Source organism: Scomber scombrus, chromosome 18, assembly GCF_963691925.1.
Source record: "Scomber scombrus chromosome 18, fScoSco1.1, whole genome shotgun sequence".
NCBI lineage: Eukaryota > Metazoa > Chordata > Actinopteri > Scombriformes > Scombridae > Scomber > Scomber scombrus.
In genome coordinates this window covers 4,727,727-4,785,012 of record NC_084987.1, presented here as the reverse complement: position 1 = coordinate 4,785,012, position 57,286 = coordinate 4,727,727, and the positions used below count along the sequence as shown (strand labels likewise).

Below are 57,286 nucleotides of genomic sequence, written 5' to 3'. Positions count from 1 at the left end.
CAGGTAATATTGCAGTATGTCCATGGTTCCTGCAGCAGTCTCTTCACCACCATGGGGAAGAAGCTGTTTGAGTCTGTTTGTACAGGCTTGCGTTACTCCGAGCCTGCCAGACGGGAGTTTGGTGAACAGAGAATGACCTGGGTGACTTTGGCCCGTCTCGACTTATTCAGTATCAATTCATTGTTCTGTTATGTTTTCAATTAACTGATTGTTTACTTTATAAATTGTCAGGAAATCATTAAAGAAAAGTTTTTTAAAAATTGTTTAAAAATTCCATTCAAATGTACAACAGCTGTACTTCATCTTCACAACAGTCTAAAATAATTATAATAAATGATTGATCAGTCAACAGAAAAAATAATCTGCAACTGTTTGATAATTGATTAATTATTTATAATAAGCACATTTATTGATATTGTAAAAAAAAAAACAACAACCATAAAACAGATAAATGCAGCAAATCCTCAAATTTAAGAACCTGGAACTTGCCAACATTTGCATTATTGCTTTGATGAATAATCAGAACAATAAAAAAATTGTTGATTAAATTTACTTTGATGGTCTAATTAATTTAAATGTAGTTAATGGACTGATTTAGAATGATTGCTTTAGATTAAAGTTCTGTTACTGATAGTGGGGCTAAAAAGGCCAGTGATATAAAATTATACTTCATGGTAATCTGCCGACTACATTATGAGGTTTATATTAGATAATCTTGTGTGCAAAATGGATATTTATTAAAAGTATTATGAACCAAATATCCCACAAAAAAGCCAAATTGAAAGAGGTTCATCTTCTGGAAAACATGACTCAGAAACTTTCATAGCAATCTGCCCAGTAGATTATCTAAACAACTAAATATCTCAACAATTACAATTAGAACAGTTTTTACATTAAATTGTGTTCTCACATTGACGTTACCATGACGATGAATCCTAATAACTTTGAAAATCCCCTGACTTTTCTTCTAGTGTCACCATTACAATTACTTTAGTAGTTTACAGTATAATCACTATAACTATCTGATGAATAGTTTGCCAGGAAATTTGGTCAGTTTGGTCTAATACTGACTCATGATTCCTCCTTTGGGAACCATAAATACGTTGTATGTTTAATTCCATGGAAATCAGACTAATAGTTGGTGAGTAATCTTTTGCCCTCATCCTCTGGCCCTACAGCTAACAGGACAAACACAGTGTGGGCTTTAAATGCACCAAAGCACAGACCGAACATCTGCTTTGCTACCTGGTTGGTAACCGGCTCCACTTTGCGTTTCTTCTTCTGATTCTGCTTGTTCGTCCGTAGAAAGACCGCGAGCTGTTCACTCCACCTGGTAAAAGATGCAGGAAACACAAGAAATTACACGTGAGTGACACAAGAAAAACCTCCTTTAATGATGCTGTTTTCCTGAGAGTACCGACCCATTAATGACGTCTTTATTGTCACCGCGGATGAATATTTCCTGCTCCGCTGTGACGATGCAGAGAGCGTTCCTCTGGCCCGTCCTGGGCTCGGCGTCTGCGATGTCCGTGCACAGATTCATGTTCACCGTCCCCTGTGGCAGCGTGCTCGGCTGTAGGAGAATCAGAGCATCTGGGTTAATGTCACAGGTTAGAGAGCTTGTTATTGAACTAAAGAGCTCACTGAATTTATGTAGGTTTGACCACCAGAATCAGAGGATGAAATGACAGTTAAACAGGACGTAGCTCGTGTGGTTAAGTACGGCATGAAAGAGATGAGGGGATGAGATTTGAGGGGATCACAGAGAGAGAGAGAGAGAGAGAGAGAGAGAGAGAGAGAGAGAGAGAGAGAGAGAGAGAGAGAGCGAGAGAGAGAGAGAGAGAGAGGGGGGATGTGTGCATTAGAGGACAGGCTAAGCCCAAATCATCTGCTGCGGTTCTGCATGCGACATCTGGCCTAAAGATGCGTGCTTGATCCCAACATACTGTAAATGCATACACAGAACACGGCTTATGTATTTATACGTTTGTTTTGCTGCAGTTCTCCTCACCAGTTCGTCCAGAGCGAAGCTGAGGCTGCCGTGTTCGTACAGGATGAAGAAGCGCCGCTGCCATTTCTGTCAAGGAAACAAAATCACAAAAATCAATACAGCACCTTTTTTTGTGTGTGTGTGTGTGTTGAGAGAAAAGTCACAGTGTAGTTTTCATCATGTCTTACCCTCGATCTCTGCATCGGGTTTTCAAAATCTGTCCCAACGGGGGCCAAGCAGAGCCAGCCTGCGTAGATGGGTTTCGCCTGTCAGTCAGGAGAAGAAGAGGAAACAGGAAGTTACTGTAGGTGTTGACGCATCATCTCATTAATGTATAACAGCATCCTTTTTTTTATAAATGCAGTATCATGAAGGTTCACTAGTGTTTAGTGTTTATCAGTTTATTGGTTGTGGTTTGTTGGAGCTTTGAGATCCAACATCTGAAACAGGAGTATATTAAGAGCCAGTTTCTGTTCAGGAAATGTATTTTGCCAGAACCGTCGAAAAATTTGATATTTTATGGTTTGCAAAAATGATTGTTATGAAATGGCTCTACAGCGCCCCCTAGGCAACTTTAAAAAATGAAGCCCCTCGCTCCAGATTGACATAGATAAACGAAATTCGCTACGCATATATATCATATAAAGACGCACAAAAAAGTCTCCTTGACCCATGCCGTAACTCCAACAGGAAGTCAGCCATTTTGATTAGAATCTTTTATTTAGCCGTTATTTTTGCGATTTCCACGCCTCGTACTTTTACGAACTTTTCCTAGAGATTTAAATCTGACCGACTTCAAATTCACTCAGTATAATTTCAAGACCTTGAAGATGAAAAGATAACAAAATCTTTCGCCTACGTTACACCTGACGGGTGTGGCAGCGCGTCGAATTTCAGTGTTTTTGGGGTTTCTGGTGATTTATGCTGGAAATCTGCCAAACCACCATCACAGCTTTTGGGGATATGCAGCCATACATATATAAGGAAGTGTGTGTATGTATGTGTGTATTTTCACTGTATTGTTGTGTGTGCATTATATATATATACAGCCAGTTATTGGTCGGAAACTGCTTTATTTATTTATATATTTATTTATTCATTCATTTATTTTTACTTTAGTTTTCCCCCCTTTGGTTTGTCACTAGTTCTGGTGGAGATGAAGGACGAGGAATGAGGATATGTGATTGTTTGTGTTGTTTGTACATGTGTGTTTGAGTTCGGTGACCAAAATAAACTAAACTAAACTAAACTAAAAACACTGTAAACGGGTGGAAACTGTTGTGGCACATGTCAAGCTTGAAAAACTAGAAATACTCTACAAAGTTCTCAGTAAAGAAATACTTAAAAAAAATATATTTCCTCTTCCACTTTGAACAATAAGTGTATTTGTTTGTTTGTTTCTAGTCTAGTTTAGTTTTTCGGTGTGTATGCGCGCCTATGTGTCTGTGTGTCTGTGTGTGTGTGTGTGTGTGTTTGTGTGTTGTTGAGCCACAACGTTTATTTTTGGGATTTATGTCACAATTTGTGTTGAAAAAGTTCAATAAAACAATTAAAAAATATTCTATTCTGGTCTTTTTTTAGTCAATCTACACTTTGAGCTCCAACCTTCAGACATCTGTAATAATACGAAACATTTAGTTTTACTTGAGGGTAAAATCTACGGCAAAATAAATTCTACATAAACACTTTTTTGTATTTATAGATTAATAGTTTTTTTGTGAATGAGGCCCATCGCTCTTCCTGGATTAAACACAGAAAGTAAATAAGTCCCAAAATGAAGCCGGATTAGAGCTGAAACAATAAAGTGATTATTCAAGTCGTCAACTGACAGATAATTAATCTGCAACTTCTGTGATAGATTAGTCAGAATAATCGTTTTTCAAGCTAAAATGGCAAAAGATTCACAACTTCAAGTTTATTAAATTTTGAGGACTTGTGGCTTTTTTTGTGGTAAACTGAATATCTTTGAGTTTTGGACTGTTGGTCGGACAAAAGGAGGAATCTGAAGGTTTCATCTTTGACTTTATTACTGATCTCTTGAGATAATATTAAAGAAAGATAGATTGCTAAACATAATGCATAGTAAGGCTGGGTAGCTGGGTAACCGAAATAAAACGATACCAAGTAGTATCGAAGCGTCTCCCGTCAAACGATACCTGTAATCGATCCTTTTTGCACCCACAGCTAGAAAATATGACTATTTGTACGGACTTGCTCACAGCCAATCAACACAAGCGAACAAGAATTGCCAACCATTATTAGTCACTGACATGTGGATGTTCTTTAGTATGCACTGTCATATAAATACCTGTAAAAGAGGGGGGTGTGTACTGGTTAAGGGGGGGTAGCAACATGTTATGTGGATTTGGGAATGGCCATACCTTTGCTTTGGGAACATAGGGCCTGATTTTAATGGGAGGAAAATGTCTTAGAAATGAGGGAACATGAGGAACAACTCTGATTTATAGCCCTTTCCTTTGTTACATTTACTCAACTGTATATAACGTCTGTATATCTACGAATGCCACGCACTGTACGACGCCACAGCAACACTCACTGACCCAAACAGCTGATCTCATCATACAACCCCACTTCAAAAAAAAAAGTTAACAATCCCTTTAAAACATAAGAAAAAGTCTCTTTCTATATCTCATGTGAGAAATAAGACCAGACAGGAAGATAAGTGTCCCTGATTTAAAGTAACATCATCATTTTATTTTACTGTATATTATAAGCAAATAAAAGAGGATCCACGTCTGTAGAAGAACAGCAGCTTCTCCTCTGTAAACACACAGCGAGACAACAGTTGACAGTCAGCGTAAAGCATCCGAGCAGTGTTTGCACGTTGAGCAACACCACTCAAATTACAGGGCACACTGAAACCCAGGCAGGGGGGGGGGGGGGCAAGAGAGTAATAACATATTTTAACAATGTGAGGCATGTAGGAAGCCATCGCGATCATTACATCACCCTGACATGTATGACTGACATGCAGGAAAAATGTTTTCACAGGGGATTGAACCTGTGAGTCACACTTTAGTTTGTGCTCTTCACTGGAAAAACGACTATTTGGATAATCGATTCATTGTTTGTCATATACCCAATGAGAAGGAGAACTATAGATCCAATCAGAACCAGTAGATATTTGGACAGATGCCAACAATATAATCAATTAAGGACTGTTGAACTTTGAGAGTTTTATAGACAAAATGATCAATTAACAGATTACTTGATACTGTACTACAATACTGGCACCAATGGTGGAAGGTAACTAAGTGCTTTAACTACACCTGTAGTATGAGTTATGGCTGTAGCTAATGATCATTTTCATTATCAGTGAATCTGTGGATTATTTTTTTGATGAATTGATTAGTTGTTCGGTCTATAAATTGTCAGAAAATGGTCCCAAAAGCCCAAAACGACACCTTAAAATGTCTTTATTTTGTCCACAACCCCAAAATATTCAGTTAATTATCATACAAGACTATAAACACAAGACAGTATTCACATTTGGGGAGCTTGAATCAGACAATTTGACTTTATTGGGGGGGTTAATGACTCAAAATGATGAATTCATTATTAAACTGGTTGACAATTGATTTAAGAGTTGGCAACTAATTTAATACAAATGTGAATCATTGTTCCCCCAAGGCGATGTCCTCAAATGTCTTGATTTGTCCACACCCCAATAATATTCAGTTATCTATCAATTATGTAAGAAACAAGATATAAGAAAATATTCACACTTGAGAAGCTGCAATGACACAATTAGGATTTATTTTTCTCTTAAAAAGTGACTCAAAACAATTAATTAATGAGTTAGTGTTGCAGCTCTACTTTAATTTGTGAGTTTTTACGTTACTGTATTGGTATTTTTCATTCAGTAAAGGTTAAATTCAACCACTGACGAGAGTTTAACACTAAAATTGTAGCTTTTTCATAACTTACAACAACGTTTAATCGATATATTCTGTTAACATACGTTTAATTTTTACCATTTCACGTTGTTTTTCAGCTTTAATTGATAAAATATTGAATCAAACATAGGTAAATGCTGAACTAGCTGACAGCCATAGAGACTTAATCTTAATTTACGTCGAATATTAGTCACAAAAACTTACTTTTCAACAACGTAATGTTCATTTGTAAACAAACAAGACAAACTTAAATCGAGTTTACACTTTAAAATTAACAAAATAACAGCTAAAAATGAAGGAAAAAATCTCCAAACTTTACCTGCTCCATGTCATGGTCGTTCAACAGATGCAGCTCGCGCGACTTGAAGCAGTTTTGACATTTACTTTTATTAAAAATGTTGGCTTGAAATTTGTTGCAGGGGCTCGTCGTCGTCTTTTCCGCTGACATGTTTTTTTTTTTTTTATTCCTCCTCACAGTCGCGGTGAGTAATCCCGACACTGACCGCTTCTCCTCCTCCTTTCCTCGGCTTTGAATGAAGCGGTTTATCCGGAGCGAACATCTGTCAAACACACAACTGCAGCTGCGTGTGTTGACTGACTGACTGACTGACTGACTGCTGTCGTCACGGACGTGGACATATAAGGTCATGCTGACGTCATGGCGCACGATCACGATACAAACATCCGGTCTGGAGCCTACAAAATTAAAGCCCCTTTGATAGTTTTTTTTTTAAAGTTTCAAATTAAAGGAACTGTTCTTTAAAAACAAAAAGAAAAGAAATAGTAATAATTAGATTTATTAAAAAACAATTTTAAAGGCGTAATTGTATGTTTTAACAGCTTTTACAGAATCACAGTTTTAAATGATTTTCTTAGTGTTTTCAATTCAGTCTTGTTTTACATGTGATTATGTTTTTTTTATATATTTTTGATAGTTGTCTATTTTTTTTTTTATCTGTCTGCAAGCCAAGTTTCCCTTAGGGGACAATAAAATAAAAGCAACTGAACTGAACTGAACTTTTTTCAGTGGTACATTCAACTTTTAGATGAAGTGGTTCTTACTTGTAAATGTTGATTTTTAATACTAAAGTTAGGTAAAAGCAGTGTTGGGGAGTAACTAGTTCTACATGTAACAGCGTAACGTAATTTAATTACAAAATAAATATAACTGTAATCCATTACAGTTACTGAAAAAAATGTTGATGATTACAAAGGAGTTTACATCTGAAGTCAGACCTTTAAAATTTTGCTCAGGAGGGTTTTTTCCTTATTATTTAATATTTAACATGTAACTGAATACATATATTGCTGTTTTTAATTCTTTAAAATCAATATTTTTTATATTTTGTAAATAAATCATAACATGGACCTTATTTGAGGGCTTAAATGGTTTCATAGTACCAATTAAGCTTCATGCCAAATTTTTGACTTTTTTCATCAAATATCTTTATTTTATATTCCATAATCTACATGAACTAATTAATACATTTTCAAATGAGAGATACATCTTGCTTTATAAGAAATAATCTCCCTTATAAATCATGTCAGTATCCATGAAAAACACCTGAACTTAGATTTTGGTGCTTAATGGGTACACTTACCCTAACAGCTGAAAACATTGGCTGGAAAATTAGAAAAGTAAAAGTAAAGTAAAGTAACAAATAAATTAAGTTTTTTAGCTCACAGGCTTGTTCCAAACAACATTGCACACTTTCACAGTGACAATAAAGTTATCTAATCCCACTTAGTTTTAATTTTACTGCAAAACCATGCAATAATAAACAGTAATAGTATAAATATATACAAGGGTTTGAGGGGTAAATAAAAGAAGAAATAAATGCATAAAACATTAGAGAAGAAAAAGATAATGTTATCAATACATATAAATTAAAAACGAAATAATGTAATATAAAAGTCTAAATAAATAAAACAAAAAGGTTCAGCAGTTCAGACATTTATCTTATAACGTTTACATTCATTAATAATCTTTAAGGTTTTGTGTTGGTAGAGTGCTGAATGGTTTAAATCAACTGTTTGCATTTCATTTCTGGAAATTTCAAATAATGGTTTTCTGTTATAAAATGTATTGTTGCGAATGTGAAATATTAACAAACCACTGTTTTTGTTCTTAACTGCAGAACCAAAGAACCAAACAGAAAATCTTTATATGGACAAAGTATGATTGCTACAATAAGCCTGCCATGCTAGGACCAAGCTAGAAAATGTGGTTCACGGCATTTAAACTGTTCGCAGATGCAGAGCTGCCAGCTCTCATGCATTGCCCATGAGACTGAGGCAATTGATATTTTTCGCAGGCTCTCACACCACACATCCATTTTCTCATGCAGTGAAAAAACAAATTCATAATTGATAACATCGTGGTGTGAGAAGAGGATGAACCATGTTGTAGTTGCCCCAAAAGCAGCAGAGGATGACATCAGTATTATGCCTCAATATGGTTGTTTATGTATTACTGCTGGCTGTAAATCAAATTGCCCCCCGGGGATAATAAATATATCTTGAACCTTGAACATTGAACCTTTAGGAGAGCAAAGGCAGCCATCATGAAAGGGAGATATCCAATTCCCACAGTGGATGAGCTCTTACAAGGGATGAACGGATCAGTCACAGAAGGACTACCACCAACCAGAGCTCACACTAGAATCAAAAGTGGAACACATTGGTATTTTCTGGTATAAGAGACTTATATATGGAGTTTCATTGGCTAGTGAACAATATCAACATGAGATTATGACGGCATGGGCTGGCATTGAGGGGGTAAAGAATATTTCCAATGACAAAATCGTTCATACCCCCAACCATGAGCTCACACAACCAACAACTCCATGCACTTCTGAAGAGGTTGTGCTGACCCCAAATACAGAGAAGTATCAATTCAATATGGACAAGCTAATATTCATAGGAATGCTACTCTCACCACTGAAGGAGTGAGAGCTGTAGCTGAGGTGTGAGAGCCTGAGAATGCATCAAAAGAATGCAGCTCTCTGAGTTTAGCTGGCTACAGTAGCTGATTCATAGCCCAGTTTGCCAGTATATCAGAGCCTCTGCGGAGGCTGACTATGAAAGACACACCATTGGACTTCTGGCCAGAGCAAGAAAAAAGTGTTTCAAGTGCTTAAGGAAAGACTAGCTGAGGCTGGCGCTCAACCAATGTCATGGCAGATGCAGGATCGGTTGGCATAGGAGCCATCCTAGTACAAGGACAACAATGAGAAATGGCACTAATATGCTATGTAAACAGAACCATAGCAGACTGTGAATGCAGATATTCTCAAACCGAACATGAAGCCCTTGAGTTAGATGGGCCTACAAAGGGTAGAACCCATATTTATATATTCATATATTTGTACACAAGGCCCCGAAGGCCATCGTCAAAATCATGCACCCATGTTAAACCATGGGTGCAAAAGCTCTAACCATAACTTTAAGGTGGTTCATATCCTAACAAGAAACAGTATTACAGACCCCCTATCCTGAGTGCTGGGAAAGAGGACGACAGAGGAGACTTATGAACACGTGAGGATCGTTTCTACAAATGCAACTCCAAGAGCACAAGAGAAATGTGAGTAGTGAAGGCAAAGGTTCAGAGAGATGAGCATTCAATAAACTCGGTCGTTGAAGTTTCCATTACAGACAGGAGGATGTAATTGATATCAAACAAGTTATGCTCAGAGTAAATAGTGTTAATATTAAGATTAATGATGATTTTACTGGCATGAACTGTTTTACTGAATTGAATTAAGCATTGCAGTTCCTAAGTTTGACCACCGGAGGGTAGTGAAGACTCGATATTTTAAATCATAGACTGTATGGTCTGTTTGGTTTTGGTTTTGTTTCCCCTTTTTTTGTTAGCTTATTTGTTTCCTAAAGTTGAGGAGACATTTGTTGTATAAGTCTGTACTTTCATGACTTCTCCTGTTGCATCTTTTTCACTTTACTTCATATAAAGTTCAATAAACAGAAGAAACCACAATTAAATGAATATGTTTTGTAAGCAGCAGCAACAGCAGCAGTTCTCTTCTACTTGCACAGTTTTTCATGTGCTTGGCAGGTCGTCTGTTCCTGCATCTTAGAGAAGTCGCCACAGTTTTAATGTGGATTTCGAGGCTCAGCTGCTTCTGTCTCTTCATGTAATCCCAGACTTATTCCATGATGTTGAGGTCAGGGCTCAGTGGGGGTCATATCATCTGTTGCAGGACTCCTTGTTCCTCTTGTTGCTGAATATAGTCCTTACTGACCCTGGTTGGATATCTGGGGTCATCGTCATCGGCTGCAGAATAGATTTGGGTGCAATCAGACGCCCATCTGATAGTATTGCACTATTGAGAAGAATCTAAAGTGCCTAAATCGTTGGCACAGTGTTGAATATATAAAATATATGCAGCAGTATTTATTGCAGGATTGTTTGTTGGAACACAGGAGTTCATGTTGTTATAGTATTAACGTTTGTGTCGTCCTCCCGGGTCAAATTGACCCCGTCTGTTTTTACTGTTCCTTCTTTCCTCCCTTCCTTCCTTCCGTCTGTCCTTCCTCCCTTCCTTCCTTTCCTCCCTCCTTTCCTTCCTTCCTCCCTTTCCTTCCTTCTTCCTTCCTCCCTCCCTTCTTCCTCCCTCCTTCATTCCCTCCCTCCTGTCCTTCCTTCCTTTCCTCCCTCCTTTCCTTCTTCATCCCTTCCTTCCTCCCTCCCCCCTTCCTCCCTGCCTCCTACCTTCCTTCCTTCTTTCCTCCCCCCTGTCCTTCCTTCCTTCTTCCCTCCTTTACTTCTTTCTTCCTTCCCCCCTTCCTTCCTCCCTTTCCTTCCTTCTTCCTTCCTCCCTCCCTCCCTTCCTTCCTTCTTCCTCCCTTCCTTCCTCGACTCGAGGACAACAGGAGGGGTTAATACAGATACAACTGATGTTACTACTAAGTTGACAGTGAAATAATATTAACAATACATATCTGTATTATTAGATATAAATGATCCAAGTCTTAATTTCACATAAGGAATCTCACACAGACAGACTGACAGTGGATGAAAGCATTTATTCAAGGCGATGGCAGTGGCAGGGATTGTACAAACTAAAAATGTCCAAAATTTTTAGCAATCCAAAAAACAAAACAAACATATAAAATACAGTAGATGTTAATTATCATTTGATATGTTCCACTTTCTTACTTTAAAATACAGTTTACTTACTCGTTTGTTAATGTCCAAATGCTTTTTGGATTTAGTTGCATCTTAATTTCTGACTGTATTTCTTTTGGATACTGTATTTGTGCTGCGCTCTTCAAGCAGTTCAAAGATATTACATCTTAAATAAAATGCTTTAATTTAACATATTTTCTTTAACAGATGCAAAACAGCACAATTAAAGAATGAAACTTATAAAACGTAAAAGGTGCTTTTTTTGCTTTATCTTTTAAAATCAGACCATGAAGACATTAGATTTTTATATTATTCTGATTTTTACAACAAAGTGCAGAATATTTTTGGTTAGACACATTTTCTAGTGTCGGATAAAAGTTTTTTAACCAAGACAATAATTATTATTATATTATTTTTAAATGTAAGTAAATCTTCAAGTGTGCATTTCTGTCTTTAGACATTAATATTTATTTTTTATTTATTTACAAAATGACAGACGCCATGAAGGACCTTCGAGGCCGTTATAAGAAATGTTTGACATTTGGTCGATGGAAGCAGTACAAGGTGATCGCATCGTTTACGGTTAAGGAACATTAATATGTGACGTATGGAGAGAAAAATATTACTTTTGGAAAAATAAATAAATAAAAACAATAATTCATCTTTCATCATAGCCACACGATAAACATCATGACGGTTTTCTCAAATCTAAATCTAAATGTTTTTGTGCTCAGGAGGGAAATCTAAACATTTGACTGTTGTTTTTTTTCTTCTCATATAGTGCATACTCGATAGACGGCTACTCTGGCGTTGTCAGGCAGTATTAGTTTAGGTTTAGGTAAAGATACATGTCACATTCATTCTACGGCAAATGTAATGTACGCTACAATGAGATCAGTTCACTGTGTGAGTAACAGGCTAAAGCTTGGAGTTAGATATTCAGAAATAGAAACACATTGCAGTCCAGTTTGTTAAGTAGAAGAAGTGGAGTGTGTAATAAAACAAAGTCTTTTTTTTCCTGGTCTAGTCTCTAAAGACACGTTCACAACATTCAGAAGGAGTAAAAGAAAAACCCAAGCTTACAAACAGAAAGGAAGAAAAGGAAACGTCCCGTCACACTCGTCGTCTCTGTGCTTTTAAAACTCGTGTCTGTGATACATGTCGGGATCGTAGTATTTGGTGACGACCACTCTGTTGGCGAACTTGCGGCCGGTGAGGGCTTGCATGGCTTTCTGACAGTCTGCAGCAGAAACGTACTCCACAAAGATCTGCAGGGAGAAACAGGAAGTGAGTCATCAAATGTATAATAATCACTACTAATATATGCAGAGAGAACTTTAAGACCTGTTTGGTTTTATTTCTTTAAACCTCCTGTTGTCCTCGAGTCAAGGAAGGAAGGGAGGAAGAAGGAAGGAAGGGAGGAAGAAGGAAGGAAGGGAGTGGGAAGGATGGAAGGGAGGAAGAAGGAAGGAAAGGAGGGAGGGAGGAAGGAAGAAGGAAGGAAAGGAGGAAAGACGGGAGTAAGAAGGAAGGAAAGGAGGAAGAAGGAAGGAAATGAGGAAAGAAGGGAGGAAGAAGGAAGGAAACGAGGGAGGAAGGAAGGTAGGAGGGAGGGAGGAAACAAGGAAAGAGGGAGGGAGGGAGAAAGGAAAAGAGGAAGGGAGGAAGGAAGGAAAGAAGGACAGAGGAAAGAAGGAAGAAAAGAAGGTAGGAGGGAGGGAGGAAACAAGGAAGGAGGGAGGGATGGAGAAAGGAAAGAAGGAAGGGAGGAAGGAAAGGAAGGAAGGAAGGAGGGAGGGAGGAAGGGAGGACAGAAGGAAGGGAGGAAAGAGAGAGGAAGGAACGAAAGAGAGAAGGAGGGAGGAAGGAAAGAAGGAAGGGAGGGAGGAAGGGAGGACAGAAGGAAGGGATGAAATAGAGAGGAAGGAACAAAAGAGAGAAGGAGGGAGGAAGGAAAGAAGGAAGGGAGGAAGGAAAGGAAGGACAGAAGGAAGGAAGAAAGGGAGGAAAGAAGGAACAGTCAAAACAGACGGGTCTATTTGAGATGATCTGAATATAACCTGCTGGTCAGAGAGTTTAAAGCCTGTCTTAAAACAACAGTCTGGAGCCAAAATGAACAATGAAACATGTTTTTCTTGCTGCAATGATTCCTCCTGTTCATACTGACCATTAGAGGATCTTCATAATGTTCTTCAAAGTCTATCTGAAGCTAATACGAAGCTCCAGACGTCCAAATGAATCAAATCAAGTATCTTTCATCATTGCAATCTTTTTACAGATATCTTCTTGATTTGACAAATGTGGACAGCTGAAGCTTCACATTAGCTTCACATAGACTTTGCACAGAAGGAGGACTGTGGATTTTCTCCTCCATCACTTCACATTATAAGAACATTATGAAGGGATCTTCTAATGTTCAGTATGAACAGGAGGAATGATGACAGCATGAAAAACGTGCCAATATTCATTTGGGCGTTTCACTGTTGATTAAAGGGAGACTGGAAAAGTTGTGAACTCGTCCTTTAAGCCTTATTTGGACTGGATTTATTTCTTCTGGAGGATAACCTGCACTCATCAGGAGTGTGTATGTTGGTGCTGTTAATAAAAAATAATTGGGGCCAAAGTTGCTTACTGTTTTTCAGTCAACTCACCGGTCCTCCTGTAATTAAATATAAATCCCATCTGCAGCAATGTCAAGTGTATCTGAATTTATTTGCTGTTTATCTTTCTACTTTTGTTTTTATCAGCTTGGGGTTAAAATTAGAGTTTCATGTTTTATTGAAGTCAAAACTGCTTTTGCAAAAAAACACAACCATCAGGAGAGCAATGCCCATTTAATGGGCTCTTGTAATGTCAGCTGTGGGTAAGTGCTGGTATTTCCTTTTTGAGCCAATGTTTGTTTACACTATACATTAAAAGTATGTTGATTTAGCGATCAGTACTTCCTGTTTGCAGTGCAGCCATGGATGTACAGATGCTTCACTAGATTACTTTGACCATGAAGAAAACTTAAAAATGTGACGATTCTCAGGCTTTTAAATGTCTTTTTCTCGGATTTATGGAGGTTTACTGGTGAGGAACATTAAACATTATTATATCCTCAGAAAGTGTAAGTCACACTGAATGATATCAATGTGTGTTATGATTTGACTTTTGGAAATGTAATAGGTAACAGATTACTAGTTACCCTATCTAAAATGTAATAAGTAAGGTAACTATTTCAATTATTTAATCAAAGTAATGTAACTTATTACATTTGATTACTTTTCAAATTTTCTAACCAATGTTTTCAGCTGTTAGGGTAAATGTTCCCTCCATCTGTCCTTCCCTCCTTCATTCCTTCCTTCCTCCCTTCCTTCTGTCCTTCCTTCTGTCCTTCCTTCCATCTGTCCTTCCTTCCTTCCTTCCTCCCTCCCTCCCTTCCTTCCATCTGTCCTTCCCTCCTTCATTCCTTCCTTCCTCCCTTCCTTCCTTCCTTCCTTCTGTCCTTCCTTCTTTCCTCCCTTCCTTCCTTCTGTCCTTCCTTCCATCTGTCCTTCCTTCCTTCCTTCCTAACATCTAAGATCAGCTGTTAGGGTAAGTGTTCCCATTAAGCACCAAAATCTAAGTTCAGCTGTTTTTCATGGATACTGACATGATTTATAAGGGAGATTATATCTTATAAAGCAACATTTATCTCTCATTTGAAAATGTATTCATTAGTTCATGTAGATTTTGGAATATAAAATAAAGATATTTGATGAATAAAGTGGGTTTAATTGGTACTGTGACTCCATTTAAGACCATGTGTGCTCCAAATAAGCCCACGTCATGATTTATTTACAAAATATATAACAAAATATTGATTTCAAAGAATTAAAAACAGCAATATATGTATTCAGTAACATGTTAAATATTAAAAAATGATGGAAAAAACCTCCTGAGTAAAATCTTAAAGGTCTGACTTCAGATGTAACCTCCTTTATAATCATTAACATTTTCATAAGTAACTTTAATTTAATGACACATTTGTTCTCAGTAACTGTAACAGAGTATTATTATTGGTTTTATCCTGTTAATTATCTGTCTGTTACCAACCATAGCCCATACTTTCTGGGTGATTTAAATCCTGTCCGACATGATAAGTTAAATTATCGAGGAGCAGAGCTGTTATTTCATTCCTCACCTCCTCCTTTAATATGAGTCCTTCAAATGGGGCTTAAAATTCATTCACAGTCTCTTATGTTTATGTTACTTTCCTGTTAAACAAACATAAAGACTTCACACCTTTCCGCAGCCGGGGACCTCCACTCCGTCGACGGGCCGGGGGATCTCGATGGAGCGGACGCTGCCGTACTTGCAGCACTCCTCTCGGATGTCCTCCAGGATCTCCTCGTAGTCCTCGTCGTCCACCAGCTCCTCGGGCATCACCATGTTGAGAAGGCACAGCACCTCTGTGGGCATGCCCGAGTTCTGCAGCCTCTGGAGGCCCGGCACCTGCAGCATTACCGGGGTCTCTATGATGGAGGTCTGCAGGGAGAGGAAAGGTATGTAGGTAATTACTGTGACTCAATAATCCTACCTGAGCTGATGAGTAATACCCCCCCCCTCCTCCCCCTCTAACTTGTACTGTATCTTTGGCATTACTGGACTGGATAAACGTGTTGGAAGTCATTTTTCCGTTGACCTTTCACTCCCACCATCTGCTATTGTGAGAAGACTGAGCTCCTTTTGTGCCGGAAGAACAGAGACGTCACATCGTAAGACTCTTAATATTTAAGATATTTCAATATTTTTTTCAGTAGGAAAACTACAAGATATAAAGCATTAAATGAATGAATGACAGCTGAAATCCATTTATCTGCTTTAGTTTCAGGATCATGCTGTTGTGAATTAACGTATTTTAGTATATTTCCTCGATTTCATCCTGTTTTATCAGGAAACACATCATTTCTCAACATGAATGAACTCTAATTTAAACATATGGGGGAGTTTTTCCTTGCTGCTGTCGCCAAGTGCTTACTTATGGGGTAAAGTTGGGTCTCTTTAAATTAAATTAAAGATTACGGTCTAGACCTCCTCTATGTGAAAAGTGCCTTTAGATAACTTTTGTTGTAATTTGGCGTTATATAAATAAAATGTAATTGAATATGATTGTGAACAAATGATGACAGAAATTGTGTGTATACTTATTTTTTGCCTGTATTCTTTATTAGTCTATGGTAATTATTACAATCAATATCGGTTAAACTGCCAATCACCTCCTCAATTAATTGCCTAATCTTTAAAGCATTTGAAAAAAGTGAAAAAGGAGTCTAAGATGATGTCTGTAAATGTCTATTTTGTCTGATTAACAGTCAAAAGCTGCAAATTCTCACCTTGAAGAAGCTGAAACAAGAGAATTTTAACATTGCTTTCTTAAATATTACTTTACCCTCCTGTTGTCCTCGAGTCAAGGAAGGAAGAAGGAATGAAGAGAGGAAGGGAGGGAGGAAGGAGGAAGGAAGGAAGGAAGGAAGGAAGGGATGGAGGAAGGAAGGGAGGGAGGAAGAAGGAAGGAAAGGAGTAAGGGAGGAAAGAAGGGAGGGAGGGACAGAGGAAGGAAGTAATTAAGGAAGGAAGGAAGGAAGGAAAGAAGGAAGGAAGGAAGGAAGGAAAGAAGGAAAAGAGGGAGGAAGGAAGGAAGGGAGGAAAGAAGGGAGGAAGGAAGGAAGGAATGAGGGAAGGAGTGAAGGAAAGAAAGAGAGAAGGAGGGAGGAAGGACAGATGGAAGGAAGGACGGAAGGAAAGAAGGAGGGAGGGATGGAGGAAAGAAGGAAGGAGGGAGAAAGGAAAAGAGGAAGGGAGGAACAGTCAAAACAGACGGGGTCAATTTGACCCGGGAGGACGACACGAAGGTTAAAAATCTTAATAAATTATCAAAAAAGTTGCTAATTAATTTTCTAGCAATGAACTTCTCCATTAATCAGCTGATCATTGCAGCTCTAAATCACCCTTTAAGGCTTCTCCAGGTGATAAGGTCTCCTACTCACAGGGTTGGTGTTTTTAGCTCCCACACTGGCCCTCTGGACGATGAGCTTCTTGTCTCCTAGCTGCATGCCATTGAGCCCCGCTACCGCCTGATGAGGAACACACAAAAACCCTCATCAGAGAACACAACCACTGATCCGACTACACTCAAACCGTTCCGTCTCTGTTACCTGATCGGTGGCGCTGATGTCTACATATTCGCAAAAGGCGTAACCTTTGGACAGTGACGTGGCACTGTCCTTCACCAGATTGAAAGCTTTGAGCGGCCCGAATGAAGTCAAGAGCTCCTTAACCTGCAAAAAACAAGTCAGACAACAAGATATGAGACTGATCATTCACAGTGAACTTAATAAGTCAAATCTACTAGTTTCATCCTAAATGTCCTGAATTTGATACTCAACATCAGATCACAAGGAAAAAAAGTCTATTTAACAACAAAATATATGCAATTAAATAGAGTTTGCATGTAGATTTGTTCATTTTACATAATCTCATAATGAGTTTCTACAGTTTGCATTGTAATGCTGATAATTTAAAAAAAAGAAAACAGGAGAGACAGCAGAGCGTAAAAAAGTGTTCAGTAGAGTCGTGAAGTGTTAAAGCTGATGGTGTGTGACCTGGAATATGTCTGAAAACAACATCAGAGAAAACCACAGAGATCATCTGAAGTGTTGAGACACAGAAGGGGTAATAATGATAAGAATAAGAATAATAATAATCTTAAATTTAAACTTTATTTTGACAGAAAGTGGTAAAAATGGTGCAAGATGATAAAAAATAAATGATAATATTAAGAGACGTTTAAAAGATTAGTTGTTTTTTTAAATGTATTTTGCCATCTACAGGCAAACTGCACCAGAATAGTTAAACAATATTCTTACCTTTACTTTTACAGCTGAACAACCCCCCCCCCCCCCCCCAACCCCCCACCTCCAACAATAACCCCAAGTCCTTAAAAAAAAAAACTAAAATCCCCGGGTCCTAAACGCGCTCCAAAAGCATGATGGGAGAAAGAAAGCAGCCAGAAAGGGAGCCTGCTGGCTTAAGGAGTGTATCCGTGTGAGGACCAGAATGTCTTACTTGCCTTGTGTTACATGTTGGCATGGCAGCAGTAGATCAGTACTACTGAACAAATTATGAGCGCAGACTTAACGATCTTACAGGCCCCTAGCTGGGGACAAAGTGGGGGAACAAAAATGAAAGAGCTGTGAGTATCAACGCAGTGGCAACGACTGCAAGTATTAAAAGAAATAAGTCAGTGATAATAATATACATCAGGCTACATGTGCTCGGTTAGTCGTAACGAGACAGAATGGACAGAATAAAAATCACTGTGGAGCAGGTGTCTGCCCGCCTCAGAGAAAAGATGGAGCTCTACAGCTGTTCACAGAGGTATGAAGGCCTATTTATCAGCAAATAATCACCCTGACTTTTGATATTCTCAAAGATAAAGTCCACCTTCAGATCTTCTCATTCTTTTAACAGTGATTAATGCAGTTTTTAAGTTGTTAAGTGACTTTTTTTTTGGGTGCATTTTACCTCAATCTGCCTGATTTTACAGAATAACCCACATCCACAAATGAGGCCTGAACTTATAGCTCTCAGTTATATATTAGTGCAAAAAATATGGTTTAAACCAACAATTATTTTCTGTACTGATCAATCAGTCAAGTATACAATGTAGAAAAACAGTGAAAAATGCTGATTTACAGACAAGATATTCATTGAACAAATGCTATACAACAGTAAAAAAAAGCAAGAAGTTTTCCATATGTGAGAAAATATTATACTTTTCTTGATAAATCACCTATACAGGATATTAACTGTATTGATTAATTGCTCTATTTATCAACGAATTATTGAATCAACTGATCATATTGCTGTCTAAAGAGATAAAAATCTGTCTTCATCCATGCAAGATGTGGCATAAATGGTCCAATTTCTTGCACTGATGTGATTGGTTTAAAAATAAAAAGTGTTTAATAAATCATTTAAAATACATCAATGTGTGAATCAGTGCACTTGCATGATTGTATGGCTGCTTAAAGACGCGCTGTGGAGTTTGTGACTGCTGGTATCTTCATGGAGAAAAGTTTCTAAAAGTTTGTCCTGGTTCTGTAAATATTCTCAAGCATGCAGGTGACACCTAGAAAAGTAGTAGGGTGCCAACAAAGGCGACAAAGAAGAAGGATTCAGGCTAGTAAAGTAGCTTCAAATATTAAATGAATGAATAAAAAAACAATATTTACAAATGTTGTATGAGGAAGGAAATGCATTATTTAGGCTGCACGGTAGTTTAGTGGTTAGCATGGCAACCATCACAGACATGTATATTAGGGTTCATACTTCTGTCAGAGTGTGTGTGTGTGTGTGTGTGTGTGTGTGTGTGTGTGTGTATGAGGATCACTTTCCCCATGGTGAAAGATAAAGTTCTCCTTCTTCTTCTTCTTCTTCAATATTTTAATTAGAGTGTTTGTTTACTAGAAAACTCCACAGGGCATCTTTAATAAGTAAACAGCTGGTTACTAGTGTGTTTGGAAATGGGGTCATTGCAGCTGCACCATTATTATAACAAAATAAACAGTTACAGTAGAAAAGCTTTAGTGTCTATAGAGGACGATTTAGCCTTTTTTTGATTTTAACATTTGAGGGAAAAACTGTGAGAATAAGAAAATGAAAATTCGCTCTGATATCCTGAAGCACTGACAGCTGATTTTTTTATATCATTTAAATAAAAACAATTTAGAAAAATTTAGAGAAGGTTTCTGAAGGTGGACTTTTTCTCTTTGACAAAATACTGACTCAAATAAAAAAAGGGAGCAACATGTCAAGTTTAACGGGCCTCTCATGTAAATACTGGACTGTGCTTACCTTTCTTAAAATCAGTTTGCTTAACATGAGAAAGGTATAAGCAGTTTACTTAGAAAAGCCGAGTCACAAAAAAGCCTTGCATCTTTTTTTTTCTTCTTTTTTTTTGTTACAATATTCATATGATTAATAACAGAGAACATGCTGTATGTTTAATATAAAAATACAGTGTGAATACTTTAAATTTCACCTAATTAAATATCAATATTACCTTTATCTCTTCTTATCTTTTTGCAGCTCTGTTCTCATTTCTTTATCTCTTTATCTACCATCAGAAAATGTGTTGTCTTAATATTATGGGGTCACGTTCTACTTCAAGATAAACATTAGCTAACATTTTTTTAACAGGAAGATTTTTTACTTACTGTTCTTTTTTGTTCAAAATGTAATCCTATTTAAAGCATGTTTAATTGTGCTAACAACGTCAGCAAAGTGAGTGCTGCTGTTCAGTCTGCTCTCAGTTAAATACCTGGTCATCGTTCAGGTAGTTAGGCAGGCCTCCTATGAACAGTTTATGAGGGGAATCGGGAACGACTGTGGAGACGACACCTGTGAAGAAAAGAGGACAAAAAAAAAAAAGGTTAAAATCCAAATCGAAGTTTTTCTGTATCGCATCGTTATTAATCTGTCGGTGACGAACCTGGGACGTGGAAAGCAGGCTGCTCTGAGATACCCGGTAACGGCCGATAGTCGTGAGGTCTTCTGATCTTCAAAGACTGACCCTGGAAAATGATTCCATCGAAGGCCATGGCCTGCGTCGTCTCATCCACGGACCGAAACTAGAGAAGGAGAATCATTATGAGACAAAACGCAACCACTGATAGTTACATGATGCAAACTTCTAACATGTAAAAGAGGTGATAATATAGTGCAGTTACTTAGCATCTACAGTAAATGTAATAGTAATTCATGAGGCATTAATCTACTGGCTAACTAGAGATCCCACTATAATAAATCAACAATCACTGTACTGCACATGTAAAGAAATGGTAAATGTACTTATATAGGGCTCTTTTAGTCTTTTTAACCACTCAAAGTGCTTTTACACTACATGTCACATTCACTCACACGTTCATACACTGATGGCAGGCGCTTCCACACAGGCTGCCAACCTGCTCATCAGGAGGAAGCTAACACTCACACAGACATTCACATTCACACGTCGTTGGCACAGCCATTGGGAGCAATTTGGGGTTAAGTATCTTGTCCAAGGACACATCCGACACGTGGACCGGAGGAGCCGGACCGCCAAATCTTCCGATTAGTGGACGAGCACGTTCTACTTCCTGAACCACAGCCGCTCAAATGTGTGGTTAAAATATGTTGGAGGTTCAGTTTCTCGCTTTTAGTGCTTTTTCTCGAAGAAATTCGTGATAAAATGCAGAAATGTTGAGCCCAACAGTCATCTGCTGTTTTGATTTTGGTAATAAATAATCTGAAGGAATCATTTCAGAAGCCACAACTTAAATCTGGGAAGTAGAGAGAAAAATGATGGTTTCTGTGTCTTGGCTGTAGGACTGCAACTAACAATTATTTTCATCATTAATTATTTGATTAGTCTATGAAATGTCATGACATATCTAAAAATGTTGGTCTTGCTTTCACTCGAGTCTAAGACGACATCCTTAAATATCTGGTTTTGTTCCTCCAACTGTCCAAAACCTACAAATATTCAGTTTACAACAAAATAAAACAAAGTAGAAAAGCAGGAAGTTCTCACAGTGGAGGAGCTGGAACCATAGAAGGCATTTACTTTACATAATAGATGACTAACTTACTAATCAACTAAACAATTGCAACAACAACAACCAATGGCTGCAGCTCTAAGCTGAAATATGTTCAGCTTGTTACGGTTTCTAACAAGTATGCAAACATCTCTGCTCATATAAACGATAAGAGAATGTGAAACCCAGTGTGATTAGGCCTTAATCGTTCGTTATATCCAACATAAATTATAAATGTTGGAACTGGCAGAGCTCTGCTGCTCCCTTTAATACTGTAAAAAAACTCTAAAAACCTCAAGCCTTATTATTTATTGAGCCAATAAAAGTCTCAGTATGTGGATGTGCTGTCCTGTGTGAGCCATTAAAGCTCAGTTAAAGCTTTAAACTGCTGTCTTTAGTTATAACCTCACAGCTCATAAAGGCTCCAGGTAGACAAAGATCATCCTGACATCACTGTTCTTATAATTAAAATTGGCTGATTTAAAGAAAAGCTTCATTTTAATTGGCTTTGCTGCCACGTGGATCATGTGTGAGTTGTTGATAGGGTCTAAAAAATATAAATGATTTATAGTACAATGGTTTGTTTGGCTGTGTACTGAAATCTAGACTGAATGTAAAGATGGTTTGACTTCAGGTATATTTCGGTATATATAGTACATGTACTACTTTATTTATTTATTTTATTTGTCTCACTCTCTATATATATAAAAATCTTGCTGTTTTGAATCAGTTTCTATTGTTTTGAGGAGATCAAAATCAATAGTCCTGCTAGAAACGGAGCTGTAATGTGATATATTGTTCTAAATAACGTTAAAAGACTGCAGAATCAAGACTCATAAAATCAATTGCATTTGAACATTGTATAACAATCGCTCATATGGACTTCTCTTACTATGATACTTTTACTATACTGCTACTTTGTTCTGTTTTAGCTCACTTGATGCAGCATCAGAACATTACAGGTTAAAGTCTCTCACGGTGCCTGATGACATAAGTTTAAGATATCCTCTCAAAACATCACACAGCGCTTCGTAATACACACACAAACACTTTTTTACAGCTCTTGGAAGTATGGCGGGAACTGTTTTACCTTTCGTCGTGTGATCGCAATGTAAACAGATAAATACAGTGTTCATGTCACAAAGGAATCTAACAGGAATGTGTGCTTGCATGTCTGTGATTGGCCAACGCTGCCCCCCTTTTGCCTTTATGACGTTGCAATGCAGCAACTTTTATATCAGACAACCCTGAGCCCTCTGTGGTGGCGTCCCTGCTGAGTCAACGTTTTTTTTTTCACACAGGGCCAATATCCCTCTAATGAACACGTTCTACTTTAATTTATACAGAAATCAAAGTGTAAAAAGACAGTTTGCTGCTTTAAAGTAGGTTAGACTGAACTATTTATTGACTCAAAGACGGCCTGTAAAACACAGTAAAACAGTGAAGTGGCTTTTTACACTTCGGTTTTGTACGAATTAAACAAATTAGATACAACGGGTTAATTAGTGAGCTTTACTTGATGGCAGCTGAATCTACCAGTTCCCCCTGTTTCCAGTCCAGGGGAGTTCTGGTCCTCTGAAATGAGGCCAACACGGAAGTAACTTAAAACTGCATTCTATCAAAAGGCCACCAGGGGGCGACCGTTTTGGTGTCAAAAGGACTTCCGTCTCAATACAAGTCAATGGAGAATTCACCAACTTCTCACTTGATTTCTAACCTCCGTAAACGTTTTAAAATGTGTTTATGGTCTCAATCGCTAGTTTAAAGCCTTCTTCAATGCAGTATGATGTTCATTTGGGACATTTTGGCCTCCCTGATTTTATATGTGACGATAAAGCAGGGTATGCATTAGGGTGTGGCTACGTCGTGATTGACAGGTTGATTGGTTCACAGGTTCAGGAGGGCGCCTCATGCTCCTCCTGATGCCCATATAAGTAGAATCCGTGTTTTTTTTTTACCCGGCATGCACCGGAAATTTTCAAGATGGCGCTGCCCAGATCCGAAACTATTCGCTTCCAAGCAGCAGTCCACAAACCAATGGGTGACGTCACGGATGTTACGTCCATTTTATATACAGTCTATGTTCCAGTCATTACGCTAACCTACGCTAACAGGCTGCCTGCTGAAGCTTCAGATGTGAGCTTCAGATTTAAGACTCAGCTGTATCAAACTATCTAAACTGAAGTTTCATACCTCTAGGAAAGCAAAGTTTTTATCCTGATTGATCTGCACGGCGAGTACAGGGTTGCTCGGGGCTTGTGAGAGGCCTGCGAGACGCATCTGGGCGTTGAAGAACTCTGCCATGGACTCCTGAAGAGACAAAAACACTTCCACATATGAGTGTTTGGTAATAAAATCAGAGGAATAACCAGAAAGATGAACAAAAAAGAGCAACTTTACCTCAGTTACTCCAAAGGGAATATTTCCAACGTAGAGGCGTCTGGCTTGTCTCGTCATCTGGCTGCCAACAACGGGCACTTGTGTCGGCGCAGCAGCCACTCCAGTGGTGGTGGACGTTGCCAGCAGAGCTATTGTTGGTATCTGCCCGGCCGCTGAAGGGGAAGAACAGAAGAGAGCATGCGAGGAACGTCACCTTCGGCTACAGAAGCGCTACCATCTGAACCCTCTGTTGCTTTATCTGTAATTGCAGATTCATTTGTAGGGAGCATTAATGCGTCAGCTACTTAAATCTGTGTGTTTTTCCGCCTTGAGTCCAGCTCCAAGAAATGTTTTAAGACTTCTTTGTGCGTCTTTATTTTTCTGCCTACTGTATAAAAAGCAATAAATGTGTATTTTTACTCTTAGATGGATTATTGGTTTAAGTAAACAAACTATTTAAAGGGATCAACAGAAACCTAATTATCCATAACAAATTAAATTAAGTGAGAGAGAGAGAGCAGTGTTAATTAAATCCTTTGGTATATGTATTATTATTTAAATTTTTCTGGGAAATTAACCAAAATAAATGCTCACAGATAAAGCAAAAAAGACAGTAAATACCTGACTAATCACAGCACTTAAAGAAATCATATGCTGCAGTATTACAGCAGACTCTAAGATCATTGATGTACAACACTCTCTATTACCACCTCGTCTACGGTCTGCTGCAGAGCTTTCCAGCCTGTGAGTCAGACAGGAGAGCTGAAGGGCAGCGTGAAGGCAGAGACGTGAGCCAGAGATACTGACAGAGGAGCATGGCCCATCTTCTAAAAACAACATTAGTTATTGTAGTTTGGCTGCTTGTCAATAATCATCTCAGTTGGAAGCTGCAGCAGCGGTGACGGTGACACACAGTTCATGGAGGCAGTTAAAGTACTTTATAACACTAAGTGCCTGAATAGCTGCAATTTGCATAAAAATTCCTATTCTTTTTTTTTATTTTTTAGGTTCATAACTCATCAAATCTGAACACACAGACATGATGCACATATTTTTAGATTCACAGTGACTTACACTCTGCAAAGGTATCACTACACTCCTAGTTGCTTATTCTGCTCAAGGTGCCATTGTAAACAAATAAAAAATAGATATTAAAACTATAGATATCATTTACAGTAGACACCCTACTGCAATACATAAACTCCACAGTTGTTATCTTTGCATCTGGTTAGTTAATTGCAAATATTTCCTTTACCGTGGAATAAAGCTTGACCTGGTCTTAGTCTCAACCTGGTTTGAACCCTTCTCAAGTCTTGGCTGCAGCTTGGCTCAGGTCTGGATACCAGCTCAGAGGAATCAATGCATGCAGACTTCTGAAAGAACTAGTCGTAGGTGTAGTCTGAGTCAGAGCCTGAACGCAGCGCAGAGGACTTGAAGACATACCTTGCATAGCTTTATATTGCATTGGTGTGATGTGTTCAAAGCCAGGCGGAGGCACATCCCAGTATTTGCAGGTTCTTTTCTTCCTCGTTCGCCTCGGAGAATGGCTGCATGCGGAAAATAAAAGAAGATGAACAAAATATGAGCTCGAGTAGAGGAGAAAAACCTGTTTATTGTGTAGTTGTGGGTTTCGAAATGACACTTTCAATGTTGCTATGTCGTCCATCTCCTCACAAACAGTCAGCTAATCTACACAGAAATGAAGTTGTAGCTGAATTGGACCCAGGCAGGGAGTTCTGGAAATGAGGCCAACGTGGAAGTAACTTAAAACTGCATTCAATCAAAAGGCCACCAGGGGGCGACCGTTTTGGTGTCAAAAGGACTTCCGTCTCTATACAAGTCAATGGAGAATTCACCAACTTCTCACTTGATTTCTAACCTCAGTAAACGTTTTCAAAATGTGTTTATGGTCTCAATCGCTAGTTTAAAGCCTTCTTCAATGCAGTATGATGTTCATTTGTGAAATTTTGGCCTCCCTGATTTTATATTTGACGATAAAGCAGGGTATGCATTAGGGCGTGGCTACGTCGTGATTGACAGGTTGATTGGTTCACAGGTTCAGGAGGGCGCCTCATGCCCCTCCTGATGCCCATATAAGTAGAATCCGTGTTTTTATTTTTCCCAGCATGCACCTGAAATTTTCAAGATAGCGCTGCTCAGATCCGAAACTATTGGCTTCCGAGCAGCAGTCCACAAACCAATGGGTGACGTCACGGATGTTACGTCCATTTTATATACAGTCTATGATTGGACCAGAACTGTGACCCAGTATTTGCAGGTCCTTTTCTTCCTCGTTCACCTCGGAGAAAGGCTGCATGCAAAAAAATAAGAGAAAATGAACAAAATATATAAACTCAGGCAGAAAAGAAACAACTGTGTAATTATTTGTGAGTTTTCTAAATGATGCTTTTAATGTTGCTGCATGGTCCATCTCCTCACAAACAGTCTACATGACCATATAAACTCATTACATTATTTAAATTGGATAGTTTTCCATTGAATATACTACGTTAAAAACGGCTAATCTGCACAGAAATTAAGTTGCAGTTGTTAACAATGACTGGAAGATTTTGGCGTTGAACTGAAAAAGGAAACATTGGCATTGAAACACTTAACGGCCTTTTGTAACTCTGTAATCTTGCAGCAGCAGCAGCAGCTCCAGTCCTGCGTCGGGGAGAACATGATCCGATAAACCGATCCGTGCAGATCTTTACCGCTGCCTCTAATGTCCCTGCAGCATTTTGATATGTGATATAATTCCTTTTGGAAGATAAATATCGGCTCTCACTGATGAAATCAAACAATTGTTGCTGCCACGTTTGTTTGTCTGCATGTAAATGAAAATATGTAGAATGAAACAAAAGTGCTGTTTCCAGGGCTTCATATGTACAGATGTTACAAGATTTAAATAAATATGAATGTATAAAATGAACAGATATTAAACAATGTAAGATGTGATGGAGAAGAGTAAAAAACAAAACCTGACAGTGGGGCTTAATCAAGGCACTCTCTCCAGTGCAAGGCTTTACATTAACCAAAGAAAAAAGAGAAAAGTAAGATTAGGAAGAAAGAAAAGGAAGGTCAAAAGAGAGAATAAGATTTCACAAGATAACACGAGATATTCTGTGACCCTTTATTTGTCTTAATAAGTCGGGGGCTCGTCTGTTCCATGTTGTTTTTAGATATACATGTTGATATAAAACAGAGAAAAGTTACAAATCTTCACATTTTAGAAGCTGAAACCAGAAAATATTTTGCATTTTTTCCCAATGTTTTTACTTGAATATGAAGATTATAAAAACAGCTGCCAATTACATTTCCATCAATTGACTCATCTCATCAGCTGTGTGCAGTAGCTTCATGAATCCACTGTGTTACTCATGCTTAGACGGGTGCATTTACACATTAAAGCTGTGATGTCTGCCTCACCAGACTGGGTCACTTCCTCCCACTCACCTGTGCTTCTTGTGGTCCCGAGAGGAACTCCTGCGGTCCCGGCTCTTCCTGTCTCTGCTGCGGCTTCTCTTCTCGCGGCTGCGGCTCCCTCGGTCTTTGCTCCAGCTGCGGTGTTTGTCGCCTCGGCCGCCCGCTGATCCGCTGCGACTCCTCTTTTTGTGTGTCCTTTCTCTTTCTCTCTCTGTGTGTGTGTAATCAGCAGGCAAATAATTAACATTGTCACACACATAATTACCCAGTAAATACACAAGTGATTCACCTGTTTTTATCTTTCTAATTCAACAGGACTCCTTCTATAATTACTGTACCTGAGTGATAGTATTTCACAGCACTAACTGCAGGTAATTACAATTATTGGACAAGCTAGTAGCAGTGCATCATTGCATACTAACGTCTCCTCTCTGTATTAATTACCTCCAACCTGCTCTGATACTCTCCAGTCTCCTCTGTGTTGTCGTCATGCCAACACGTTATATTTCTTGGAGGAGTCTGACAGTTTAATGCGGCCATGCTTCTTAGCAAAGGAGGAATGTCTGGAATAACATGACTGAAGAGCTCTTAGCAAATCAATAAGAGGTACTATTCATTTCAGTGTACTGTAGATCTGATCCGATGGATGGCTTCAGCTTGATTACATGTCAACTTTTAGACCTGGTACTTTTATCTCATCTTTTTCTTTTTGTATCTAGGAAGATTTCATGTGCTGTAAGTTACTCCAGTGTACTACTTCACTGTGCTAGACTTTATTGATTTTAAGATGTTTAAATTATCTATGAATTATTGATTAATCGATTGGAATTGGAATTAGGCTTAGAAATTTGGGGAAAATGTTCTAAATATGGCGTCTTTAAATGTCTTGTTTTGTCCAACAGGCCAAATGTATCCAGTTTATTATCACATGAGATGAGCAGCAAATACTTCTATTGAAGAAGCTAAACAAGGGAGAGTCTGACACTTTCAGTATTAAAAAAAATGACTAAAATAATAAGAGTTGTATTTTGTTAAAGTTTGTAAGTTATGAAGGGGATGGTGTTAATGATGAGCATGTTTTATTATCATTATCATTGATAAAAGGGGAATAACTCCAAGTAGTGGTGATTTTTATTTTTTTATTTTAATAATTGTCAAGCTCTCAATCAAACTTTATTCATTAAGCACCTTTCAAACAGGTCAGTGCAGTTCAAAGTGCTTCACAGACGACTGACAAGCCAATAAAAAGAGATAATAAATGTAGACAGTTAACAGTAAAATAATTGTGGACTAATGCAAACAAGAAATAATATAAAAATGGAATAGAAATAAGATTTTAAAGCTATAATAATAATAATCGAAATAAAATCAATAAGGGGTTGGTATACAAATATATAATAATATTAATAATGGAATAAAAGGTAAATTAAAATGTTACAATATGAATATAATAAAATAAGTGGATATAATAAAGTAAAGTAATGTCTATAGATTATTCTGAATGTCGTTTATTGTACATTTACAAGTTAAAATCCTGCATTTAAATCCCTCCTTAAGTTAAAGTATATAAGTGCTTCCAGCTAAACTTACTTACAGTATAAAGTTATTTATAGAAACATATTATAGTGTACTGTTTAACTGTAATATGAGAAACTTTGTGACCCAGCCGCCATGTTGAAGACGAACATGGGAAGGACAGGGAGGGAATCACACATGCACGCTCACATGCACGCTCACATGCACACTCAGTCAACAAAGAACAGAGAAGCTCATATAACAGCTTAAACACAGAGAGGACGTGTGACTTCATTCTCTGTTCAGGACGTCATTACTTCACTACATGTTTGCATGACAAACAGACCAACTGTTCATTTAAAGAGGCTGAGTGTCAGATACTGCAACTTTAAGTCAAAGTAATAATGCTACAATGTAAAAGTATTGAATTACAAGTAATCTGTAATGCATTAAAATCCAAAAACAAAGTATTTTCACTTTCTGTTGATTTCCCAGAAGGAAGACTTCATTTCCCATGAGCCTCAGCTCCTCGTCATGTTGTTAAACTCTTGGGTAGCTTGTGTATTTGTTTTGGAGACCAGTGAAAGAAAGAAAACTATTTTTAATATGTTTTTCTTTTCTTTTTAAACACAGCCTTTTGCAGGATGCATAGTGATGAGGTGATGCATCTATAATATTATTTTACAAGCCATGCCATATCTTATTTTATTTCCCATTGAAACTTTCAGAAAATTACTAATTACCCTATTTAAAATGCAATACGTAATGTAACTATTTCAAATACTTAATCAAAGTAATGTAACTTATTACATTTGATTACTTTATTTTCTAACCAATGTTTTCAGCTGTTAGGGTATGTGTTCCCATTAAGCATCAAAATCTAAGTCCAGCTGTTTTTCATGGATACTGACATGATTTATAAGAGAGATCATTTCTTATAAAGCAACATTTATCTCTCATTTGAAAATGTTTCCATTAGTTTATGTAGATTTTAGAATATAAAATAAAGATATTTGATGAATAAAGTCAAATGTCTGGCATGAGCTTAATTGGTACTGTGACACAATTTAAGCCCATGTGTGCTCCAAATAAGCCCATGTCATGATATATTTACAAAATATTAAAACATATATTGATTTTAAAGAATTAAAAACAGCAATATATGTATTCAGTAACATTTTAAATATTAAAAAATGAGGGAAAAACCCTCCTGAGCAAAATCTTAAAGGTCTGACTTCAGATGTAACCTCCTTTCCATTTTCATAAATGTAATTTAATGACATTTTTTCCCAATAACTGTAACAGATTACAGTTACATTTATTTTGCCATTAAACTAGATAACACCATTACATGTCGCCTAAATACTCCCCAACACTGCTCATAACCAATAAAAAAAAGTTCCTTGCAGTAACTTTAAGTAAAAGCATCTGAGCACTTCTTCCAACACTGACTGCAGGTCTCACAATCTGATGGGTCACCAAATACAGTGTAACACCGGTGCACAGACAGGCTGCCTTCAGTGCGGTGCAGCAGTGTCTATGTAGTGGCTATGAGAGGTGAGGAAGAGGTGACTGTCTGCATGATGCATCACAAACCTACATACTGACATGAAAAACAGCACAAGCCTGAGTCCCAGCAGCGTTTACCGCGCACTAAAGTTGCTGTCAGGTCAGGTTAATAACTCATTCATAAAATAAACAGGGGGGGCTGACGTTACGCACTGTGTGGAGAGGTGCATTGCTAGCTTGCAGACTGAATTGGGGGCACAGACACAGACCGTCAAACACTTACCTTGTCGATTTTCACTCAGCTGTTTCTCAAATTCCTCGAAATCCGACATTATGCTTTGTTATGTTTCTGCGTAAAGATGAGCAGGTCTGGCTCGTCTGTCTGAGGGGGAAAGACGGCAGCCTGTCCGCTGTATCAGTGCAGCAATAAAAACCACTGAAATCTCCCCCTTGGTGTCAAGATAGACACTGTAAACACACAACATCCGGTTATACCTTCAAAATGCAACCATACAGCCTCACTGAGGGTGATTTAAAACCTCCTTCTGCTCAAAAATAAGGGTTTCTTCTTGTGCATAATGATGCATGTGCAGAGTTTGACACTAGAAGGCAGTTCTCAAGGTTTCTCTGTGCTCGTTAAAGTTGAGATGAAATGGAAAATGGGCACAGTGGTGCAGCACTGTCACCTCACAGCAGGAGGGTTTAACTGGGGTCCAATTATATGTGGGGTTTGCATGTTCTCCCTGTGCCTGCATGGGTTCTCTACTGGTGCTCTGACATCCTCCCACAGAGTGAAAAACATGCAGGTTAGGTTAAGTGGTGACTGCAAATTGGATGTAAGTGTGAATCTGGAGGAGAGGATAAGATGCCTAAAAATGCCTTTTACACCCTTTTAGATTGTATTATATTGTTCACCTGTTAAACAATATGCCAAAAAAACTGTTTCTTTTTATTCTTATATTATAATAAATCAAAATATGACATGTTTAACTAGCCAATTCCAACCAATAATCTCATGACTTCAGTTCTTAGTGGCACAGAGCTGATATTAATTATGATATACTCACTTTTCAACATTTAAATCAGAATCTTCCTAACGTTATGTCCCGCCTGCCTGTCCTGTTTCACTTGAAAATATGTCAAAATGTCAAAATAAAATAGGAATATATGGATTGACTTTACACAGTTGGAGCAATAAGCTCAAATTGGATTACACAGATGTATAAATAAAGTCAGTGAAGAGCCAACTGAAATGAAATGAAATTAATTAGACACCTAGAAAAACACGTTAAAAGATGAATGTAAAATATAATTACGTACTTAATTAAGGGTATATTATGCTTTTAAGAAGACTTGGTAAATAATAATGTATGTATGTATATGTTTGTAAATCATCTTTAGCTACCAGTAAGAATAATACGTTAATATTAAGATATTCAGACTTTAGATTTAAAACTTTTGGATCCGTTAAAGATACCAAATGTGCAAGGCAGCAAAATAAAGAAATAAATCTGCATCACAATTGTTGCAAAAAACAATAAAGAAAACATAGAAATCTGTGTAATCACTCATTCATTCAGTAATTCATTCAAGTTTTAAATTGCACAAGAACTCACTCATTTAATGCTTTTATTGTGATGGTGGTGTCAATATCCGGCCAGTGTGTGTGTAACCTTTATAACTTGATTGACAAAATCTTCCAGCTTTAATTTCTTCACACACACACACACACACACACACACACACACACACACACACACACACACACACACACACACACACACACACACACACACACACACACACACACACACACACACACACACAGAGGGCTGTTTACATTGACTCACATTCATCGTAACTTAGCCTTAAACCAAGTCATCAAATATGAGTATGAGGACTTTTGTCATTTTTGAGGACGGTCCCCACAATGTCACTAAATCAAGTAATACCTGGTACACACATATAGAGATATTTTACCTAGTTGGGTAAAAAAAAAAATCAAAGCAGAACTGCTGATGTTAGGATTCACTTATACATATTTTTTTGTTTACACACCTTACCAAGAAAAGGTCAAATATAAAATTTAAACACAGGCTGACAATCTTACACACATGTCAAATCAAACGAAAACAAAAAAAACAGTAGTGGAGCTTTAATAAAATATTCTTTGTAATTAAAATGTGCCAGTGGTTTGCATAGATTCTGTGAGTGATCGGGGGCAAAGAAGAAAAATGGAGCATAAATAAAGTGTTAGCATATAAATTAGGACAAAGATGTGTTTGTAATTATTTCTTATTTTTAACGGCACTTTAGACACCTCACCATCAACACCTCAACATCATGTGTGTGTGTATTTGTGTGTATATAATTATTTTCTATGAGGTAAGGCACATTAGAAATTACGCCTAAAGGAAGCTAATGAAAACACCTCTTTCCCAGCGGCCCCCTCTCCTCTCCTCTCCTCTCCTCTCCCCCGCCTGTCATTCTAAACATAACATGTTGACAACATACATGGAAAATAACTGACTCAGCTGTGCTGCTATTAAAAGAGCTCAAATCCCAAAGTATTGCTGTAGCGGGGCTGGCCGGCTGTCATGTCGTAGGAGCTCTCTGAATGAGCTGAGGCGTGCAGCTACAGCTCCTCAGGAGAGGAATTAATCAGGAGTCCAAGATACCTGCAGAGGCCTGAGAAACCCAAGCAGTAAGTGCTGCCTGTTAATTCACGTCTTACAATATTGAGGTCAGTCAGCTAGAAGTGATCTGCCGTCTTTAGTGGTCAGTCACTTGTGGAAAAGGTCCAGTTCAGTGTGCAACCAGGATTTTTGAGTGACAACTTGTTTTTTAATATTTAATTTCATGCAGGACGGCTGCAGCATAAAATGACAAGTGCTCCACTTCTTTGTTCCACTTCTTCAGTTTTTCGTTACGTTAATGAATCTCTTGACGTTGTTGTGGAATAATGTGTGTGAATACTCTGTGACATTCAGCCTTTGTGAGAGATACAGTATCTATTTCTAGGGCAGTTTATTTTTAGAAACCCCCTTCTTGGACAAACACCCAGTGCTTGGCATCGTAATCCTAAACCAAAAGGTTATCTTCAAATGCCCATTTGGACAAAACTACGACGTGTGAGTGCCAGTATTTGCAATCTAATAATAATAATAATAAAAAACCTGGCATTGTAAAGTAAACAGAGAATTTATGGGGAACATAGTTTTGTCCAAGCTGGTTATGAAAACCAATCTGTTAATATAATCACATTCACAGTCCATAAAACAAAATCTGACATCTGTCAAGTTGAACATATGTTTAGAAAAGCTTAAAATATGGTTTGAAGTTAAAAAGTTGGATTTGAGAGTTGGACCGTTACACATTCAAGATTTTTAGAGCATATAATAATTGCTTCATACTCATAATGTTTGCAAAAGCACGACTTCATTGCATGTTTGGATTTATGAAAGCTTTAACCCTCCTGTCGTCCTCCCGGGTCAAATTGACCCCATCTCTTTCTTTCCTTCCTTCCTTCCTTCCTCCCTTCCTCTTTATTTAATTTTTCCTTTGTTCTTCCCCTCCTTTGCTCTTTCTTTGCTCCCTCTTCCTTCCATACTTCTTTCCTCACTTCCTTCCTCCTTACTCCGTTCTTTCCTTCCTTCCTTCCTCCTCTCCTTCCTTCCTTCCTCTTTTCTTCCCTCCTTACTCCTTTCTTTCCTTCCTTCCTCCCTTCCTTCTCTCCTTACTTCCTTCCTCTTTTTCTCCCTGCCTCCCTCCTTTCCTTCCTTCCTTCCTTCCTTCCTTCCTAATTCCTTCTTTCCTCCTGTCCTTCTTTCTTTCCTTCCTTCCTTCCTTGACCTGAAGACAACAGGAGGGTTAATATGGAAATAAACTGAAACTATAAAGACAATTAGGAGCTCAAAACAACAATAAACAGCAGAACTAGTACAAAGCGATAAACAAATCATGCTTGCTCTGACCTCACACATTCAATCAGCTGCCAGATGTCCAAATAAAAGTTCAGTTTCATGAATGGGGAATGTGATTTTACCTCATAAGACTGTGTGTATATCATATATGTATATAAAAGTTGTAATCTATAGGCAGAGAGAAATCCCATATAGAGACATGAATGATGTTGTATTTATCATTTACTTTTTCTTCTAATTGCTTATGAAAGAACATGGTTAAAAAACCCTTTCCTCTGTTTTTGTTTCAGAAATTGTAAGAATATATTTACTATATATTTAAAAAATGGTTGTAGAGGGTGAGATGGATGCCAATGTAACGGAGCCGGAGAGCTTGTGGGTATGAAACGCTCCCTTTTTCACTAGATCTTAAACGGTCTTTTGACATCCCATCCCATCTCATATGCATCATCAGAATTAAAAAAAATCATTGTCCATGTGAAAAGTATGTTTACGTCTTTAAACATACTTTCACAATGATGACATCAACATCGGTTTGTAAGGGGTTTTGTTTATCCTTTTTTTTTTAAAAGAATAGTTTGATATTTTGGGAAATTGTTCTTTTTGTAAAGACTTTGATGAGAAGAATGATGCCACTCTCATGTCTGAGCTCTAAATATCAAACTACTGTCAGCAGATGGTTAGCTTAGCTTAGCACAAAAACTGGAAATGGGGCAACTACTAGCCTGGCTCTGTCCGAAGGCAACTAAAGGCCTGTAAGCACCTTAATTAACATGTTTCCTTCGTTTAATCTGCAAAAAAATTCAAAGTGTAATGAAGTGTAATGAACAACCCCCCTGTAAAATAGCACATTGCAGACCTTTTTTGTATGGATAAAACAATAATATAGTTAGTGAGCTTTAAAGTTGTTGATAGATGGATTTACTTTCCTAACTTTGGACAGAACCAGGCTAGCTATTTCCCCCTGTTTCTAGTCTTTATGCTAATCTATGGGTAACTGGCTGTTAGCTGTTTGATAGACAAATATGAGTGGTTTCAACCTTTACATCTAACTCTTGCTTAGAAAGTCAATACCGTAGCTCCTCAAATAAAAGATAGTAGTCAGTCAAAAGCCGGCTCTCTGATAATGGTCAATGTCCGGCCCAAAGAAATAGTCCAGGGGAAAAAACAGTGGTGGATTAACTCCTGGTGCCTGTTATATAATGTGCATGCCAGTTAATTATAAAGAGTAGTTACCTGGATGTAACTCCAGTTCTATGAGTACATGTGTTGAGTGTAGCAGATCATCACAGAAATAACAATGATGGCCATGACACTATATGAATACATGGGTAACCAGAATAATTTGGATAAGCCAGCAAGAATACATCCGTAGCATGCTACCCATATGCCAAAATGTTCTGGGTGGGACTCATGCTAGAATTATTGTTCGGCATGGATGACCAATAAAGTAGTACCAAAAATGTAACAGAACAAATGGAAGCAGATCAGAAAACAATCAGGCTTTGTACTAAAACAAATGAGCAAATATACTTATTAAACAGAGGGAACTAAAATAAAGGCCTTTCCTTAATATAAGCCTGTTAATAAAGGCCTTGGCCTCTATTTGAGGAAATACAGTAAGAACATTTCCCAAATGTCAAACGGTATATTGTGAGAGCTTTACAAAGATATGCCCTTGTTTTATGTACATTTTGCATATTTAATGTAAAAATTAAAACCCATTTTCAGGACATCCTCCATGAGATGGACCCACTATGGACAATCCTCTTGGTGCCCTTCGTAGTCGTGCTGACAGCTGGATTTTTCTACCTCTATGGCTTCATTGTCGGCCTGTTGTCCAAAACATCAGTACGCAATAAGGTGGTGGTTTTAAGTGATGCTTTATCCGGGCTTGGAAGAGGTAACGTACTTTGTAGTTAAAGACAAAAAACTAAACTAAACTAAAAAGGCATCTTCCGATTGGATTTTACATTGTTATCTGTCTTGTTTTTCTAATTTGGATTCATCACTGAAGAATGTGCGAGTGTGTTTCACAAAGGAGGAGCGAGGCTGATCCTCTGTGGGAAAAGCTGGGAGAAACTTGAAGAACTTGCCGATAATTTGGCCAATGCTTCAGATCCCACTGTAGTGAGTACCACCACTAAAACACAATAAATGATGACCAATGACTATCCATCTATAGCTACTGCTTCTCCTCCTCAGACGTTTCCTCCTAAACTGGTGCTGCTGGATTTTGGAGATATGGACAGCATGCCTGAGGCGATCGATGAGATCCTGGAGTGTTACGGCTGCTTGGATATTCTCATCTTTAACAGCAGTATGAAAGTCAAAGCACCTGCACAGAGTCTTTCTTTGGAGATGGACAAGCTACTAATGGACAACAACTACTTCGGACCAGTCACGCTGGCTAAAGGTAGATTATTCAATTACATTTCAGTCTGCAATGGATGAGATAATTCATCATAATAGCTTTGAGGTTTTGTCATATGTGTTTTGTTGCCTGCAGAGAAGTTTACATTTCTGTTTTTTAGGTGTGCTGCCCTCCATGATCTCTAGGCGGACTGGTCACCTGCTTCTGGTCAACAGCATTCAAGGAAAACTTGCTGTGCCCTTCCGCGCTACATGTGAGTTAAAGTGTTTTAATACAGAAATTCTTATTCAAGGTGCTACTGTATGTAAAGTACGTAATTAATGTGAGTGTAGTTGTGTGGCTCTGTGGAAATTCACCTCTTTGGTCCAGATTGAATTGATTCAACATGCTTAACTAAAACTTGTTAACAAGATCAATATAAAGTCCAACTTTTAAGATATATTAGTCTACTACAAGATCTCCTTTGTATAAATATGATATGATGTCATGTTGGTGTCCCCTAATTTTACATTTTTTCAATTAATTACTGTTCAATCATCTGCTTATGTAGCTGAAGTCCTTATTTTAAAACAGCAAATCATATCTTGAATAAAGCTATAACGTGTGATTCAACAAGGACTAGAACTATGCAATTAAAATATTAAACAATTATCTTTAATTATCCATGATAGCTAACAAAAAAACCTGGCAAAACCAATCTGTTGGGATCAGGCGGGGAGTTCCGGTCCTCTGAAATGAGGCCAACGCGGAAGTAACTTAAAACTGCATTCTATCAAAAGGCCACCAGGGGGCGACTGTTTTGGTGTCAAAAGGACTTCCGTCTCTATACTAGTCAATGGAGAATTCACAAACTTCTCACTTGATTTCTAACCTCAGTAAACGTTTTCAAAATGTGTTTATGGTCTCAATCGCTAGTTTAAAGCCTTCTTCAATGCAGTATGATGTTCATTTGGGACATTTTGGCCTCCCTGATTTTATATTTGACGATAAAGCAGGGTATGCATTAGGGCGTGGCTACGTCGTGATTGACAGGTTGATTGGTTCACAGGTTCAGGAGGGCGCCTCATGCTCCTCCTGATGCCCATATAAGTAGAATCCGTGTTTTGTTTTTTTGCCGGCATGCACCGGAAATTTTCAAGATGGCGCTGCCCAGATCCGATACTATTGGCCTCCGAGCAGCAGTCCACAAACCTATGGGTGACGTCACGGATGTTACGTCCATTTCTTATATACAGTCTATGGTTGGGATATGTAGATTCGAGTAATGGCTAATTCTGGTGCTTCAAAATGAGTTAAAGGTAATGATGAGGTGTAGATGGCTGTAATATCTAGAAGTGAAGACATTTAGGTGTTACTTTATGTTTTTTTTCAGATGCAGCCTCTAAACATGCAGTTCAGGCTTTCTTTGACTGTGTGAGGGCTGAAGTGGAGGAGTACGGCATCTCCGTCAGCACCATAAACCACACCTTCATCAGCAAATGTGCAGCAGGGGCAGCTCCGTCCAAATCCATCTGGTCATGTGAGTAAAATTAAAAGAAAGCAGGCAGAAGGATACCAAACTTTATTCTGAAATACACATACTCTTCACTGTTTGGTTTTTTTAAATTTAAACTCTTCCCTTAACCTTTGTGTCAGTCAAATTGACCACGTCTGTTTTGACTGTTCCTTCTTTCCTCCCTTCCTTCCTTCCGTCTGTCCTTCCTCCCTCCCTCCTTCTCTCTTTCTTTCCTTCCTCTCTTTCCTTTCTCCCTTCCTTCTGTCCTTCCTTCCTTCTTTCCTTCTCTCCTTACTCCATCCCCCTTTCTTCCTTCCTTCTGTCCTTCCTACCTCCCTCCCTCTCTCCTCCTTTCCTTCCTTCCTTCCTCCCTTCCTCCTTCTCTCTTTCTTTCCTCCCTCCCTCCCTCCCTCCCTCCTTTCTTTCCTTCTTACTCCCTTCCTCCCTCCTTTCCTTCCTTCTTCCTCCCTTCCTTCCTTGACTCGAGGACAACAGGAGGATTAAATTATGTCACAGAACATTTTCTCATCTATTGCCCTCAAGTGAATTATTTCTTGCCTCTCCATTTGCAGTGTTGTACACTAAGAAGCCGCTCGGCGTTTCTCCTGATGAAGCAGCCACTGAGATTGTGAAGACTTTAAACAACAAGAGGAAAGAGGTGGTAATTGCTCCCTCGCTCCCCAAGGTTGCCATCTATGCCAGGTCCTTCTTCCCTAATGTGTTCTTCGCTGTGATGGCTGCAGGAGTGAACAACGCTGCTGTCGCTGACAAGATGTAGCACTGTTGCTGCTGCCATACGCAGCCTCACACTATAATGACTGTGGATATTTATGACACAATATTTTCTGGTGAAGGTGAAACAAAAGTGTGAAAGATGTGAAAATTAAGAATAAAGGATGGGTGGAAATGACAGCAAGGTCTGTGAAGAACATTTTATTCACAATCCTCCATCTGTCCATGCTGACAATCTAAAAGAAAAAATATTAATAATATACTGCCCTGTTTTTAATTAAATCTTTCAAAATAGATTTAAGATTTAAGCCCCCAGAGTCTCTTTTAAAGCGTTTGAGTGTAGGTCTTACATGTATTGACAATAATATGGTCTTAAATTTTGATTTATGAGTCAAATTATCATTTTTGGCTTGTACTGAACGCATACAAGTACATACAGGTTTGTGTTAATTGCAAAATAATGGGTCATAATGAGTTGTAATGACAACCAAAGGACACCTCATTAGAGCTTTAATGAGCGGTCTATTAATCATTTGATTGACAGAAAATTACGCAACAACTATGTTGATAATAGATTTATGGTTTTGACTAAGAAAGAAATGCTTTCAAGTTTCCCCAATGTGAGAATTTGCTGTTTTTTTCTGTTTTATGTCTTTGTAAATTGAATATATTTGGGATTTGGACTTATAGTCAGACAAAATAAAGACATTTAAACAAGTCACCTTGAGCTCTGTCAATCTGGGATGGATATTTTTCATTCATTTCTGGTGTTTTAATCGAGAAAACATAGCTCTACACTTCATATGAGTATCTTGTTGGAAGATTAACAGTTATGTTGCTCGAGTTTCTCCATCAGAAAGTCTTGTTTTCTGCATATTATACAGCTCGACAAATGGACCTGATTCAAAATGATCATAGGACTGCAGAGAATCAGTCAATCGTGAGGAAAATGTCATATATCTTCATATGTTTATGGACTTGATTACATTTAGAATATTAATAAAGTATTTATGTGTCAGTCCCAGTTATATAAATGTTCTTTTTTTTTTTTTAAGTACTTTTTTATTTTTATTTATCTAAGGCACCAAGACCACACATCCTGTACTGGAAGAAAAAAAAGATCAGACATACATATACTGAAGTGCAACCATATGTCAAAAAAAAACCTATAAAAGAAATGAAAAAATACTTTTCTCATCATTAAATCATGTCTGTGGTTGTGCTGTGGCTTGTGGTTGAGCAGTAAAAGCCACATTTTTTTTAAGTGTAGAGGTCAAGGACAGGTCATTAAAAATTATAGTGACTGTGTTGTGAGCAGCTGGCGCCCTCTAGTGGCCGTTCTGTATAATCACTACTACACGCTGTTTAGTATTACGTGTCTTTTCATGCGTAAATGGCGTTTAAAATATTTTCCAGACTCACTGCGTTGACTTGGAGAGTGAAATCCTACCCGACCGCTTTGACTGCACTGAGCTCCAGCTGCAGGTTGACGGTGGATCATGACCGACAGAACCAGCGGTTCAGTGTCTCTCCGGACAGCGGGGCTGGTAAGAGCACAGAGGCCGGGTTTCAAGCTCCGGCGCCGGGTTGAATCCTGTGAGGGAGCCCGGTGTATACTCGGGGCCTGCTGCAGCACATTTCAGCTCAGTGGATTAATTTCCAGTGAGAATCACACAACAGCTGCTCCATTGTAGATATTTGGATTTTACGCACATATTAACAGCTTGGCTCTTTTTTAGTAAGGAGAAAAGGATCAGCGAAACTCCATTTAAAAATATGAGAATTTAAGGTAGCTTCGTTCGAGAGCAAATTTTCACAATTTATGTGAATGACTCGTAGATTACACGATTGGTCTAGTATTACCTAACAGTTCGGCGCATATATTATTCGCCAATGCAGCAGATTTGTATTACATTTTTTGGATAATTGGCCACATAGCAAAGACGTCGCAGGTAAAGGAGAGCCACCTAAAAACCTATATTTCCGGAAGTAGGTTTGGTATGGTAATCTTAACAGTTTTCTCTCAGTACATGGTTAATCCAATCATATACTCTACTTTGTGGGCCCTAAACAGAAGTTAATTTCCACTCCGTTTGCCCCACTGCATTCAATTTAAAGCTATGGTAACTATTCTGCATTAACATGTCTAAAAACGATTAGACCTATCTTATTATGTTGAGTTGTGTGCATACATTATCCCAAATGATATCATCAGTTAACTCACTTGGTCACCTGTCAATGGCATCATCACCCCTCTGTCAAAGAGTAGAGGCATTGGTGTAGTGATCCTCCACTCCATTAAACCTACATAAAACAGGTTGTAAGTGAGAGATAATATAAATAAGAGCTAAGGTGTTAATTTAACCCAAAAGTTAAAATATTTACAGTGAATAATTTGCTGATTATGGGGCCCCCTGTTAGCTATGGGGCCCTATGAGCAGCTGCTTCATGCCTCCAGCTCACTTTGCACATCTGTAAACTGGGATTCCTATCATTTTAACTGTGGTGTGAAATCTTCCATGTCCTCTGTTCAGGCGCCGATGAATGTGCGGTGCTGCGGTACAAATTCACAGGGGAGAAGGAGGTGGACCTAATGTCAACATATGTGCCAGAGTCGTTCAGGGGCCAGGGTATTGCGGCGCAGCTGTCACAGGTAAGATTTAAACTTTGCTTTGGAAAGTGTGAGTGTCGGGCATACTGTATACTGGCCCAAACAAATCCACATTTTGTGTATTTTTCTTTTCCTGTTACAGGCCGCTCTGAACTTCCTGGTTGAAGAAAACCTCAAGGCTCATGTCTCTTGTTGGTACATCAAGAAATACATTGAGGAAAATCCACATAAAGGTTTCAAAGATGTCATCATACCTCAAGTCAACTAGAAGCTTGTGTACTTCACTGTACATTTCTACAGAGGCTAAATGGAGGATTAAAAGCACAATGCACTTGATTTGCAGAATGTGCACCATCCAAAAAGTTATGAATGATGATTGTTGAATGGATTTGTTTGTAATTCATAGACTGAAGTGCCAAATCACAACAATTGAGAATAAGTACAGTGAAATTAGTATTATTTTTAAAGATTCACTGTTGAATGCTGAATAAATGTGAGTAAAGATAGTCATTATCTCTGCAGAAAATTCAGGGTTTGAAGATGAAGTGGCTGCATGATTTGTATTCAGATTTCTTTTATCAACCTGAACCTAGTAAATTGGTGCTTATTTTTATGCCAGATTGCACTTTTTAATTCTGATCCGTCTGGTATCAGGTCTGTTGTAATTTGTATTATTGTATGTTGGGACATTGAAATATTTATGATGCCATAATGTATGGAAATTGATATTGTAATATTTTGCCAGTATAATCTGTATCTTTTTCTTGCTAAAAACATATTTTTTGACAATAAAAACAATCTTTTCTTCTCTGCGTATATTGGTGTCAAGTAATTACTCATTATAGCATTAAGCAAAGTTATTTATAATGCACATGCAGATATAACAAATAGGTCTACATATGGGGGACATTAAAGGATATGTTCACAATATTTCAAGTTTGTCCTACAACAACAGTCAGGGGCCCAAATGAACAGTGGAACATGTTTTTCTGGCTGAAATAATTCCTCCTATTCATACTGAACATTAGAAGAGATCCCTACGTAAAGTGTATTTGAAGCTAATGTGAAGCCAACCAAATTATTAAAACATCAAGTCGATGTATTTTAAAGTTAGTTATTTTAGTGCCAAATTCCTTGTTTTTGTTGCTCTACTTCCACTGCAGCTGAACAGGAAAACACTGTCCACTGAGACACAAAAAAGACCTTTGGGAGATATTAACTTCATCTGACTGACTAACGAGGACTGTGGATTTTGTCCCCCATTACTTACATTGTAAGTGGGTTAGGGTTAAAAACCAGTTTCAATGATCACTGTTGTTTTAAGATCAGAAATGTTGTGAAACTTACCTTTACCACACCTTTTTTGGGATTCTTTGAAGACCTGAGCCGCCTCGCAAGTATTCGGCTCTTCTACAGCCTTACTAGGTCATTGCACCAGGCCCCGTTGCCTCCTTTAATGTATACCTTAAAAGACAAATCCTCTGGGATTCTCTGGATGTGACTGAGTTGGATCTGAAGAACTGGGGGAAAAAAGAAGATTACAACTGTCTAACATGCTGTTCTAGCAGTGAACAAACTGTCACTTTGTAATTACCGATGCTGTTGGATGTCGTCCACCTGCAAGCTCGTCTCTCAGCAGGAGCTTCTCATTAGTGTTGAAAGGTATGATGACTTCAAAGAGTGTGACTCTCTCCGTGTTTCCTGGCCTTTGCAGCACCTTGTTGAGCAGGTGAGTGATGGCTGTGTCCATGTCTGTGTGATTCTGGGTATGAAAACTGGAGATGTATGCTGACTCCTTAGCTGAGGGTCTGATGTTCTGCCTTTACTGACAAGCAGCCTCTCAAAGGGTTTCATTATATCTGAAGTAGACACCTGTAGTCACACCTGTAGTGTTTCAGGGGTGTTGCAGGATGTTTCTCAGATTTAAGGTTAAGTTGGAAATCTGACCTTTTTTGGAAAACATCTGCTAACTGGCAGATACATGAGCCCAAAGGTGCTGACATAAAGACAAACTGTTGCTATTTATAAAGTGTGCATACTATCTTGAATGTTTTTGAACACTGTGTAGGGTAACGACTGTACAGCTTTCAAAAAAGTGGTTCTTTAAATGTGAAAGTGGAAGAGGCTCCTTTTTATTCATACGTACCCCCAAAGCTCTGTTGGATGAGTTCAAGTAACGCCTCATCTAAACCCTCAACCTTCATTGAACTGATTATTTCAATGTGTTAAGAATACTATTAATTCTTTGCAGTGGTTACTGTTGTTATGATAATTTTGACTGTTTTATCCATTACCTTTGGCTAACTATTTCAACAGTTTATTCATTACTTTTACAGCGTGTAGGGTTTAAATTTCTTTTAGCTACGACTTAACCATGAGCCTAGAAGATAAGAAGAAATGAGCATGTAAGGCGAGCACTGTATATCTTGGATTCTTGCCACCTAATGAGATTATTTCTGCCACTACGGCAGCTCCGCCGGTGGCTCTACTGATCCACAGTGTCAGGTTTTCACGCTCAAAAGTCACTGGCTTGCCACAGCTGTGTAGTAAAGAACAAGTCGAACAATAATCACAGTGTTTGCCTCTTGGATGAAGATATACTGTACTATGCCATGAGAGGTGTGAACCACATTTTATTTACATATTCAGTGATATAGTGGTATACTGCATAATCTGTTGCTGCAGAACATGTTTTTCTATGTTGTGTTTGAAATAAAAAATCAGTCACAATCGGTGGATCATATACTGTCGTTCCAATAGATGTCAGTCTTACTTCATTGAAGATTTCCCTTCACACCCATTTTGGTCTGTCAATGTTTGATTTATATCTCTCAGATTGGAAAATGTTCAACATCCATTACAGATCAAAGATCCCATTAGAAATACATTTATAAATCATATGAGATGTGACCATCAAAGATGACAGTTTCAAGGGAAGCGAGTTGACACATAAAGCTAAATTTCTGATTTAAAATTGGATACAAAGTTAATGTTTTTAAAACAATCTGACAGAATTAAACCATGGAGAAAAAAAAAGATTAAAGTCACAGAGACAATACTGCTGGTGGATTTAAAATAGGATGCAATATATGCAACCATCTTGTTAACACATATCATCTATGTATCATCATTTCATAAGCATATTTGCAGACGTGCTTGCATATGCATGAATTGTATATATGCCTGCCAAGTGGTGATCATCAATATACCAACAAGCGCTGGCTGATCTTTTCAGCCCTGAAAAGATCAGCATGATGAACCGAGCACAGACACAGCTTGGGGAAGAAAGCTCAACCCATCTGCTCCTGAATATCAGCCGTGATTAGAATATTCAGTGTTGCCTCGAGACACATAAAAGATGTTTTTGTTGACAAGCACAATCTCTCTTCTCTTGTGTTAAGGTATAGCACAGTAATGTTTTCAGTGAGATCATTTTCTGGTCCAATCCCAAACATCGTCTCTGTTATTAAGCAGGTCACCAAGCCTCGTCCCCGATAAGATGAGTAAAACTTTGATACAACTTGACTTTAAAAGGCTAATTCAACAAAAGATCTTCTACACTGAAACAGATATTAAAGTGTCTGTGCTGCAGCTGTAGTCTGCGCATCCTGGAGCTCGCCACAGCTTAGTGTGAAGACGTTGAAATTGCAGCCTTCGTCCCATCCTCCCACAAATAATATCCGATGGAAAGATTTGATGAAATGCATGTTGTGTCAAAGCCGACTATGCTACATTATTTCCGGAGGAAGATTGTAGGCTCCGGCTTTGCAGACATGCATTTGATAATTGGCAAGGAACAAAACAAACAAATATTCTCCTGTATTAGAATTTTACATCCAGGAACAAGGACCAATCTAGGTCAAAGAAATCAGCCCGAAAAAGGGTTCCAGTGGGGCACAGGGACAGGGATGGTGACTCCATTTTTAGCAGTATACCTCTCCATGTTGTTCTGGTGCACTGTCCGTTTCGACCTCATATGTTGTTGTGCCTGTGGATGGTTTATTGCCATTGACTGGCAGTTCTGGCGGGGCCTCAGTGTAAGCGGGCGCAGCCGTCAGGTACATGTCCCACATCTGCTCGGGGATATTCAGCTCTATCATCTTCTGCTTGACCAACAGGTTCTTCTCGATGTTCCGCCGTTTGTATTTAAACTCTATGATTGTCTTTGTGTACCTGTTCAGCGCTGTCACGGCCGAGCCCATGCAGGTACCGAAGGAGCCCCAAGCTAAGCTGAGGAGAGGTTTGAAAACAGTATCAGGCCCAGTATGTGCACCTCTAGTCTCATGTGCAAAGCCAAACCAACAATGAATGAACTATGTAGAAGTAGTTAAATTAGTTAAATTAATTGTTGTGTGTATCCAAAACCTGATATATCTTATTCTTCTGTGCCATAGAATTACGTTGCAGCATGTTCTTTGGCTTGGAGAAGTTTGGACGTGTTAGTTTATAATGGCTCCAAAGACTAATAACAGTGATCATGTTCTCACCCTCCCTGTTGTGTAAGCCAGGCACTTAACTAGCTTGTTGTGCTACATATCACAATCTCTTGACTTCATGCCAAAGGTATTTACAATGTTCAATGTAGGATGAGGTCAAGAAGTTGTGATATGTAGCAAAATAAGCTTATGAAGTACTGTAAATATGCTCAGTTACAAAGAACTACACAGAACTACTCTCCGGACAATGAAAATGCAATCGCTGTTATTAGTCTTTAAAGTCGTTTTGGAGCAAACTAACATGGCCAAATTCTACATAATGAAGGAGCAGAGGTCTACGGCACAGAGGAATAAGATATATCAGACTTTGGATCAATTAATCAGCAGACAGAATAACAAACTGGGATAATATAAGATTAAACTCTTGCAAAATAGCCCCAATGAATAGAGATTGGTATTTTCTGCACCATTTGTTGTTTGTGTTAAACTAACGAGCTGAAATAACACATTTTTACAATAGAAGTAAGAATCTCTTACGCATAAGACCAGCTGTAGTCCCAGGTCTTAGGCCTCCAATCTTCTGGCCCCATAGCTACAGCCAGCTGGAAAATGGTGGTGAACATCATGTGGGCCACCATCCCACAAAGGCCTGAAAACAAGAGAATATCAGTGTATGTGCAGTCATATACACTCCAATGACTTTTTTTCTATTAACAAGGGGAGTAATATGGTAATTGGGGATTGATGGTTCTAGGTTCTCAAATGTGAGAATTTGCTCCTTGTATTGTCTTACATTGTAGCAAATAGAATATTTTGGGGTTTGGTAGTGTTGGTCAGAAAAAAATAGGACTTTTAGGATACTGTGATGGGCATTTTTCCATTTTTCTTATATTTTAAAGACCAATCAATAAATCAGTTAATTAAAAAGATAATCTGCAGATTAATTGAAAATGAGAATAACTGTTTAGCAAACACTCAATAAGCCATTCACTGAGCTCCTACTAGATTTAATAACAATCCCTTATAAATGGCTCTCAAAGAGTAATTAATTCAGGGAGTAACTACACCCAAGGTAATTAATGTAGAGGTAGCTGTGCGCTCTGTCACCACCTGTTGCAGTACAGAACACCATATGTAATGTAATGAAGTATAACAGTTTTGAATCCTTAAACCCACAGAGGACAATGGAGCAATGCTTTCCTTCCATACAAGATTTAGTGTGAAGTTTCTCTTAATTTAAAACTGACACTATTTACATTTTGTTTAAAGATTTTAACTGTGCAGAACTCATAAATATCTTGTATGTGGTAATAAATAGAAAATGACATTCACTGTTTGTAGTTTTGTTCCACATGAGCAGATTTGTAAGGAACAAATATTTACAGAGAGAAAACTGAGCTTCAATTTGAAAACAGGACACAATGTTGGAGTCAGATGAAACATGCTGTGACTGGGATAAACTGGGATGTGTGTGACATTCAGACAGATTGTGGGACTGGCCGGTGCCTCTGTTCTCTCCCCCCCCCCCCCCCCCCCCCCCCCCAATCGGATGCTGGCCTTCTCTCATCCAGCAGTCTGTCTCACCACAGCTGCTTTTCTTGGGATTAACTCATCACAACAGGGGGGGATGAGGGTCAGGGGATGGGGGAGTAGAGTGGGTGGGAGGGAGCTCCTCTGGGCAGGTCTTGGCACGGCCCAAAACCACTGCCCCGGCTCCAATCCGATTAGTACACAAACCAGCAAATCCTCCGAGGCAGCGAGTGGACACAGTACAGTTCGCTGCTCAGGATGCTCGCTGGTCCTGCATCAGCTAGTCTGACCTGCTGCCCTGATCCTTTTCTTTACTGCAAAGTTGCCTTTCACAAAGATGCATCCCCATGTTTACTATAAAGGGATTTTAAAGGGATTTTTGTATGAAATCAAAGCATACATCTGCTTGGCATTAAATTAATCAGCAACCATTCTGCAATTATATTTCAAGCAAAAATGCCAACCAAGAGGATTTGATGCTTTTCCCTGCTGTATATAATAGTAAACTCTCTGTATGGTCTGTTGTTTGAATAGAATAAATGTATTTTGAATATATCCCCTTTAGCTTGTGGACTTTGTAAATTGCCTTTTTCACTATTTTCTGACATAATTAAGAACATAATTACCATATGAATCAATCTGAAGCTAATGATACAGCCCCATTACTCCGCCTCAACTCGGCTGTGATGAGAGCTATTTAGAAATGGCAGCGACTCGCATGAATGTACTGAATTCATTACCCACAAAGCACGGATGAATAGAAGCTTTTTGGAATTCAGACATTATTCCAAAAACATGGAGGCTCATTAAGTAATCCAGATTGAAGGCAGAAAAATATGAAATGGTGCTTTTACATGCACAATTTTGTGCATGTGCCATTTGGTACAATATTATCTCAGCATCATTCAGTGTGAAACTCTCAGGCTTTTTTTGAGTTGTAGCTAAAAACAGTTAATGTCTTCAAATTATGAACAAACTATTCATCAAATGATTAATGAAACAATCTTTCACTATTCTTTTACATGTTACGTTTGCACTCATACTATAGTGTTGCACAAACACTTTACATGGATGGAAATGCACCTAGTTAACAACTAGCTGGTAGCTGGTTAATATATCAATATTATATCCATATCATGATGAGACTAGATGTTGTCTTAGATTTTGGATATCAAAATATTGTGATATGGCATTTGTGTTGTCTTTTCCTGCTTTTAAAGGCTGCATTACAGTAAAATGATGTAATTTTCTGAACTTATTGTTGATTATTTATGAAAAATCTAATTCTGTAAATATTACTGTGATATTTGATTTTGCCGATATTGCACAGCCCTACTAGCTGGTGAACATACTGTAGTGGAGCATTTAGCAGCTATTTCCCTCAGGAGTTGGTAGAGAGCAGAAAGTAGAGCTAAAAGAGAGTGAATATTGGACTTACATTCACCAGATGGACAGAAACATGATTCCAAATTAATGATAATGTTGCTCCGTAACCGCTGGATGTGGAAATAAGTTCAACATATCAATTTAAAGATTGTATCAATGTCAATATTGTGTTTAAGTCTTGTTTCAGCTATCTCCAAGTGGACAAACAATCAGTCATTTTTGGTTTACAAAATGTTTTCTTAATGCATGAATTAAGTAAACTAAATTACTATCATGAAGGAATTATCATCAGCTTTATATCAGCAGAATATTTGACTTTATTCACATACTGTACCTACTGTATAGATCAGTCTGCAGTCTTTTGCACTGTGATTCATTCCAACTTAGCCAGAGAACCTACAGGTCTCTGGGCCTTCCCACTGAGATTTACCTCGACCAATGAGAATATTCCTTCCTCCAGAACAGCTCTGCCTCCAAGCAATGTTTGTATAACTGTAACTCCAATCAGACTCACCACGGGATTTCTATGTGTACCAGCTTTATCACGGCAGTGGGAGGTCCGCATCAACCGCTGTCATTCAAAACCCACACAAACACCACACACCACATATGCCTGCTGCAGACTTGTTTGAATAACACAATGATGGATTTAAAAAAAAAAGAAGTAAAAACACCTGAGCTTCTTTTGCAGTATTACCTGACAGGGCTGTGCACATGGCAGCGAAGGCACTGAGCTTCAGTTTGTTCATGACACTAAAGCAGGGACACTGCTCCAGGGTCATCAGAATCCCGCCTGCGAAGAGCAAGGTGAGGTACAAACTCTCCGCCACTATACACAACCACAGGACTCCTGGGAAAAACAGAAGAGAGACGGAGAGAGGGAGGAAAGGAGGGAGATGGAATTAAGTTATGTTGTCTTAATAATACCGTGTCCCCGCTGAATAATCCCGCTTGTCTGAAGGCAGGCATGAATCTGACTGCATGGTCGAAGGTCTGCTCATCTCAGGTCTGAGATTCTCAACCTGATCGTCAGGATTTATAAAATCATGACAACAGCTACTGATGTTAGATGTTCATAACATGCAAGGCTTGCAAAAATACAATTTCACTGTATTGGTATGAGAACTAGCTCCTGGTAGACTGAAGATAAATTAAAAAAGGAAGTGTGTGGGTCATTGGCTGTATTGGAGTATTTTGTCCTATATCACTTTTAGTACATATTTCACAAATTGTGCAAAACATCACTTTAATTTGGGGTCCTTGTAAATATGTGATTGATCGATTGCGTAACTAAATTAAACTCTGACAGTCATACATTTTACTCATGTTTTAACATTTTATATTTCCATAATTTTACCAACCTCTTTCATGTTCAGGTGCAATCTCTGAGAAGTCTCGACAGTCAAACCCTGCGATCAGACAAAAGAAACAATCAACAGTGAAACCAGTTCTCGTTTTGGAAAGAATGACACTTTCTTTCTTACTTTTTTGCTGCACGATTATAGGAATAACAAAAGTTATTACACTGTCAGATATGATTGCTTTGGTTATTTTAATACAAAAGAATGAATGCAAATAAATGATAACAATCAGCAGGAACAACAATCTAGTGAACAGAATTGGAATAAAACAGCAGGTATAATTCAACATAATACAACATCAAGACGGTGAAGAAGAAAAGAGATTTACAGCATTTACAGGATGTTCATCTGTGCAACGTGAAACATACTGTATGTACAGAATGTACAGTATACTGTACAGATGAGCAGCTAAGATTTGCCCCAAATCTTCTCAGCACATCACGTATATTTAATCTGCAGGAAATAAAATAAGATGAAATGTACTATGTAAGGTTTTATTAACCGTATAAACATTAAATACTCAATCATAAATGCACTTAAATAGATAAATCCAGTCTAAAAAGGAAATTACATTGCATTATTACAGTCATTTCAGACAGCGAAATGAATTTGTACAAACACAGACAGCTGAGAAAGACTCAGCTGTGGATATGAATTGATTATCATCAGGTGATAATCTCTGAATTGACTGGTGAATGCAGAGCTTCCGGCAATTAATGAGAAAATGTGCCCAAATCCCAGTAAAAAGCCCCAGCAGTTATTCAATTATTCACTGGGGATTATCCAGGGTTTGTCTGTAGATGTTTTGTTTCTCTATTTTTACTTGGAGGGAGACTTAATATGAGCTGTACAATGTTACATTTATAAAGTTAGGGCAGATCTTGCATATACTGCTCATATTGGTCAGCACTGTATGTTAAAGGTTGCATGCAAATCCTTATATTATATCCTTATATTATACTCTCATTTCCTCTATTTTAGTCTTATTACCAGAGATTATGAAACCAAATGGGATGGCTTGCATGCAACGCTAAGAGACATTATTCTTAATCCAGTTCTGACTGAGAGTAGCTTCGCAAGCAACGTTAAAAAATGAATCTTACAAATGATTAATGCATTTGCTTATTCTGCATTTTGACCCATATAACAGATACATTTTGGACTTCTTGTACTTTCCTGTGGCATTAATTAATTTCATCAGTCTATGTGCAAATTGCCAATTAAATCACCACTTTAAACCCCAAAAGGTCCTTATGGTCCTGATGGAAAAGTTATTAAAGAGACTTTCTGATCACATACATTTCAAACTATATAAACAGAGCATGACCACGTGCTAGAAGACTTCTACTGTGTTTTATTTCACTGCAGTTTTCTTTGCAGGATAGCCTACTATTGTCTTCTGAAGCTATATTTGCAGAGTTAAGTGTCTAATACTTCAGCACTGTGGGACAATCACTGGACCTGTCCCACTTTGTGACAATTTTATTAGCTGGAGTTATTGACTCAAACTGCAAGTAAACTTGCTGTAGTGCATCCTCACCTGCTGTTGTTATTTGCTGGTGAAATGCAGAGAAAATAGAAATATGTGAATTTGCGTTTTAAATATTTCTGTTTACTTGGGTTTAGCTTTATCCTTTAGACAATTAGTGGAAAACTAAAACTGCTGCAACATCCCACAGTAAGCATTTATATGTTGATGGGGTGAATATTTCTAAACTGTACATTGCCTTTTAAAAAAGTGCTTCCTCCATCATCACTTCCTGTCTTTGAACACCTAGCTGATGCTGTTGTCTTACCGTTCATGTCAGCGGCCTCCTCACAGGAAAAAAATATGCCCGTGTGGAACTTCTTCAGTAGAAACTTCTCCTCGCCAGTCTCAAAGATGTACTGCACCAATCGGCTGTCGTTGATGTTTGAGCTGTTGAAGCGGATGCAGAAGATCTGCTTCGCCTTCAGCGGCGGTCCTGTGCAGAAGGGCTTGACCACCTTCCTGGTCCCCTCACACCAGTAGCTGGTGGTGACCGCTGATAAGGCAAAAGCGAATGCCACAAAGTTAAGGGTGATTGCCAGAGAAGCCCGCCGTCCGCGCTCTAGCCTCATGGTCGAGGCCAGGCCAGATGAGATGAAATGAAAAGGCAACTAATCCTGGCTTTCAATATGTAGCCACCGTGTTTCGCCTCCCAGCAGATATATCAAATCTTCATAATCTCGGTGCAATTGGGGTCTCCTTGGGTGAAAAGGAGAAATCTGTGCATCCTTCTGCCGACTTTGATGATACGCTACCACCTTGATTAAAGGATTCATTCTCTTTACTTCCAGGGAAACAATAGAAACCCATTGCACTGCAACGACTCTTTGTTTTTCTCTGCTTCATTTGAACTATTTCACTCTTCACTCTCTGCAGCTCATCTATCCCCATCGCTCCTCCCCTTCTACAAATCTTTGCCAGCAATATCATCCATTACAAATGGCAAATTATAGTCCAGACTTCCTCTGAGCATATTAATAAGAAAAGATTACTAAGATATTAGATTATTTTCCAGTGTTTACAATTCCCTGATTTTTCTGCATTTCATGTCAAGCGAATCTCAGAGTAATTGCAGCCACAGACATAAGATCAAATGTTTTACAATCAGTGAACCATGACATAATATGCACAGTCTTATATGAAAATCCATCCATAATGTGTGTGCATGCGGGGAAAATCTCTTCATGTCTAATAGTCCGCTGAAGTGGGATGCACCGGCCAAATGAAGACAAATTACTTACAGGAGCGTGTGAAGTAGATGACAGATGTTGCTTTGGTTTGAGCTGTAATTTACTGCAGGTAAATTGTTGTCATTGTCAAATGCAGTTTCCTCAAGTCCTGCCAATGTCAGATCAATGTTGTCTGAGATTTCATGTAGGACAAATGAATAAACAAATATTTTAAAATGATCTAAATGATTCCCTTCCTGGGGACAACAAAGGGACAGCAACATAAATATGACTGGTTATGATAACAAGATGGGAAATAAGGAAAACATAATCTGCTACAGAAATCATATTGTTTCCAACTTCTGTCAAATTTGAGCCATTTTCTTGTTAAATACTGGATGAATTGGAGTTCTGTGAATGTCAAAATATGACTAATACTTTCATTTATGATCAAATACCTGCATAACTTCTGCCTCAACTGTACTTTGTGTTGGGAGTTAATTAGCAAATGTTCAACACACTATACTAAGATGGTGAACATTATAAATATAATACCTGCTACAGTAATGTTTGTATTTCACTGTGAGCATGTTATCACGCGTATTATGAATGTGCCGCCACACAGAGACTCTAGTGTGGCTGTAGACTCATATGCTGCAGTCCAGGCAACACATTTCTGACATCCTACTGTAAAAATTGACTCGAATTGGAGCTCTGACGGGTAAACTTAGGCCAATTTCATCCACCCCAACTTCACTGTGAAGTGAGGCTCTGACGTCTCTCAAGAAGTGAACATTTTCAGACAGTGACTTTTACAGAGGTAGAAAGAGTACTGAAATATTGTACTCAAGTACACAAAAAAACTACTCAGTTACAGGAAAGTCGAGTAAATGTAATTCGTTACTTTCCACCTCTGGACTTTTGTCTCCGTCTCCCCCTTCTGGCAGTGAGAGTAACTACAAAAACATTGTAGACATGCTTACGCCATAGGCTCTGATGTGGCCTATTCTGATGCGACTGTAAAGTGGTGGATAAATTGTTTTAACCATCACACAACCCCCACAAAATGACTTGTTTCATTATCAGAATTGGACCTATTCAGTCTGATAACATTTGGAAAGTCTAGAAGAGCTGCACAATTAAATATAAGTGTCCAGTAGAAGTCACTGGGTGTGCATACAAACCACCAGAGTAGGACTGTCCCACTTGACATGAGATTTAAAAACTATATACCGTGAAACCTGGTGCTTAATCAGTATTGTTTGAACTTGTTTGGCAAATGTAACTGAATGTAACTTGTCATGTTTTCTGAGGCAAATCCGAAATCCATTAAATAAGAGGGTTAAAGCTTAAAAATATACATAGAAGAGGAAGGAAGTCTGATTATTCTGATCTGAATCCTGTAGCTGTGAATAACAACACTGACCAAACTCATGTAGGTACAATGTATATACAACCTACACAGAACACAACCATAATTGACTATCATATTAAATGCTATCCCACAAGGCTTCGAAATGTGGACTATTGGTGTGTTTTTATTTTGTTTTTCAATAAACTGCTGTGTCGGAAGGAGTTTTAAACTAGACTTGAATATATTGAATATTGGAGTACCTTTAGATTGTTGATTAAGAAATGAAATACATGTCATGTTTTTTTCTTATTATGTGTATATGTATTCTCATTTTATAGTGGTACCAGATGTGGGCTGCTTACCAACAGGTGTACAAAACCCTGATATGAGCATCAATTCAGAAATTAGAATGAGGGTCTGACAGTGTGAGCAATCAGTAAAGCCTTTAGTCTAACTTTCTTATAATAATATAAGTATTTGTATCCCAAATTTCACTACCTGGTAAATTTGTGACAGCAGTGCATTGAGTAACCAAGTCATAGCAAACATCTCACAAAGTAATTCCCCTGAATACAAAGAGATTATTCTGAACATTAGCCTCCATGAATAAGTCCAGCGTTACATTTGATGAAACATTAAGCCTGTTGTACATTGAACATTTCGTAGACTCATCCTGTTTACATAATGAATACCTGCCGAGCGGGGCGAGGGGGGGGACTCGTTTTCACAGAGTAAAACCCTGTAATATCAGAGTATATGATGGCCAGATGTGAGGTTTGAATGTCTGCCTATCCCCCTGTCCCTGGGATGCCTAACATACATTAAATTACGAAAAAACCTAAATGTTATGTGATTATGGTAAAGTGCAATGATTTGGGGTTTTCTAATATGATTTGGCAAAGGTAGATATGCAGATTACTACGTCAATACTCCTGGATTCAGTAGTTGCAGAGGTCAGAAACAATGGGAAAAGCCACACACTGATTACACTGATGGCTTTATTTCAACAAATGAAGATCAGCGTTTCTGGAAACTGCCTCTCTCCGGATGAAATACAGCAGTCACCTAACTGGATTGTATACAAACTGGAACAGGTGAAAAAAATCAGGACATTCAACCTGAGAGGCCAAACTGGGAGAAGCCACAATATAAATACGTATGTGCAAAACATAAAAATATGATCCTTGATTTCAGATAGGCATGACCTAAAGCAGACTTTTATTTGTAGCTGGTGAACATCAGTTTTGCGGGCTGAAACCAGGCGGGGAGTTCCGGTCCTCTGAGCGGAGTCCAACACGGAAGTAACTTAAAACTGCATTCTATCAAAAGGCCACCAGGGGGCGACCGTTTTGGTGTCAAAAGGACTTCCGTCTCTATACAAGACAATGGAGAATTCACCAACTTCTCACTTGATTTCTAAAACATTTTCAAAATGTGTTAGCTGCAATACAGTATGATGTTCATTTGTGACATTTTGGCCTCCCTGATTTTATATTTGACGATAAAGCAGGGTATGCATTAGGGCGTGGCTACGTCGTGATTGACAGGTTGATTGGTTCACAGGTTCAGGAGGGCGCCTCATGCTCCTCCTGATGCCCATATAAGTAGAATCCGTGTTTCTATTTTTCCCAGCATGCACCTGAAATTTTCAAGATGGCACTGCTCATGTCCGAAACTATTGGCCTCCGAGCAGCAGTCCACAAACCAATGGGTGACGTTACGGATGTTACGTCCATTTCTTATATACATTCAATGGCTGAAACGTAACTGGCAGATTCAACATCTTAATCTATGTAACAAAGCTAATTTTAAATCCACGAGTCGGTTGAAAACATCCTCTCCATTTGACAATGTGTTGGTTGAATGTAATGCTGTTACAATTAACTACTTTTGCTGGAGTTATTGAACTGTAAATGTACTGAAACCCAATAAAGACCATTAACTTTAAAATGTGCAGTGTGTTAAATTTAGTGGCATCTAGCAGAAAGGACTTGGCAGAAATGTAATGTAATATCCAGTAGACTGGCTCTGGAGGGAGCATGTCACAATGTCTGATCCACACACATAAAGTAGGAATTATGTCCTCTTACTGCTATCCTAAATACATTAATATATTTAATATTGATAAATGGACATTCTCATCAAAGAACATGATCAGCAGGGCAGGATTTTGGGACTCTTAAACACAGGTAACACCTCCGTTGTGTAGTTTTAATCTCAGCGCAGTACTTAGAGTAGTTTAGACACAAATCCAACACTCTTCCACTACACAGCACATAAACCCATCATGGTGCTTTAATTGCCTTCACTTGCTGTGGTTTTGGCACCACTGCAGCAGATGGTCTTGTAATCTGGTCTGAGACTATTACACTAGAGACACAGATAATCTCATCCCATTGTGGTGGAACAACCCACACCACGCATGGCTTCACAGTGACTCCCAGCTGGATCTAGATCAAGACTCATGTTAAGGTAAAAATGGTTTAAAAAAAAAAAAAAAAAAACCCATCCAATCTCTTACAAAAGCTAATTTTATGTAACCCAATTTTTTTCTCACTATTTATTACTTTGAAAGGTTAAAGTTGAGTCAAAGCACCTAAAATGTGGAAACTCTTTTATCAGATATACCAGATTTTTAACTTGTGATGACGCATTTTTAACTCTTTTGATCTACGTATTTAGGTATCTAGAGATTACCAGTCTTTTTTTGACAGATTAAAAACATTTTATATCAGCTTGATACAAATTTGAATGAGATTTATCAAGATGATTTTGAACTGATGACATCTTTTAGTAGTCGCTACAGAAAATTACTTTTTACTTCTGTTTGAGGTCCCTAGCGATGAAGCGTAGTTCAAAAACAATGTATTTTCATTGTAATCCATAATGTGGTTGACTTTGTGA

The 57,286-nt window shown here is 38.3% G+C and overlaps 5 protein-coding genes across 5 annotated transcripts in view; 2 read left to right on the top strand and 3 right to left on the bottom strand.

Moving 5' to 3' along the window:
• The window catches only part of LOC133999273 (myosin phosphatase Rho-interacting protein-like), a 33,684-nt gene extending 27,315 nt beyond the window's left edge, over window positions 1-6,369 (bottom strand). Inside the window, 5 exon segments of the mRNA XM_062438460.1 lie at window positions 1,246-1,330; window positions 1,422-1,573; window positions 2,012-2,077; window positions 2,179-2,256; window positions 6,227-6,369. Of these exon segments, the coding sequence (XP_062294444.1) occupies window positions 1,246-1,330; window positions 1,422-1,573; window positions 2,012-2,077; window positions 2,179-2,256; window positions 6,227-6,355 (510 nt within the window). The 5' untranslated portion in view covers window positions 6,356-6,369.
• Window positions 6,370-11,993: 5,624 nt separating this feature from the next.
• LOC133999450 (splicing factor U2AF 65 kDa subunit-like) lies at window positions 11,994-30,889 on the bottom strand. Its single transcript, XM_062438636.1, is given in 11 exon segments — window positions 11,994-12,321; window positions 15,320-15,562; window positions 17,065-17,151; window positions 17,233-17,355; window positions 20,400-20,479; window positions 20,571-20,709; window positions 23,848-23,964; window positions 24,055-24,206; window positions 25,477-25,580; window positions 27,436-27,670; window positions 30,767-30,889. Coding segments are annotated over 11 exon segments (1,461 nt in total). The 5' UTR covers window positions 30,816-30,889; the 3' UTR covers window positions 11,994-12,189.
• Window positions 30,890-33,119: 2,230 nt separating this feature from the next.
• On the top strand, window positions 33,120-39,187 carry dhrs7ca (dehydrogenase/reductase (SDR family) member 7Ca). The gene is made up of 7 exons (XM_062438639.1): window positions 33,120-33,187; window positions 36,138-36,309; window positions 36,424-36,536; window positions 36,612-36,822; window positions 36,941-37,033; window positions 38,153-38,299; window positions 38,848-39,187. The coding sequence occupies exons 2-7, from the start codon at window positions 36,153-36,155 to the stop codon at window positions 39,051-39,053; spliced, it is 927 nt and encodes a 308-aa protein (XP_062294623.1). The 5' UTR covers window positions 33,120-33,187; window positions 36,138-36,152; the 3' UTR covers window positions 39,054-39,187.
• Window positions 39,188-40,355: 1,168 nt separating this feature from the next.
• LOC133999272 (protein NATD1-like) lies at window positions 40,356-41,886 on the top strand. Its single transcript, XM_062438459.1, has 3 exons — window positions 40,356-40,554; window positions 41,542-41,660; window positions 41,761-41,886. The coding sequence occupies exons 1-3, from the start codon at window positions 40,401-40,403 to the stop codon at window positions 41,884-41,886; spliced, it is 399 nt and encodes a 132-aa protein (XP_062294443.1). The 5' UTR covers window positions 40,356-40,400.
• A 1,142-nt stretch (window positions 41,887-43,028) lies between these two features.
• On the bottom strand, window positions 43,029-52,431 carry LOC133999271 (germ cell-specific gene 1-like protein). Its single transcript, XM_062438458.1, has 7 exons — window positions 52,128-52,431; window positions 50,332-50,379; window positions 49,668-49,820; window positions 46,592-46,703; window positions 45,554-45,848; window positions 43,236-43,380; window positions 43,029-43,138 (listed from the first exon to the last, which is right to left on the bottom strand). The coding sequence occupies exons 1-7, from the start codon at window positions 52,429-52,431 to the stop codon at window positions 43,029-43,031; spliced, it is 1,167 nt and encodes a 388-aa protein (XP_062294442.1).
• Window positions 52,432-57,286: the final 4,855 nt, after the last annotated feature.

Excerpts from the sequence above, each read along its gene's own strand:
- dhrs7ca (XM_062438639.1), top strand. The coding sequence starts at position 36,153 with ATGGACCCACTATGGACAATCCTCTTGGTGCCCTTCGTAGTCGTGCTG. Across the intron at positions 36,823-36,940 it reads ACCAGTCACGCTGGCTAAAG|GTGTGCTGCCCTCCATGATC; the intron begins GTAGATTATTCA and ends TCTGTTTTTTAG. Across the intron at positions 37,034-38,152 it reads TGTGCCCTTCCGCGCTACAT|ATGCAGCCTCTAAACATGCA; the intron begins GTGAGTTAAAGT and ends GTTTTTTTTCAG.
- LOC133999271 (XM_062438458.1), bottom strand. The coding sequence starts at position 52,431 with ATGAGGCTAGAGCGCGGACGGCGGGCTTCTCTGGCAATCACCCTTAAC. Across the intron at positions 49,821-50,331 it reads TGCACCTGAACATGAAAGAG|GAGTCCTGTGGTTGTGTATA; the intron begins GTTGGTAAAATT and ends TGTTTTTCCCAG. Across the intron at positions 43,139-43,235 it reads GCTGAGAGACGAGCTTGCAG|TTCTTCAGATCCAACTCAGT; the intron begins GTGGACGACATC and ends TTTTTCCCCCAG.
- LOC133999272 (XM_062438459.1), top strand. The coding sequence starts at position 40,401 with ATGGCGTTTAAAATATTTTCCAGACTCACTGCGTTGACTTGGAGAGTG. Across the intron at positions 40,555-41,541 it reads CTCTCCGGACAGCGGGGCTG|GCGCCGATGAATGTGCGGTG; the intron begins GTAAGAGCACAG and ends TCCTCTGTTCAG. Across the intron at positions 41,661-41,760 it reads TTGCGGCGCAGCTGTCACAG|GCCGCTCTGAACTTCCTGGT; the intron begins GTAAGATTTAAA and ends TTCCTGTTACAG.